General features: G+C 33.1%; 4 protein-coding genes and 1 pseudogene across 4 annotated transcripts; all 5 read right to left on the bottom strand.

The window, feature by feature from the left end:
• Positions 1-5,019: 5,019 nt before the first annotated feature.
• On the bottom strand, positions 5,020-5,949 carry LOC141547491 (ELL-associated factor 1 pseudogene; annotated as a pseudogene).
• Positions 5,950-13,880: 7,931 nt separating this feature from the next.
• Positions 13,881-14,810, bottom strand: LOC141547490 (olfactory receptor 10AG1-like). Its single transcript, XM_074275890.1, has one exon. The coding sequence runs from the start codon at positions 14,808-14,810 to the stop codon at positions 13,881-13,883; it is 930 nt and encodes a 309-aa protein (XP_074131991.1).
• Positions 14,811-36,463: 21,653 nt separating this feature from the next.
• On the bottom strand, positions 36,464-37,387 carry LOC141547489 (olfactory receptor 10AG1-like). Its single transcript, XM_074275889.1, has one exon. It carries the CDS (start codon positions 37,385-37,387, stop codon positions 36,464-36,466), a length of 924 nt encoding a protein of 307 aa, XP_074131990.1.
• Positions 37,388-54,156: 16,769 nt separating this feature from the next.
• Positions 54,157-55,128, bottom strand: LOC141545767 (olfactory receptor 10AG1-like). Its single transcript, XM_074273018.1, has one exon. The coding sequence runs from the start codon at positions 55,126-55,128 to the stop codon at positions 54,190-54,192; it is 939 nt and encodes a 312-aa protein (XP_074129119.1). The 3' UTR covers positions 54,157-54,189.
• A 9,564-nt stretch (positions 55,129-64,692) lies between these two features.
• Positions 64,693-65,631, bottom strand: LOC141547488 (olfactory receptor 10AG1-like). The gene has a single exon (XM_074275888.1). The coding sequence runs from the start codon at positions 65,629-65,631 to the stop codon at positions 64,693-64,695; it is 939 nt and encodes a 312-aa protein (XP_074131989.1).
• Between the last annotated feature and the right edge of the window lie 6,458 nt (positions 65,632-72,089).

The raw sequence follows: 72,089 nt of genomic DNA, 5'->3' as shown, positions 1-72,089 counted from the left end.
AGGCTAGAAAAACACCAAATTAACAACCCCCAACCAAAAATTAAATTTGAAATACAAAAATTAAAAGGAGAAATCAATAATATTGAAAGTAAAAAAACTATTGAATTAATAAATAAAACCAAGAGTTGGTTTTATGAAAAAGCTAATAAAATAGATAAAACTTTGGTAAATCTGATCAGAAAAAAGAAAGAGGAAAATCAAATTGTTAGTCTTATAAATGAAAAGGGGGATCTTTCCACCAATGAAGAGGAAATTAGAGAAATAATAAGAGTTACTTTGCCCAACTTTATGCCAATAAATTTGATAACATAAGTGAAATGGATGACTTCCTCCAAAAATATAGGCTTCCTAGATGAACAGAGGAGGAAATAAATTCCTTAAATAGTCCCAATTCAGAAAAAAAAAAAAAATAGAACCACCTATTAATCAACTTCCTAAGAAAAAGTCCCCAGGACCAGATGGATTTACATGTGAATTCTACCAAACATTTAAAGAACAAATAGCTCCAATGCTATATAAACTATTTGAAAAAAATAGGGGATGAAGGAGTCCTACCAAACTCCTTTTATGACACAGACATGGTACTGATACGTAAACCAGGTCGATCGAAAACTGAGAAAGAAAATTATAGACCAATTTCCTTAATGAATATTGATGCTAAAATTTTAATAAGATATTAGCAAAAAGACTTCAGAAAATCATCCCCAGGATAATACACTATGATCAAGTAGGATTCATACAAGGAATGCGGGGCTGGTTTAATATTAGGAAAACTATTAGTATAATTGACCATATTAATAATCAAATTAATAAAATCCATATGATCATCTCAATAGATGCAGAAAAAGCATTTGACAAAATCCAACATCCATTCCTACTAAAAACTCTTGAGAGTATAGGAATAAATGGATTATTCCTTAGAATAATCAGGAGCATATATTTAAGACTGTCAGTAAGCATAATATGCAATAGCAATAAACTGCAACCTTTCCCAGTAAGATCAGGAGTGAAACAAGGTTGCCCACTATCACCATTACTATTTAATATAGTACTAGAAATGCTAGCTTCCGCAATAAGAGCCGATAAAGGGATACAAGGAATTAGAGTAGGAAATGAGGAAATCAAACTATCACTTTTTGCAGATGACATGATGGTATACTTAGAGAACCCCAAAGACTCTGCTAAAAAGCTATTAGAAATAATTCAAAATTTCAGCAAAGTGGCAGGATACAAAATAAATCCACATAAATCCTCAGCATTTTTATATATCACCAACAAAATGCAACAGCAAGAGATACAAAGAGAAATTCCATTCCAAACAAATGTTGAGAGTATAAAGTATTTGGGTATCCATCTACCAAAGAATAGTCAGGAATTATATGAGAAAAATTACAAAACACTTGCCACAAAAATAAAGTCAGATTTAAATAATTGGAAAGACATTCAGTTCTCTTGGATAGGCCGAGCGGATATAATAAAGATGACAATACTCCCCAAACTAATCTATTTATTTAGTGCTATACCAATCAGACTCCCAAGAAACTATTTTAATGACCTAGAAAAAATAACAACAAAATTCATATGGAAGAATAAAAGGTCGAGAATTGCAAGGGAACTAATGAAAAAAAAGTCAGAGGAAGGTGGTCTAAGTGTATCTGATCTAAAGCTATATTATATAGCAGCAGTCACTAAAACCATTTGGTACTGGCTAAGAAATAGAATGGTAGATCAGTGGAATAGATTAGATACAAAGGTCAAAAAAGGGTACATCTATAGCAATCTAATCTTTGACAAACCCAAACATACCAACATTAGGGACAAAATTTCATTATTTGGAAAAAAAAAACTGTAGGGAAAACTGGAAATTAGTATGGCAGAAATCAGATATGGATCCACACTTACCACGATATACCAAGATAAGATCAAAATGGGTCCATGATTTAGGCATAAAGAATGAGATCATAAATAGATTAGAGAAACAGAAAATAGTCTACCTCTCAGACCTGTGGAGGAGGAAGGATTTTATGACCAGAGGAGAACTAGAGATCATTATTGATCACAAAATAGAAGATTTTGATTACATCAAACTAAAAAGTTTCTGTACAAACAATACCAATTCAAACAATATTAGAAGGGAAGTAACAAATTGGGAAAATATTTTTAAAAGTAAAGGTTCTGACAAAGGTCTCATTTCCAAAATATATAGAGAACTGACCCTAATTTATAAGAAACTGAACCATTCTCCAATTGATAAATGGTCAAAGGATATGAACAGACAATTCTCAGAGGAAGAAATTGAAACTATATCCACTCACATGAAAGAGTGTTCCAAATCACTATTGATCAGAGAAATGCAAATTAATACAACTCTGAGATACCACTACACACCTGTCAGATTGGCTAAGATGACAGGAACAAATAATGATGAATGTTGGAGGGGATGTGGGGAAACTGGGACACTAATACATTGCTGGTGGAGTTGTGAAAGAATCCAGCCATTCTGGAGAGCAATCTGGAATTATGCCCAGAAAGTTATCAAACTGTGCATACCCTTTGACCCAGCAGCGCTACTACTGGGCTTATATCCCAAAGAAATACTAAAGAGCAGAAAGAGACATGTATGTACCAAAATGTTTGTGGCAGCTCTTTTTGTAGTAGCTAGAAACTGGAAGATGAATGGATGTCCATCAGTTGTTGAATGGTTGGGTAAATTATGGTATATGAAGGTTATGGAATATTATTGCTCTGTAAGAAATGACCAGCAGGAGGAATACAGAGAGGCCTGGAGAGACTTAAATCAACTGATGCTGAGTGAAATGAGCAGAACCAGAAGATCACTGTACACTTCAACAACAATACTGTATGAGGATGTATTCTGATGGAAGTGGAAATCTTCAACATAAAGAAGATCCAACTCACTTCCAGTTGATCAATGATGGACAGAGATAGCTACACCCAGAGAAGGAACAATGGGAAGTGAATGTAAATTGTTAGCACTAATATCTGTCTGCCCAGGTTACATGTACCTTCAGAATCTAAAGTTTATTGTTCAACAAGAAAATGATATTCACACACATGTATTGTATCTAGACTATATTGTAACACATGTAAAATGTATGGGATTGCCTGTCATCGGGGGGAGGGAATAGAGGGAGGGAGGGATAATTTGGAAAAATGAATACAAGGGATAATATTATAAAATATATATATATATATATATAATAAAAATTATTAATTTAAAAAAATATATAAGCTTCCTAGATTAACAGAGGAGGCGATAAATTATTTCAATAGTCCCATTTCAGAAAAAGAAATAGAACAAGCTATTAATCAACTCCCCAGGAAATAATCCCCAGGACCAGATGGATTTACATGTGAATTCTACCAAACATTTAAAGAACAAGTAGCCCCAATGTTATATAAACTATTTGAAAAAATAGGGAGTGCAGGAGTCCTAGCAAACTCCTTTTAAAACACAGACATGATATTGATACCTAAACCAGGTAGATCAAAAACTGAGAAAGTAAACTATAGACCAATTTCTTAAATGAATATTGATGCTAAAATCTTAAATAAGATATTAGCAAAAAGAGTTCAGAAAATCATCTCCAGGATAATACAGAATGATCAAGTAGGATTTATAACAGGAATACAGGGCTGGTTTAACATTAGGAAAACTATTAGTATAATTACCATATTAATCATCAAATTAATAAAAACATATGATCAATAGATGCAGAAAAAGCATTTGGTAAAATCCAACACCCATTCCTACTAAAAACACTTGAGAGTATAGGAAAAAATGGACTAGTCCGTAGAATAATCAGGAGCATATATTTAAAACCGTCAGTAAGTATAATATGCAATGGAGATAAACTGGAACCTTTCCCAGTAAGATCAGGAGTGAAACAAGGTTGCCCACTATCACCATTACTATTCAATATAGTACTAGAAACGCTAGCCTCGGCAATAAGAGTCGAGAAAGAGTTTAAAGGAATAAGAGTAGGTAATGAGGAAATCAAACTGTCACTCTTTGCAGATGATATGATGCTATACTTAGAAAACCCCAGAGATTCTAATAAAAAGTTATTAGAAATAATTCACAAGTTTAGCAAAGTTGCTGGATACAAAATAAATCTGCATAAATCCTTAGCATTTTTATACATAACGAACAAAATGCAACAGCAAGAGATACAAAGAGAAATTCCATTCCAAACAAATGTTGAGAGTATAAAATATTTGGGAATTTATCAGGAATTATATGAGCAAAATTATTAAACACTTGCATCCCACAACCATCAGCAAACCTCCTACTGTTATCCCTTTGAGAAAGCAGGTCACTACTTTTTTTTTTTTTTTTTTTAGTAGCTTTTTATTTACAAGATGTATTTTTCAATATATTATCAAGGTAATTTTTCAGCAATTACCTTGAAAAACCTTTTCTTCCAACTCTTCCCCTCCCTTCCCTCTACCCCTCCCCTAGATGGAAGGTAGAACAATATATGTTAAATAAGTTAAAGTCAGTAGTTACAACAGTCCTCTGCAATCCTGACTGTGGTTCCTTGATCCTTGAACTGTTTTTGGCTGTTCACAACATTATTTTTTTTTTCTTTGATTTGAATACTCTGTATTTGAGTATTTCTGATTTGGGGTTTCTTTCAGAAGGTGAAAGTGATTGAGTATAAAATAAAAATTTAAAAAAAAATAAATTGCTCTTCTCGTTAAAAAAAAAAAAGTGATTGAGTGAGGGTTTCTCTTTTTACTTTGTCTTACAATTCTAATAGATCTGGGAAGTTGTTTTTATTTTATTATTTATTTATTTATTTTTTTATGCTACCCAGATTTTTAGGTAAAAATGTATTCCCATAATATATACAAGTGCACTTGTACTCTGCTCAGGTTCAGTGAGACTCAGGGCTCACTAAGGGCCAAATGCTTTCCTTGGGGGTGGGTTTCTCTTGTGTCCTCCATCATTCTGGATGTTCTTTCTACTAAAGACAGATGCAGGAAGTCTCAACTCTAGACATTGCTGTCACTGTCAGAGTCAGTGAGTTGTAAATCTTGTTGCAATATGCTCATCAGCTGGTGATTCCCAGGGAGCCGGCTGCTGCTGTTCTCCATAGGGCTTCTGTGAGGTAACTGCAGAGGAGGACGCTGGGAGGAGGAGGCTTTGGCTGTGACAGGCTCCTGGTCTTCAGTGCTGGAGCTCTCAGAGTCACTCAGTTGTAAATCTTCTTGCAGGATGCTCATCAGCCGGTTTTTCTCGGGGAGCTGGCTGCTTTGGTTTGCCACAGGGATTCTGTGAGGGAGAGGAGGATGCTGGGAGGCCGAGTTACTGGGGGCGGGCTCCTCATCTTCATTGTTGGAGCTCTCAGAGTCTGAGGAGCTGCTGTCTCTGAGGATCTCCATCTGCTCCAGCGCGGCTCTTAGCTCTCTCTTAATGTCCTCCAACTGGAGTTCCCCGGGAGGATCTTCTTTCACAGGACAAGGTTTTGGTCCAACAGGTGTCTTCCCTGAGTCTCGGAATGCTATGGGAGTAGGCAGTGCCCGTGCAGGGGGAGGTTCCACTCTTGCCTGGGTTTTGCTCCCTCCCTCAGTTCTCATCTTCTTGACCTGAACGCTGCTGCTAAGTTTTTCCAACACACATTCGCCGGTATCGTGATTAATGATGAGAATACAGTCTCTCTCATAGGGTCTTTTTTTTCCTTTGAAGTCAGTCTTTGGGGCTGCAGCGCCAGGGAAGTGAGGCAGCCAGACCCTGACCTCGTCTCCCTTGCCCACCTGGAGCTCGCCTTCCCCAGATGGGTCTACAGTGGCCGGCTTTAAATCATAGCGGATCGTGTGGAATGAGGACTTGGGCCTCTTCTTGAAGCTGTCCCCCAGCGTCAGGTAGTGCTCCTTGCCGTCCAACAGCGGGTTCTTGGTGCTCTTCATGGCTCTTTCCCTGTCCGGAATCTGGCTGTAGTCACTGCCTGGTGTGGCTCCTGGGGCGGCTTCCTCAGTGCCTCTCAGTATAGTCCTGCTTTGTCAAGTTCTGATAGTCTCTCAGTTCGAATCCTTCTCGGGGAACAGGTTTCTTTTCTATAGAATCTTTTCCTCTCTGAGCAGGTTTCCTGGTTTTCTTCTCCAGCCAGCCTCTCCTTCTTCTTCTTGAATGCTGGCTCTGAATCTCCTCCAGCTCTAGTCCTTCCCAAATCCAGACTGCTTACCAGGCTCCATGTTGTCTTCTTTTATCCTCCCAGAGAATGAGCATGTTATAACTCAGGGGCTTATGGGAAATACTTCAACCAATGAACTTGCTCCTTTTAAAGGTGTAAACTCCTTTAAATGTGTAAACTCCTTTTCAGAAGTCTAAAGGTGTAAACTCCTAAAGGTGGGAATTCTGGGCTAGAGAATTGTTTAGACAACTTGAGTTCTCACCTTGTAATCCTAACATCTCCCCCCTTTCTTTTGATTTAGAACATAGGATGGTCATGGGCTTGAAACATAATTTCATCAGTATGAGAGGTATTACACATATTTATATAAAAACATAGTAACATAGTAACATAATACATGCTAGAAGGATGTAACAAATAACATGATCAAATCACAAATTAAGAATTTATAAATGTTCATAAGCCCATTGTCCATTAGTCTCTTCTTGTGTTAGGAAATCCAATGATTGCTCCAGGTTTTAAAGTTCTTTAACAGTCTTATCTTGTGTTATCTTCTGATTTTACATAAGAAGGATCAGAATAGAAGTATGATTTGTCCAAGAACAGCCTACTAAGTTTGTAATTTCTACTTAACCCTGTTTGCACTCACACTCAAAGCTGATCTTTCTGCATCAAATTCTCTTTTTTAAGTATTAATAATTTTGAAACATCACAGATTATGTAACACAACAAACTTCTATCAAAATATTACAAAAATGATATTGAGTTGAATGCAGCCAGAGTTCTTAAATAGAAAGGATTCTTGACCTACTCTCCTCTCTGGAGACAATTTCTCTGCCTGGCAGAATTCCCTTTTTAATGAGTAGTGACATCATTAGGCTGTAAGTCCAGTGCTATAACCATCTATTAATAAGAAAACATGAACTAATGGAAAGATCGCTGGGCTTGGAGTCAAAGGACCCTTACAGTGTGTTTGGCTTTAATGATTTCTATCTGAGTTTCCAACACTTAAAAGTTTTATATAATTCACTTGACTTTAGCCTCACTTTTATTATCTCTAATTCAAAATTTGAGGATGATGAAACTAGCTGTCCTTACCTCACACATTTTTTCTTCTAGTAAGCAACAAATAGCATGGCTCATTCTGTATTCAAACAATATCAATTTTTTTTTTTTTTTTTTTTTTTTTTTTTAGAGATAGGTGGTATTCTACATCATTAGATTTTGGGGGGAATTTCTTGATTCATTGTACTGCTGAAAATAACTAATTCATTCACAATTCTTCATCAAAAAATATTGCTGTTACTATGAACAATGTTCTCCTGATTCTGTTCTCTTCATGATGTATTAGTTCATATTTGGTGAGTAAAAAGCACCAGAGGTAGAGCTAAGATGAGGGTATAAAGTCAGTAAATGCAATGAATAAAAATTAGAATTTGCCAAAGGAAGCTTATGACTTCATTAAAAATAAGGAAAAAATGAAACAAATGAATGAAAAAAATATAGGACAATGTGAAATATCTGATTGTTACACTTCCTAGCTTGTGACACTGAGCAATTCACTTAACCTCAAATGCCTTAGGAAAAAGAAAAAAAAAAAAAAAAGATTGGATCACCTGAAAGTCATGATCCAAAAAGAAAGATAGACAGAGACAGAGAAAGAGATAGAGAGACAGAGACATACAGAGAGACATACAGAGAAAGAGAAACAGAGAGACAGAGCGACACAGGGGCAAGACTAGACATCATCTTTCAAATACTTATCAAGAAAAATGGTCCCAATGTGGTAGAACAAGAGGATACAATAGCAGTTGAAAAAAATCAACGGATCAGTTCACAAAAGAGACTTGAGCTAGCTGTTCCTAGACTCTTTTAGGGAAGCCAACATCTGGTTTCTTCCAGAATCCCATGGAGTGAGCAGTTCCAGCTGCAGCAAGAACTCACCACAGACACCTTTATTTTGTGGTTTCTAATCTCAAATTTTACCAGCAGAGAATCTGGTTTGAAACCCCTACAGATAAGTTTCTGTCTGGTCTGATTGCTAGCAAATCTGGGTTCCCAGAAAAAGTTGGACTGAAGAGCCATACAATTCTGGGAAGTGCCAATGGGATGCCATATGGCACCAACAGATCTGGGCCTTCCAGCACAAATCTGGCTGTTTTTTTGTTTGTTTGTTTGTGTGTTTGTAGGTTTTCTTAATTACGAAGAATATATAATTTAGAAAGCAACATAGTATCTTAAATATATTTCTTCCACTTAGGAAATACAAACATGTGACTTCTTTAGGTAAGTTACCAAACCTGCTTTAACACCCTTTAAAATATTAAAAATCAAATACAGATTTTAATTTCTAGGAACAATACTTCAATATTAATGTATACATATTTCTAAAATCTCTTTCCCAAATGCATCAATTGAAAGTAATTCTATCATATACCATTTAAATTTAGACACAATAATTTAGGTCATATTTTTGGGAGAAAACTCATTTTACCCTTCAAAAACTCCACTCAATATTGGGGAATCTAAGACAGTTAAGATGGAGACACAAGTTCCTTTCAGAAAGAAAAATGGCAATGGTTATTATCTCTTCCCAAATTTTGTACTCTCCCCTAAATCCAAGTGAACTGTTCATATTGGGAAGGGGTAAATTTTTTAAATGCAAAGTGGATTTCCCAAGATTTCCCCAAGTCAAGCCATGTGGTGTTAGACCATCGTTTCAATGATTCCAGAACCCCTGAGAAGAAATCTGAAACTCTGGGAGTTTGGGAAACATAAGGACTCATGTAGAGAGAAATTTGAAAGTTTCTGAAAAATTCAGGTTAGTGTGAATCAAGATGCCTGAGAGGCAAACAAAGACTTAAAATAGGGTAACAAAGCATATGTTTTTGGATCTTAAAATGGCCATATTCATTTTTTTGTGATTCAGCTAAGAGAAACACAGAAATTCCTCCTCAAAGTTCTATTTTCGAGACTATGCAATCCTAATTTTAGAAATCCTTATTCCCACATGCATGCACTCCTTTAAAGTTCATCATGATCCTGTGGCAATTAACTTCCCTTTTTCCTTTCAATTTCCTTTTTGTATATTGTTTTCCCATAAATTTGCATGTAGAGTGTAGACACCTTTTTTTTTTTTCCTTTTCATATTTCTATCCTCAATGCTTGACAGTTCCAGATACACAGTAAATACTTAACAAATGTGCGTTGACTGTTTCTATAAAACTAAAACTGGTTTTAATATTGTTCCAAATAAATGACAATCTTCTTGGTGTTTACACTACTTCATGCCTATTTGTATATTGCCTTTCCTTTAAGTTCTACCTCTTAGAATTCAGTGTTCTTCAAAGCTTAATGCAAATACCACTTGCTACATGAAAACTTATCTGATCCTTTTAGATACATATATCTTCCTCATAAGACAATGTTTCACAGTGTTGTCTATAATATCTATATGTGTACATGCTATCTCACCTGGCTAGATTGTTACTTCCTTGAAAGAAAAGACTTTTTAGCTTTTGTTATTTTCTACACTGTATCTAAAACAATGTCATTGGGAAGTACTTAAGATTAAGGAAGATTAGGAAAGGCTTTCTGCAGAAAATGGAATTTCAGCCACATTCTGTTCACTGAGTGAGAAAAGAAAATGCAAAAATTAGTGATCAATCCTATCTTCTCCCTAAGTTTTATCTGTGGAAAAATCACTAAATAGGATTCTTCCCTCAGGCTTTGGGATAAACCACCAGAGGAATTTGAGCTGGGAAAAGGTCAAACAATAAAGTAACAAAAGAATCCAAAGGAAAATGGTTTTAAATCCCAGATCTCCTCATAAATATATACATGATCTTAGGGGAACTTATATCAATTCTCTAGTTGTTATTTTGTTTTCTAAAGCTAGAGTTTTGAGTTATATTGTCTCTGTCGTTATTTCTAGGTCTAAATATTAGTCAATTGATCACAGTAGTCTTGATATTCATTAAAATTTGGTGGTGGCTTAATGTAGGAACACATTGTAAATGTTTAACAATCAGCTCTAAAAAATGTAAATATGGTATACTTGTAAGTATAATTGGAAATGTTGATATTTTCTCTATCATGTTCATAAGTATAGAAGTAAACCAATCAGGTCTTACTATTTAGTATTTGCCATTTTCTAACATGTGAGGGATGAAACTGAATTTTTTTTTTTTTTAAATGACTCTTAAAAGTCTTTTCAAGTAGGCTTTAGGCTTTCCTGGTTAGACATATTTGTTATGAGGATCTGGCTCAATCAACCAACATTAATAAGTGCTTACTACTTGTCAGGCATAGTGTTAATGTATGTACATACAAAAAGAGGGAAATTATTACTCCTTCCCTCAAGAAGTTTTATCGTCTGTTGTTATTGGTCCTTCTAGCTCAGTCACAGGTGACCAAAATGGCATGATGTCAGGACCAATGTGCAGTGTGTGCGTCTATGGCTGATCATATCAATATGATCTCAAAAGGCAAAAATAGTCTGTAAAACCTTTTCAGACAGGGATATCTTAAAATTTGCACATTTCTTTTTCTTTTCTTTTCTTTTTTCTTTTTTTTTTTTTTTTTAACTACTGAAATTTTGTTTTGTTCATAGAGGCTAGCACCTTCTTTAATGCAGGAATAATATGCTGAAATATACTGTGCCAGTGAGTCTCATTTCTCACAAGCATTACCAAAGTTCTTTAGAAACACCTTGAGAGTGTACATGTATCACTTCTGATAATTGTAAGTGTAATATTCTCTCTAAAATGTCATGTTCTCTGTTTCTGTTTCTTTGGGGGTTTCTGGGAGAAGCCTTCCTTTCCGTTCAATAATTACCACAAGTGAAGCCAGGGATTAAGATCCAAATCCTTTATTTTCTCCTTCAAAGTCTTGTCTCCTTCACTTGGGGCTCAGTTAGTTTTTCTGGAGATCTTCTGGATCTTGGTTTCAGTGGAGAAGTGATGGAAGACAGCCTGCCACCACTTCTCTGATCTTCCCCTAGTTCTTATTCTGCTGTGTTTGTGTGAGTTTATATGCTCTCTTATTAAAGGTATGCATTTTGTAGAACTATAGTAAGTACTAAGTACTGAACTAGAGGACTGTTAAGCACCATGTGTCTATCAGTTCCAATGACTTATCACGTTGTTTTAAGTTCTGGCCCTATGTTCTTGCCTAGTGTGAATACTTCCTAAAATAATAGTTTAGGAAAATTTATATTGGCATTCAAACAACATGACTAGCCCATTGGAGTTGTGAACTTTACCAAAGGGTTTGAATTCTTGGCAGTTTAGTCTGATTAAGGATCACAGTGACTGTTCCTTTGTCTACTAGAAGATCTTGAGAATTTTCCCCATAATTCAAATGAATGTGGTTCAATTTCTGGCATAGTGCTGATTGACTGTCTAGGTTACCTAAATATCTAACAGTAAGGTCAGCACAGTGATTCTTTTGGTAAGAGTTGATTTTTTCAGAAATATTGTTTTTATAATATTATTATATTCTACTTTTTAATTTAAAAAATATTTTCTGCCATTTATTCTAGTTAATCTGTTTGAATTTGAGGCCAACATGTCTTTTTCTCTATTGAGGCTTTGCTTAAGATATTTTTATGTCATTTTCTTATTTTATTTTCCTTTGGAAGTCAGTGAAATAAATCCTAGCTCATAGAAGTTTTTTTTTTTTTTAATTATTATTGTTATTATTATTATTTTTTTTTTGTGGTTGTTGCTAAGTCATATTTTAGGAATGTCTTCCTGTATTTGGATTTTTTTACTTAATGGAGACTGCACAATTTTGGAAAGAATACTTTGTTGTATCTTATTTTATATTCTCTTAGATCTGGTTACTGCTTTATCTTTGTAATGAATGGCAGGTCTTCAAGATATTCTGGCTTGGTTTGAGCTTGGAATTTACAAACCTTCAGTGTATTCTAAATTCTAAATGCTATGATCTGAGACAAACTCTGGTTACTGCTCTTCTGGACTGATGTTTGCAAGCTATTGACCCACATTTAGATCATTATGTTTAAATAATATATCTAATTTAAAAAAATGATGAAAATCTGATAAAAAAGACTTCTCCAAAACCAATAGTTTAGAAAACCAGTATAATTTTATTCCTTCTCAGTGGTTTAGATCTTAAGTAAATAAACAAATTGCTGTGATTTCATTGAATAGCTTCAATTGACATAAAGTTTTATCTGCTAATCTCATAGAGACTGAAAACCAAAAGAGAAAGTTTTCGATCCCTAAATCCTGGCATATTTACAAAAACAAACAACAAAAGAAATCACATTAAGTAGTGTACAAGTATGCTTCCAATTTACAAGAAAGCTAATCCAATACACTTTGAAAAAAAAATCATTAATAATCTGATTTCAAGTTAGGAAAAAAAAAAAAAACAGAAAGAGAAATAACTCTCTCTCAAAATTAGGTAGAATCTCTCAATAATGTCATATTCTTCTTGTCATCATTATCCTTGCCAGTATTATGGCTCTCCTCATATGTGCCCATTATAAATACTGCATGATTTTGATCTAAATCCCAGCTTGTTATTTAAACTGGGTATTGTTGACTCCATATGGGGGTCTCAATTGAATGTGCATGTTGTGAAATTATTATTTACTTTCTGTAAATATTTAATTTGCATACTTATTACACACACACACACATATACATACCTAGAACCACATAAATATTTCTCAGGCAAAAATGCCTAATGAATGGGAAAAAGTTTAAGAAGCTCTAAACTAGATCATTAAAGTAATAATTATCTTTCATTTTTTTCAAAACAATCAGGGTTAAGTGATTTCAAGAGGATAACACAGTTATTGTCTGTAGGTATGTTCTAACATAGGACAGAGACCTCAGAGTCAAGAGAACCTATTTATTGTAACATCTCACTGGCCCAACCACACTTTTCGTAGAAAGATAGTTCTTTATCAATAGTGTTTGAAAAGAACAACAACTATAATGAGAGCAAAAAATAAGTTTTTTTCTTTGATCACATATAAAAGTTTTTATAATTTATTTTATGAAAACCTTCTGTTCCAAATTAACCCCTCATTTTCCCAACCCTCTCCCCTAGATGGCAGGTAATACAATACATATTAAATACGTTTAAATCCAATATATATGTATATTGTATATGTATCTAATATATGTGTATGTACACAGTTATCTTGTACAAGAAAAATTGGATCAAAAAGAAAAAAAAAAGGAGAAAAAAAATGCAAGCCAACAACAACAGAAAGAGTGAAAATGTTATGTTGTGATCCACACTCAGTTCCCACAGTCCTCTCTCTGGTTGTAGATGGCTCTCCTCATCGGTGAAAAATTGGAAGTGGTTTGAATGAATTCATTGTTGAATACAGCCACATCGATCAGAATTGATCATCATATACTCTTCTTGTTGCTGTTTTAAATGATCTTCTATTTTTACTCATTTCATTTAGCATCAGTTCATATAAGTTTCTCCAGGCTTCTCTAAAATCATCCTGCTGATCATTTCTTACAAAATAATAATATTCCATAACATTCATATACCATGATTTATTTATATCATGGAGGGATTGAGAGGAAAAATACCAAAAGATTTAAGATAACTTAAAGGTAATGATAATTAGAAAGTCAAACAGAAGAGAAAAAAGGTAAAAATTTGGAAAATGAATCAGGATACAGTGATGTGTAATTGAAATATTTTACTCTTTACTTAAGTACACATTCAAAAAAAAATCAAAACAAAATGTTTTTTCATTGCCTTAGTGAAGTCCTTGTTCCTCAGACTATATATCAAAGGATTAAACATTGGTGTCACTATAATGTATATTAGAGAGATCTTCTCCATTCGGTCTGAGTAACTGGACATAGATAGTAGATATGCAATGAAACCAGAACCATAAAATAAGCAAACAACAATAAGATGAGAAGAGCAAGTAGAGAATGCTTTGGATCTGCCAGTGGTAGAGGGGAGTTTCAGAATGGCATTAAGGATTCTGATGTAAGAGAAGAGTATCAAGATAAAGGGAATCAAACCAAATAGGAAACAATCAAAATAAATAAAGAACTTATCCCAAGATGTGTCTCCACATGTTAATTTCATTAATGGAGGCATGTCACAAAAAACATGATTGAGTTTGTTAGAACCACAGAAGGGCACAGAAAAGATTTGGTATGTCTGCCCTATTAAAACTGGAATTCCAGTGATCCAGGAACCAATTACCATTTGGACACACATTTTGTGGTTCATGATTAGAGGATAATAAAGGGGCCTACAGATTGCCATGTAACGATCATATGCCATCACTGCTAGGAGGAAACTTTCTACAGCAGCCAGAATAAGAAAGAAACACATTTGTACAGCACATGACACTAAAGAAATGTTTCTCTTTTGACTCCAAAGATTCATAAGCATTCTGGGTAGGGTGACTGATGTGTAACAAATTTCCAGAAAAGAGAAGTTTCCAAGGAAGTAATACATGGGTGTTTGAAGAGCTGGTTCCACATTGGTGATTACAATGATGAGGGAATTCCCTAGTAGGATACTTATATAGATGAATAAAAACAAAACAAAAAGAAATCCTTGGATATTGGGAAATTCAGAAAATCCCAAGAGAATAAATTCTTCCATGATAGTAAGATTTTGATCTGCCATTTTTCTGTATATTCATCTTAAAAATGAGTAATTCACAATAGGAAAGTCATTTTTCTCACTACCACTGGTTGATAACTCTGAAATAACAAGTATTTTGGAAGAGATAACAATTAAAATAGTCCTAAGATTATAAAATATATAAAATTATTTATAAAATTATATATAAATATATATATATATATATAATTATAAATTAAAATTATAAAAGTATATACAAATATTACATGTTTTGTTTTATTCTTTGCCCTAACCTCCCATCCATCTAAAGCATTTTATTTACATTCCACAATCTGTTATATATTTGAAAAAAATGTGACTTTTTTTCAGTCTATATTTTCGTTATTGATAATCTGCAATATATATTTAAAAATTCTTATCTTGAGCATGTTCAATATATAATAATTTTCTAAATGCTATTTGATCATGTTTTGAGTGGCAAGCTCATTTCTAGTTTCAAATTCTCTGACTATCATTGTAGAAATTGTTATTGAGGAAACAAAAACAATTCCATTTTGAAGCATATTTTTTTGGGGGGGATATTCTCTGTAAGGAATATTGGAAATTATAATTGATGTAGAAATATTTTCTTGATACTTAAAAATTTATTTGATTATCAAAGGTTTTAAAGTTTAAATATAATCAAAATTATTACATCAAAATGATATTTTTACATATGATTCATTCTGTACTTTATTCATTTGTATATTCTAATCTTATCAGCAGATACTTTTGGATCTGATCAGATACTCTATGTCTAATAGCATTAATATCCTATAGATTGAAATTCTTTGCAGCAGGTCTTGAATTTCTGTTAAGTTGGGAAGTCTTTGTCTTCCTATTTCTGGTCTTTTGAATAATTGGAAGGCAGAGTACATGGGAAAGCCTAGTTAATCACCAATACTTTGTAGAATTAGAAAGAGACAGTATAGGTTCAGATTTTGAGATTATATGAATGATCTGGAAATATGATTAGAGTACAAATGATATCTATACTAGAAATGACTGTATAATTAATATAGAGGTATAGCTAGAGAATATCAGTTCTTTTGGATTTATGTGTGAGTTAACTGGCAGCACCCTTTTTCACCCAAAGGAAAGTGGTGTTTCAATAATCTCTGTGGCTAAGTCTTGATTCTGAAAAGCTGGCAGTTTTTAACAATAAAATAGAAGTGGAAGTAGGAAATTTATTTGTAAAATACTTGCTACAAGGAAATTAAATTAAATATTTTTTTTCCTATACACAAAATACATTTGGGTTATAGAGACCTCCTCCCTTGATGTATATATCTAGGTGGTAAGTCATCTCCTAGGAGAAAAGTATTGGACAAAATAGGAAATATCAAAAGGGAAATATGGGACTGTGTAGGGAATCTACTTGGATATTCTCATACATGAAGTGTTCTTTTGAACTTTCTTTCACATTATAAAATAACATAATTTTAAATCTAAGCAAAGAATAGTTAACCAAAATAAATCTCCTCATTCATATTTCATATTCATTGTTCATATCTTATTTAATCATTTATGATAATTGAACACATCTTTGTTGCAAAGAGAATAATTATAGAGTAGTCTTTTATAGAGAATGAACTAAGAGAGAGAGAGGAAAAAAAAGGGAGAGAGACAGAAATGGAGACAGAGAAAAACAGAGAAAGAGAACATTTTATTCTTTTTTAAATACATTCCTGTCCATTGGTTTGTTTCAAATAATGTTTCACATTTTCATAATACAAATTTTACACAGAATAAAACTTCTCTGGACTAGGAGATTGTGGTTAGAATTTCACTTTATGTGTTCTTTTTCTTTTCTGAATCTTGTTTTCTGAATAAGATCTTTATATTTTCCTGAGTCAGGAAGTTTAAAAATAAATTAATCACAAAAGCTCTATGCAAAAATGAAAGATATTCAAGTCAGATTATAGAATATAGCTTACTTACCTTTTTGTATTAGAATAAAATTACATCCAGATTATTTCATTCTTTAATATAAAAATAATATGTACAGATAGCTGTCAATTATGTAGTGCTTAATGGTTTTTAAAAAAAATATTCCTTCTCCCATTCTATTCTATTTTCATAAGACTTTGTAAATATTACCTTTATAAGTATAACTATTCTAATTTTCCATAAGAAGGATCAGAATATAAGTATGATTTGTCCAAGATCAGCCTACTAAGTTTGTAATTTCTATTAACCCTGTTTGCACTTCACACTCAATGCTGATCCTCCTTCATAATGTACTCTCTCCTTTAAGTATTTATAATTTTCAAATATCACAGATGTCACAAAACAAACTTCTACCAAAATATTACAAAACTGATATTGAGTTGAATGCAGCCAGAGTTGTTAAATGGAAAGTATTCTTGACCTATTCTCCTCTCTGGAGACAATTTCTCTGCCTGGCCAGATTTCCCTTTTTAATGAGGAGTGAGAACTTTAGGCTGTTAAGTCCAGTGCTATAAGCATCTATTAATAAGAAAGCCTGAACTAATGGAAAGATTGCTGGGCTTGGAGTCAAGGGACCATTACAGTGTGTTTGGCTTTAATGATTTCTATCTGAGTTTCCAAAACTTAAAAGTTTTACATAAGGCATTTGACTTTATCCTCACTTTTGTTATCTCTAATTCAAATTTTGAGGATGATGAAACTAGCTGTTCTTGCCTCATAGAGTTTTTCTTCCAGTAAGAAACAAATAGCATGACTCATTCTGTATTCAAACAATATCAATTATTTATTTAGAGATAGAAATAGATAATCTTCATCATTACATTTTGGGGGAAATTTTTTGGCTCACTGTGCTGCTGAAAATAACTAATTCATTCACAATTCTTCATCAAACAATATTGCTATTACTATGAACAATGTTCTCCTTATTCTGTTCTCTTCCTGATACATTAGTTCATGTGTGTTGCATAAAAAATATTAGAGGTAGAGCTAAAATGGGATTATAAAGGCAGTAAATGCAATGAATAAAACTTAGAATTGGCCAAAGGAAGCTTATGGCTTCATTAATAACCAAGAAAAAAATAAAACAAAGGAATGAAAAAAATATAGGACAATGTGAAATATCTGTGACCCTAAGCAATTCACTTAACCCCAATTGCCTCAGAAAAAAAAAAAAAAAGAAAAAAAAAAAAAAACAAACATTGGATCACGTGAAAGTAATGATCGAAAAAGAAAGACAGACAGAGACAGAAAAAGGCAGAGACAGAGAGAGAGAGACAGAGACACACAGAGAAAGAGAAACAGAGAGACAGAGAACGAGAGACGAGATTAGACATCATCTTTCAAATACTTATCAAGAAAAATGGCCCCGATTTGCTAGAACAAGAGAATGCAATATCAGTTGAAAGAATCAATTGATCAATTCACAAAAGAGACTTGAGCTAGCTGGTCCTAGACTCTTTTAGGGAAGCCAACATCTGGTTTCTTCCAAAATCTCATGGAAAGAGCAGTTCTAGCTACAGCAAGAACTCACCATAGACACCTTTATTTTGTGGGGTCAAATCTCCCCTATTACCAGAAGAGAATCTGGTTTGAAACCCCTGCAGGGTAAGTTTTCTGTCTGTTCTGATTTCTAGCAAATCTGGGTTCCCAGAAAAAGTTAGACTGATGAGGCATACAATTTTGGGAAGTGCCAATGGAATGCCATATGGCACCAACAAGTCTGGGCCATCCAGCACAAATCTGGCTGTTTTTTTTTTTGTTGTTGTTGTTGTTTGTTTGTTTATAGCTTTTCTTAATTAACAGGAATATATAATTTAGAAAGCAACATAATACCTGAAATATAGCTCTTCCATTTAGGAAATACAAACATGTGACTTCTTTAGGGAAGTTACCAGACCTGCTTTAATACCCTTTAAAAAATTAAAAATCAAATACAGATTTTAATTTCTAAGAGCAATACTTCAATATTAATATGTATATATATTTCTAAAATCTCTTTCCACAATGCATCAATTGAAGTCTATTATATACCATTTAAATTTAGACAATAATTTAGGGCACATTTTTGGGAGAAAACTCATTTTACCCCTCAAAAACTCCACTCTTGATTTTGGGGAATCTAAGACAGGCTCCTTTGGAAAGCAAAATGGCAATGGTTTCTATCTCCTCCCCAAAATATGAACTGTTCACATTGGGAAGGGGGAATTTTTTTTTTTAAATGCAAAGTGGATTTCCCAAGATTTCCCCAAGTCAAGGCATGTGGTGATAGACCAAGATGTTACTGATTCCAGGGTCCCCTGAGAAGAATTCTGGAATTCTGGGAGTTTGGGAAATATAAGGACTCATCTAGAGAGAAATTTGAAAGTTTATGAAATATTCAGGTTAGTGTGAAACAAGATGCCTGAAAAGCAAACAAAGACTTAAAACAGGGTCACAAAGCATCTGTTTTTGGATTTTAAAATGGCCAGATTCATTCCTTTGTGATTTAGCTAATAAAAACACAGAAATTCCTCCTCAAAATTTATTTTTAGAGAACATGCAATCCAAACATCTCCTTATTCCTACATGGTTGCACTCCTTTAAAGTTCATCATGATCCTGTGGCAATTAACTTCCCTTTTTCCTTTCAATTTCCTTTTTGTATATTGTTTTCCCATAAATTTGCATGTAGAGTACAAACACCTTTTTTTTTTCTTTTCATATTTCTATCCTCAATGCTTCAAAGTTCCAGACACACAGTAGAAACTTAACAAATGTGTGCTGATTGTCATTATAAAACTGAAACTGGTTTTAATATTGTTCCAAACTAATGACAATCTTCTTGGTATTTTCACTACTTCATGTCTATTTGTATATTGCCTTTCCTTTAAGTTCTACCTCTTAGAATTCAGTGTTCTTCAAAGGTTAATGCAAATACCACTTGTTACATGAAACCTTATCTGATCCCTTTAGATACAAATGTCTTCCTCATAAGAAAATGTTTTATAGTGTTGTCTGTAATATCTATATGTGTACATGCTCTCTCACCTGGCTGGATTGTTACTTCCTTAAAAAAAAAGCCATTTAGCTTTTGTTATTGTCTACACAATATCTAAAGCAATGTCATTGGGAAGTACCTAAGATTAAGGAAGATTAGCAAAGGCTTTCTGCTGAAAATGGGATTTCAGGAACATTCTGTTAATTGACTGAGAAAAGAAAATGCAAAAAATATTTGATCAATACTATTTTCTCTATAAGTTTTATCTGTGGAATAAATCACTAAATAGGATTCTTCCCTCAAGCTTTGGGATAAACCACCAGAGGAATTTGAGCTGTGAAAAAGTCAAAAAATAAAATAACAAAATAATTCAAAGGAAAATGGTTTTAAATCCTAGATCTCCTCATAAATACATACATGTTCTTAGGGGAATTTATATTAATTCTATACTTGTTACTTTGCTTTCTAAAGCTGGGGTTTTGATTTATATTATATCTGTAGTTATTTCTAGGTCTAAATATCAATCACTTGATCACAGTAGTCTAGATATTCATTAAAATTTCGTGGTGGGATATACCAAGATAAGATCAAAATGGGTCCATGATTTAGGCATAAAAAATGAGGTCAAAAATAGCTTAGAGGAAGGGAGGATAGTCTACCTCTCAGACTTGTGGAGGAGGAAGGAATTTATGACTAGAGAAGAACTAGAGATCATTATTGATCACAAAATAGAAGATTTTGATTACATAAAACTAAAAAGTTTCTGTACAAACAATACTAATTCAAACAAGACTAGAAGGGAAGTAACAAATTGGGAAAATATTTTTGTAGTTTAAGGTTCTGATAAAGGTCTCATTTCCAAAATATATAGAGAATCGATCCTAATTTATAAGAAATCAAATCATTTTCCAATTGATAAATGGTCAAAGGATATGAACAGACAATTCTCAGATGATGAAAGTGAATCTATTTACACTCATATGAAAGAGTGTTGCAAATCACTACTGATCAGAGAAATGCAAATTAAGACAATTCTGAGATATCACTACACACCTGTCAGATTGGCTAAGATGACAAGAACAAATAATGATGAATGTTGGAGGGGATGTGGGAAAACTGGGACACTAATACATTGTTGGTGGAGTTGTGAAAGAATCCGGCCATTTTGGAGAGCAATCTGGAACTATGCCCAAAAAATTACCAAACTGTGCATACCCTTTGATCCAGCAGTGCTACTACTGGGCTTATATGCCAAAGAAATACTAAAGATGGGAAAGGGACCTGTGTGTGCCAAAATGTTTGTGGCAGCTCTTTTTGTAGTGGCTAGAAACTGGAAGATGAATGGATGCCCATCAATTGGGGAATGTTTGGGTAAATTATGGGATATGAAATCTATGTAATATTATTACTCGGTAAGAAATGACCAGCAGGAGGAATAGAGAGAGGCTTGGAGAGAGTAAAATCAACTGATGCTGAGTGAAATGAGCAGAATCAGAAGATCACTATACACTTCAACAACAATACTGTATGAAGATGTATTCTGATAGAAATGCATATCTTCAACATAAAGAAGATCCAACTCACTTCCAGCTAATCAATGATGGAAAGAATCAACTACATCCAGAGTAGGAACATTGGGAATTGAATGTAAAATATTAGCACTACTGTCTATCTACCCAGGTTACTTTTATCTTCAGAAACTAATACTTAACATGCAACAAGAAAATTGGATTTACGCACATACATTATATCTAGGTTATACTGTAACACATGTAAAATGTATGAGATTGCCTGTTATCTAGGGGAGGGAGTACAGGGAAGGAGGGGAAAATCTGGAAAAATGAATACAAGGAATAATGTTATAAAATAATTACTCATGCATATATACTGTCAAAAAAATGTATAATTATAAAATTAATAAAAAAATTTGATAGTGGGTTAATGTTGGTACACATGGTAAATGTTTACAATCAGCTCTCAAAAATGTAAATATGGTATACTTTTAAAGTATAATTAGAAATATTGGGGGCGGAGCCAAGATGGTGGAGAAGATACATGGGAATTTGTAAGCTCCCTTCTTCCCTTATACTAACTAGTTAAATCAGACTCAAAAATAGTGCTGAACTGATAAAAATCCAAAGGATTAGATGCACAACTTACCAGCTGAAGAGAATCTGGAATTTTGACAGAAAAGGTTGGTTCAGAAGGGAGGAAAGAAATATCATCACAGACAGAGTTGGACTAAGAGCTAGCACATTGAGCTAAATGGGCTAGGGAGAACTCTGGGATCAGAGAATCCACTGACATAGAGGAAACTGGCATAGGCTGATAGCTCTTCTCTGCTTATAAAACAGCATATCAGAAGAGAAATCAAGCCACTTTAAAATATAAAGACAGGTCCTACAACCACCACAATCTGGAAGTGACCGAACACCAATCTCAGCAAGGCTATGTAGCAGCCTTCTGCTGTCCTGGGCTTCTCCTTGGGGCAGTTAAGAACTTGAACAGCTGGGGACACAGCCTGGGGCAGCCTCTAATCCATATAGTGTAGGGCTCAGCCTGAGGCAGTGGAATTCTAACACTAGGGAAACTCCAACAACAGCAGAACTCCCAGAGCAGTGGAACCTCTGCAGCAGGGACATTGGTTTCTGGGCAGACACTTCCGGTTTGAGCACAGGAGTTTTTCATTTCAGCTGCTAATATCCATGGCCCCAAGGGAGACTTTGGCTGGGGTTTGTGACACTTACACTGTTCAGCCTTAAGCCTCAGGGCAGTTGCTAGGCCACACAGCAGGGTTCCTCACTGGGCACTCCTCACTGGGCAGCCATGCTAACCACCTCTGAGGCATTTCCGGGGAGGGGGGAGGAGAACTCTCTCCCACAGCTCTTTCTTAGCCAAGTCACAATTTTGCTGCATTCTATGTTGTCTGGGAGGAAATTGGTACATTTCCTTCCCAGGGGCAGACCCCCACAGTTTTAACAATGAGTAAGAAGCTGAAGAAAACAATTGACACCTTCTATACAGAGACAGAACAGGTATCCAACCTCAAGGAGGTTAATAGCAGAGAGTCTCCAGACAATACCCTAAAGGGGAATGATACCTGCCCCCCATCACATAACTCTCTCCTAGAAGAGATTATTAAAAAGTTAAGAGAGTTTGAAGAAAAATGAGGAAAGGAAAAAGAATCTATGATAGAGAATAAGAATGTCCTGAAATTTGAGTTGGAAAAAATAAAGAATTCACAGGAGGTACAGAGTAACAAAATCTATGAATTAGAAAAGGTTAAAAAAGCATATGAAAGTAGTATTTCTCTGGAAGTTGAATGGATGCCCATCAATTGGAGAATGGTTGGGTAAATTACAGTATATCAAGGTTATGGAATACTATTGTTCTGTAAGAAATGACCAGAAAGAGGAATACAGAGAGGCTTGGAGAGACTTACATCAACTGATGCTGAGTGAAATGAATAGAACCAGAAGATCGCTGTACATTTCAATGATGTATGAGGATGTATTCTGATGGAAGTGGATATCTTCAACATAAAGAAGATCCAACTCACTTCCAGTTCATCAATGATGGACAGAAATAACTACACCCAGAGATGTAACACTGGGAAGTGAATGTAAATTGTTAGCACTACTGTCTATCTACCCAGGTTACTTTTACCTTCGGAATCTAATGCTTAATGTGCAACAAGAAAGTGCTATTTACACACATATATTGTATCTAGGTTTTATTGTAACACATGTAAAATGTATGGGATTGTCTGTCATTGGGGGAAGGGAATGGAGGGAAGGGGGGGATAATTTGGAAAAATGAATACAAGGGATAATATTATTTAAAAAAATTACTCATGCATATATACTGTGAAAAAAATTCTAAATAAAATTTAAAAAATATTACAACAACAAAAAAAAAGAAAAGAAAGAGGAAGGGATGATGAATTTATTTTTTAACAAAACTGATGAATGCACTGAAAAAAAAGTGACATAACATGCAATCTTCCACACTTGAAAATCTTCATCTATGCAAAGGAGTTGGAAGAGGTGTCTTCTAGTATATCTTTATGGGGGGTGGGGGGAGGAGAGGAAGAAGGAGAAAAGAAAGCTTATTGTTTTTATTTTAACAACTTCCATTTTTAGTTGTTTTGCAATGATTGTTTTTTCCATTTACATTGTTGAAGTCATTTGTATGTGCTGTTTTCTTGACTATGCTTACTTCACTTTGCATCCATGCTTTTCTATATTCATCTTATTCATTATTTCTTTTTTAAAAGTGTTTTTATTGATGTCTTTTGTTTTTTGCATCAGCATAATTTCTTCCAATATTCCTTCATTTACCCCTCCCAGAGAGACATCCCATATGATAAATAGTATTTTTTTAAAAAAGAAAAAGGAAAAAACATGATTAATACATAGAAAAAGTCTGAAAATGTGTGCAATGTGCATTTCCTGTCTCTGCAAAGAGGTAGAGAATATCTTCTCATTTCTCTTCTTTTGAGCCATGCTTGTTCTTTATAGTTTTGCAACATTCACATTTGATTTTTGTGTATATATGTTGTTCTTTCAATTTAAAATGCTGTAGTCATTGTGTAAAAGATTTTCTTGGCTCTGCTTATTTCCCTCTGCATTATTCATGGATGTCTTTCTATTTTTTTCTTTTAGTCATCACATTCATCATTTCTTATAATTGTAATATTATAGTGCATTCATGTACTTGTTTTTTGTTACTTTGTTGTATTTTACATTTTGTAGATTGTATTTTGTTATTTATCAATTGATAGGCATTTATTTTGTTTCTGTTTCTTTACTTTCACAATGAGTGCTGCTATAAATAATTTAGTGTATATGAGGAAGTTTCTATCTTTTTAATTTTTTATTTAAAGTTTTGAATCCTTTCTTCTTCTCCCCCCAGATGGCAGGCAATCAGAAATATGTTGTACATATGCAATTATGTAAAACATTTCCGTGTTAGTCATTTTGTATAAGAAGACTTCAATAAAAGAGAAAAAAAGAAAGTGGAAAAAAAAAAAAAAGAAAGTAGTATTTCTGAATTGGAAAAGATAAAAAAAATTTCCAAGAAATTAGGATTTGTGAGTTGGAAAAAGAAAATAACTCACTAAAAAAAAAAAAAAAAAATTAGTGAATTAGGAAAAAATCTCAATGGGACATATAAAAAAATTACTAGAAAATGTGAATGAAGAAAATAACTCATTAAAAATCAGGACTGAACAAATAGAAACGAATGATTCATTAAGAAACCAAGAATCAGTCAAACACAACAAACAAACAAAGAAAAAAATGAAAAGCTGGAGAATAATTTCAAATATTTACTCGGAAAATCTATAGGACCTGGAAAATAAATCTAGGAGACATAATCTGAGGATCATTGGACTTCCCAAAAAATATGATGAAAAAAAGAGCCTAGATTTTATTTTAGGAGGGAAATCATCAAAGAGAACTGTCCAGAGATAATAAAAACAGAAGGGAAAATAGGTGTTGAAAGAATTCATCAAACACCTTCTGAAAAAGACCCTAATAAAAGAACTCCATGAACATAGTGGCTAAGCTGCAGAACTACCAAACTAAGGAAAAAGTATTGCAAGCAGCTAGGAAAAAAAAAATCAAATATCAAGATGACACAATCAGGGTAATGCAAGATCTGGCTGCCTCCACATTAAAGGATCAAAAGGCCTAGAACTTGATATTGCAAAAGGCAAAAGAACTAGGATTGCAATTAAGAATAAACTCCCCAGTTAAGTTTAGCATTTTCTTCCATGGAAGAAGATGGTCATTTAATGAAAACAGAGGAATTCCATTTGTTTCTTTTTTTTTCTTTTTTTTTTTTTTAACTTTATAATTTTAACATTTTTTGACATTACATATGCATAGATAATATTTTTTTAACAACATTATCCCTTGTACTCCGTTCTGTTCCAAATTTTTCCCCTCCTTCCCTTCACCCCCTCCCCTAGGCATTCCCATACATATTATATATGTTATAGTATATGCTTGGTATAATATATATGTGCAGAACTGAATTTTGTTGTTGTTAACAAAGGAAGAATTGTATTTGGAAGGTAAAAATAATCTGGGAAGAAAAACAAAACAAAATAAAAAATATGCTCACAGTTTACACTCATTTCCCAGTGTTCCTTTTCTGAGTAAAGCTGATTCTGTCCAATATTGATCAATTGGAATTGGATTAGCACTTCTCTATGTTGAAGATATCCACTTCCATCAGAATACATCCTCATACAGTATCATTGTTGAAGTGTATAATGATCTCCTAGTTCTGCTCGTTTCACTCAGCATCAGTTGATGTAAGTCTATCCAAACCTCTCTGTATTCCTCCTGTTGGTCATTTCTTACAGAACAATAATATTCCATAACAATCATATACCATAATTTACCCAACCATTCTCCAATTGATGGACACCCATTCATTTTCCAGTTTCTAGCCACTACAAAAAGGGCTGCCACAAACATTTTTTTTTTTTTTAATTTTTAAGGAATTTTTTTTTAAATTATATATATATATATATATATATTTTATAATATTATCCCTTGTATTCATTTTTCCAAATTACCCCCCCTCCCTTATTCCCTCCCCCCGACGACAGGCAATACCATACATTTTACTTGTGTTACAATATAGTCTAAGTACAATACATGTGTGTGAATATCATTTTCTTGTTGCCCAATAAACATTAGAATCCGAAGGTACATGCAACCTGGGCAGACAGATATTAGTGCTAACAATTTACATTCCCCTCCCAGTGTTTCTTCTCTGGGTGTATCTACCTCTGTCCATCATTGATCAACTGGAAGTGAGTTGGATCTTCTTTATGTTGAAGATTTCCACTTCCATCAGAATACATCCTCATACAGTATCGTTGTTGAAGTATACAGTGATCTTCTGGTTCTGCTCATTTCACTCAGCATCAGTTGATTTAAGTCTCTCCAACCCTCTCTGTATTCCTCCTGCTGGTCATTTCTTACTGAGCAATAATATTCCATAACTTTCATATACCACAATTTACCCAACCATTCTCCAACTGATGGACATCCATTCATCCTCCAGTTTCCAGCTACAACAAAAAGAGCTGCCACAAACATTTTGGCACATATATGTCTCTTTCCGCTCTTTAGTATTTCTTTGGGATATAATCCCAGTAGTAGCGCTGCTGGGTCAAAGGGTATGCACAGTTTGATAACTTTTTGGGCATAATTCCAGATTGCTCTCCAGAATGGCTGGATTCTTTCACAACTCCACCAGCAATGTATTAGTGTCCCAATTTCCCCACATCCCCTCCAACATTTGTCATTATTTGTTCCTGTCATCTTAGCCAATCTGACAGGTGTTTAGTGGTATCTCAGAGTGGTCTTAATTTGCATTTCTCTGATCAGTAGTGATTTGGAACACTCTTTCATGTGAGTGGATATAGTTTCAATTTCTTCCTCTGAGAATTGTCTGTTCATATCCTTTGACCATTTATCAATTGGAGAATGGTTTGGTTTCTTATAAATTATGGTCAGTTCTCTATATATTTTGGAAATGAGACCTTTGTCAGAACCTTTGTTTTTAAAAATATTTTCCCAATTTGTTACTTCCCTTCTAATCTTGTTTGCATTAGTATTATTTGTACAGAAACTTTTTAGTTTGATGTAATCAAAATCTTCTATTTTGTGATCAATAATGATCTCTAGTTCTCCTCTGGTCATAAATTCCTTCCTCCTCCACAAGTCTGAGAGGTAGATTATCCTCTGTTCCTCTAATCTATTTATTATCTCCCTCTTTATGCCTAAATCATGGACCCATTTTGATCTTATCTTGGTATATGGTGTTAAGTGTGGATCCATATCTAATTTCTGCCATACTAATTTCCAGTTTTCCCAACAGTTTTTTCCGAATAATGAATTTTTATCCCTAATGTTGGAATCTTTGGGTTTGTCAAAGATTAGATTGCTATAGATGTACCCTTTTTTGTCCTTTGTATCTAATCTGTTCCACTGATCTACCGGTCTATTTCTTAGCCAATACCAAATGGTTTTGGTGACTGCTGCTATATAATATAGCTTTAGATCAGGTACACTTAGACCACCTTCCTCTGAGTTTTTTTTCATTAGTTCCCTTGCAATTCTTGACCTTTTATTCTTCCATATGAATTTTGTTGTTATTTTTTCTAGGTCATTAAAATAGTTTCTTGGGAGTCTGATTGGTATAGCACTAAATAAATAGATTAGTTTGGGGAGTATTGTCATCTTTATTATATTCGCTCGGCCTATCCAAGAGCACTGAATGTCTTTCCAATTATTTAAATCTGATTTTATTTTTGTGGCAAGTGTTTTGTAATTTTTCTCATATAATTCCTGACTTTTCTTTGGTAGATGGATTCCCAAATATTTTATACTATCAACATTTGTTTGGAATGGAATTTCTCTTTGTATCTCTTGCTGTTGCATTTTGTTAGTGATATATAAAAATGCCGAGGATTTATGTGGATTTATTTTGTATCCTGCCACTTTGCTGAAATTTTGAATTATTTCTAGTAGCTTTTTAGCAGAGTCTTTGGGGTTCTCTAAGTATACCATCATGTCATCTGCAAAAAGTGATAGTTTAATTTCCTCATTTCCTACTCTAATTCCTTGAATCTCTTTCTCGGCTCTTATTGCCGAGGCTAGCGTTTCTAGTACTATATTGAATAGTAATGGTGATAGTGGGCAACCTTGTTTCACTCCTGATCTTACTGGGAAAGGTTGCAGTTTATTTCTATTGCATATTATGCTTACTGACGGTCTTAAATATATACTCCTGATTATTCTAAGGAATAATCCATTTATTCCTATACTCTCAAGAGTTTTTAGTAGGAATGGATGTTGGATTTTGTCAAATGCTTTTTCTGCATCTATTGAGATGATCATATGGTTCTTATTAATTTGATTATTAATATGGTCAATTATATTAATAGTTTTCCTAATATTAAACCAGCCCTGCATTCCTGGAATAAATCCTACTTGATCATAGTGTATTATCTTAGAGATGATTTTCTGAAGTCTTTTTGCTAATATCTTATTTAAGATTTTAGCATCAATATTCATTAAGGAGATTGGTCTATAATTTTCTTTCTCAGTTTTCGATCTACCAGGTTTAGGTATCAGTACCATGTCTGTGTCATAAAAGGAATTTGGTAGGACTCCTTCATCCCCTATTTTTTCAAATAATTTATATAACATTGGGGCTAATTGTTCTTTAAATGTTTGGTAGAATTCACATGTGAATCCATCTGGCCCTGGGGATTTTTTCCTGGGGAGTTGATTAATAGCTTGTTCTATTTCTTTTTCTGAAATGGGACTATTTAAGCAATTTATCTCCTCCTCTGTTAATCTAGGGAGCCTATATTTTTGGAGGAAGTCATCCATTTCACTTAAGTTATCAAATTTATTGGCATAAAGTTGGGCAAAGTAACTCCTTATTATTTCTCTAATTTCCTCTTCATTGGTGGAAAGATCCCCCTTTTCATTTGTAAGACTATCAATTTGATTTTCCTCTTTCTTTTTTTTTGATCAAATTTACCAAAGGTTTATCTATTTTATTGGCTTTTTCATAAAACCAACTCTTGGTTTTATTTATTAATTCAATAGTTTTTTTACTTTCAATTTTATTGATTTCTCCTTTTAATTTTTGTATTTCGAGTTTAATTTTTGGTTGGGGGTTTATAATTTGGTCTTTTTCTAGCCTTTTAAGTTGTAAGCCCAATTCGTTAATCTTCTCTTTCTCAATTTTCTTCAAATAAGCCTCTAAAGATATAAAATTTCCCCTTATTACCACTTTAGCTGCATCCCAAAGATTTTGATATGATGTCTCATCATTATCATTATCTTGGGTGAAATTGTTAATTGTTTCTATAATTTGCTCTTTCACCCAGTCATTCTTTAAGATGAGATTATTCAGTTTCCAATTACTTTTTGGTCTATTTACCCCTAACTTTTTACTGAATGTAGCTTTTATTGCATTGTGATCTGAGAAGAAGGCATTTATTATTTCTGCCTTCCTACATTTAATTTTGAGATCTTTATGTCCTAGTATATGGTCAATTTTTGTATAGGATCCATGAACTGCTGAGAAGAAAGTATATTCCTTCCTATTGCCATTCAGTTTTCTCCAAAGGTCTATCATACCTAGTTTTTCTAATGTTCTATTTACTTTTTTAATTTCTTTCTTGTTTGTTTTGTGGTTTGATTTGTCTAAATCTGAGAGTGCAAGGTTGAGATCTCCCACTATTATAGTTTTACTGTCTATTTCTTCTTGCAGTTCTCTTAACTTTTCCTTTAGAAAGTTAGATGCTATACCACTTGGTGCATATATGTTTAGTATTGATATGCCACAAACATTTTGACACATACTGATCCCTTTCCCTTCTTTAGTATTTCCTTGGGATATAAGCCCAGTAGTAGCACTACTGGGTCAAAGGGTATGCACAGTTTGATGCCTTTTTGGGCATCATTCCAGATTGCTTTCCAGAATGGTTGGATTCTTTCACAACTCCACCAACAATGAATCAGTGTCCCAGTTTTCCCACAGCCCCTCCAACATTCATTGTTATTTGTTACTGTCATCTTAGCCAATCTGACAGGTGTGTAGTGATATCTCAAAATTGTCTTAATTTGCATTTCTCTGATCAATAGTGATTTGGAATACTCTTTCATATGAGTGGAAATAATTTTAATTTCATCATATGAAAATTTTCTGTTCATATCCGTTGACCATTTATCAACTGGAGAATGGTTTGATTTCTTATAGATTAAGGTCAATTCTCTGTATATTTTGGAGATGAGGCCTTTATCACAACCTTTAACTGTCAAAATGTTTTCCCAATTTGGTACTTCCCTTCTAATCTTGTTTGCATTAGTTTTGTTGGTGCAAAAAAATTTTAATTTGGTGTAATCAAAATTTTCTATTTTGTGATCAATAATGATCTCTAGTTCTCTTTTGGACACAAATTCCTTCCTCCTCCAAAAGTCTGAGAGGTAAACTATCCTATGTTACTCTAATTTATTTATGAGCTTGTTCTTTTTGCCTAAATCTTGGACCCATTTTGATCGTATCTTAGTATGTGGTGTTAAATGTGAGTCCATGCCTAGTTTCTGCCATATTTATTTCCAGAAATTTCCAGTTTTCCCAGCAGTTTTTGTCAAATAATGAATTCTTATCCCAAAAGTTGGGATCTTTGGGTCTGTCAAAAACTAGATATCTATTTTTATTCACTATCTTGCTCTGTAAACCTAACATATTCCACTGATCAACTAGTCTATTTCTTAGCCAATGCCAAATGATTTTGGTGACTGTTGCTTTATAATATAGTTTTAGATCAGGTACAGCTAGACCACCTTCATTTAATTTTTTTTTCATTACTTCTCTTGAAATTTTCGACCTTTTGTTGCTCCATATGAATTCTGTTGTTATGTTTTCTAGGTCATTAAAATAGTTTCTTGGGAGTCTGATTGGTATAGCACTAAATAAATAGATTAATTTAGGGAGTATTGTCATCTTAATTATATTAGCTCAGCCTATCCAAGAGCACTGAATGTCTTTCCAATTATTTAAATCTGACTTTATTTTTGTGGCAAGTGTTTCATAATTTTGCTCATATAATTCCTGACTTTCCTTTGGTAGATATATTCCCAATATTTTATGCTAACGACAGTTATTTTGAATGGAATTTCTCTTTGTATCTCTTGCTCTTGGATTGTGTTGGTAATGTGTAAAAATGCTGAGAATTTAAGTGGATTTATTTTGTATCCTGCAACTTTGCTAAAATTCTGAATTATTTCTAATAGCTTTTTAGCAGTCTTTGGGATTCTCTAAGTATACCATCATGTCATTTGCAAAGAGTGATAATTTGATTTCCTCATTTCCTACTCTAATTCCTTGAATCTCTTTCTTGGCTCTTATTGCCGAGTTAGCATTTCTAGTACTATGCTGAATAGTAATGGTGATAGTGGCAACCTTGTTTCACTCCTAATCTTACAGGGAAAGTTTCCCGTTTATTGCCATTACATAAGATATTTACTGACGGTTGCAAATATATGCACCTTATTATTTTAACATTTACTCCTATACTCTCAAGCATTTTTAGTAGGAATGGTTGTTGGATTTTATCAAATGCTTTTTCTGCATCTATTGAGATGATCATATGTTTTTTTATTAATTTGATTATTAATATAGTCAATTATGCTAATAGTTTTCTTAATATTAAACCAGCCCTGCATTCCTGGTATAAATCTTCCTTGGCCATAATTTATTATCCTGGGGATGATTTTCTGAAATCTTTTTGCTGATATCTTATTTAAGATTTTAGCATCAATATTCATTAAGGAGATTGGTCTATAGATTTCTTTCTCAGTTTTCAGTCTACCTGGTTTAGGTATCAGTACCATGTCTATGTCATAAAAGGACTTTGGTAGGACTCCTAAAATCTCTATTTTTTCAAATAGTTTATAAAGCATTGGAGTTAGTTGTTCTTTAAATGTTTGGTAGAATTCACATGTAAATCCATCTGGTCCTGGGGACTTTTTCTTAGGAAGTTGATTAATAGCTTGTTCTATTTCTTTTTCTGAAATGGGACTATTAGACTACTTATTTCTTCCTCCGTTAATCTGGGCAAGTTATATTTTTGAAAGTATTCTTCCATTTCATTTAAGTTATCAAATTTATTGGCATAAAGTTGAGCAAAGTAGCTTCTAACTATTGTTCTAATTTCCTCTTCATTAGTGGTGAGTTCTCCCTTTTCATTTTCAAGAATAACAATTTGCTTTTTCTCTTTCCTTTTTTTAATCAGGTTTCCTAAGGGTTTGTCTATTTTGTTGTTTTTTTCATAAAACTAACTCTTAGTTTTATTAATTAATTCAATAGTTTTTTTTTTTTTCTTTCAATTTTATTAATCTCACCTTTTATTTTTAGAATTTCAAGTTTCATGTTTGTCTGGGGGTGTTTAATTTGTTCCTTTTCTAGCCTTTTTAGTTGTAAGCCCAATTTGTTGACCTTCTCTTTCTCTATTTTATGCAAGTAGGCCTGTAGAGTTAAAAAAAAAAAAAAAAAACTTCCCCTTATTACTGCTTTGGCTGTATCCTACACAATTTGGTATGATGTCTCATTACTGTCATTTTCTTGGGTAAAGTTATTAATTATGTCTATGATTTGCTGTTTTACCCAATCATTCTTTAGTATAATATTATTAAGTTTCCAATTATTTTTTGGTCTATTTTCCCCTGGCTTTTTATTAAATGTAATTTTCATTGCATTGTGGTCTGAAAAGGATGCATTTACTATTTCTGCCTAACTGCATTTGATTTTTAGGTTTTTATGTCTTAGTATATGATCAATTTTTCATGAACTGCTGAGAAGAAAGTATACTCCTTTGTGTTTCCATTTAGCTTTTGCCAAAGATCTGTCATATCAAACTTTTCTAGTATTACTATTTACCTCATTGACTTCTTTGTTATTTATTTTGTGGTTTGATTTATCTAATTCTGAGATTGCAAGGTTGAGATCTCCCACTATTATAGTTTTGCTGTCTATTTCTTCTTGTAGCTCTCTTAATTTATCTTTTAAGAATTTAGATGCTGTACCACTGCTGAGAAGAAAGTATATGCCTTTCTATCACTATTCTGTTTTCTTCAAAGATCTATCATGCCTAGTTTTTCTAATATTCTATTTACTTCTTTAATTTCTTTCTTATTTGATTTGTGGTTTAATTTATCTAATTCTGAGAGTGCAAGGTTGAGATTTCTCACTATTATAGTTTTGCTGTCTATTTCTTCTTGCAACTCTCTTAACTTCTCCTTTAGGAAGTTAGATGCTGTATCACTTGGTGTGTATGTCTAATATTGATACTGCTTCATTATCTATGCTACCCTTTAGCGGAATATAATGCCCTTCCTTATCTCTTTTAATAAGATAAATTTTTGTTTTTGCTTGATCTGAGATGAGGATGGCTACCCCAGCTTTTTTGGCTTCACCTGAAGTATAGTAGATTGTGCTCCATGCTTTTACTTTTTTTTTTTTTTTTTTTTTTTTTTAATGCATAATCCTGTTTCAGGTGTGTTTCCTGTAAACAACATATAGTAGGATTCTGGCTTTTAATCCAGTCTGCTAACAGTTTCCTTTTTATGAAGGAGTTTACCCCATTCACACTTATGGTTAGAATGCCTAATTCTATATTGCTTAACATCTTGTTAACCTCTGCTTATGCTTTTCTCCTTTCCTTCCCTCTTGCCACTCTACCCAGTTTTAAATTTGTGAACACCACTTGCTTTTCACAGCCCTCCATTTTTAGTATCCCTCCCCCACCTTAAAGTTCCTCCCTTTATTTTATCCCCTTTTCCTCACAATTTCTATATTCCCTTCCCTTTAGCTTACTCCTTCTCTCTCACTTTTCAATGAAGTGGAAAGAGTTTCACCATAAATCGAATATGTCTATTGATACACACTTTGTTCATCTCCCTCCTTTCTTTCTCTCAGATATAATAGGTTACTTTTGCCTCTTCATGAGATGTAGGAATATCTTCCTGAATTTGATTTTTTCACTTAATGGAGACTGCACTATTTTGGAAAGAATAGTGTGTTGTACCTTATTTTATATTCTCTTGGATTTTTCTACTGATTTATCTTTGTAGTAAGTGGTAGTTTTTCAAGATATACTGACTTAGTTTGAGCTTGGAATTTACAAACTTTCAGTGTATTCTAAATTCTAAGTGCTATGATCTGAGACAAACTCTGGTAATGGCCTTTCTGGACTAACATTTGCAAACTATTGACCCACATTTAGATCACTGTGTTAAAATAATATATCTATTAAAAAAAAAAAAAAGTTAACCAAAATCTATATAGAAATGACTTCTCCAAAGCATATGGTTTAGAAAACCAGTATAATTTTATTCCTTCTCAGAGGTTTAGAGCTTAAGTAAATAAACATATTGCTGTGATTTCATTGAATAACTTCAATTGATACAAAGTTTTATCTGCTACTCTCATAGAGACTGAAAACCAAATGAGAAAGTTTTCAATCCCTAAATCCAGGCATGTTTATAAAAACAAACAAGAAATCACATTCAGTAGTGAATGAGTATGTTTCCAATTTACATGAAAGCTAATCCAATATAGGTTGAAAAAATTCACTAATATTCTGATTTCAAGTTAAAAAAAAAAAAAGAAAGAAAACAGAAAGAGAAATAACTCTCACAGTTAAGTAGAATCTCTCAATAATATCACATTCTACTTGTAATCATTGTCCTTGATAGTATTATCACTGTCCTCATATGTGCCCATTGTAGATACTGGATGATTTTGATCTAAATCCTAGCTTGTTATTTAAACTGGGCTTTGCTGACTCCATATGGGGTCTCAATTGAATGTGCATGTTGTGAAATTATTATTTACTTTCTGTAAATATTTAATTTACATACTTATTATATATATATATATATATATACATATATATATATATATATATATATGTATATATATATATATATATATATATATATATATATATATATATATATATATATATATATATATATATATATATATATATATATATATATATATATATATATATATATATATGCACACACATTTACATACCTAGAGCCACATAAAAACTTCTCAGGCAAAAATGCCTAATGAGTGGGGAAAGTTTAAGAAGCTCTAAACTAGATTATTAAAGTAATAATTATCTTTCACTTTTTTGGAAGCAATCACAGTTAAGTTATTTCACCAGGATAACATAGTTATTGTCTGTAAGTATGTTTTAACACAGGACAAAGACCTCAGAGAAAAGAGAACCTATTTAATGTAACATCTAACTGGCCCAACCTCACACTTTATGTAGAAAGTTAGTTCTTTATTAAAAGAGCTTGAAAACAACAACTACAATGACAGCAAAAATATGTTTTTCCTTTGATCACATATAAAACTTTTTATAATTATTTTTATTAAAGCTTTTTATTTACAAAACATATGCATGGGTGATTTTCCAATAATGGCCCTTGCAAATCTGTCTATTCCAAATTAACTCCTCCTTTTCCCCACCCTCTGGCAAGTAGTAGAATACATAGTAAATACGTAAAAATACATGTTAAATCCAACATAAATGTATATTGTATATGATTCCAATATGTGTGTTTATACAGTTATCTTGTACAAGAAAAATTGGATCAGGAAGGAAAAAAACTGAAAAAAAAATGCAAGCAAACAACAACAAAAAGAGTGAAAATATTATGTAGCAAGGTCTTCTCTCTGGTTGTAGATAGCTGTCCTCATCAGTGAAAAATTGGAACTGGTTTGCATCAATTCATTGTTGAAGACAGCCACATGCATCAGAACTGATCTTTGTATAGTCTTATTGTTACTGTTTGATGATCTCCTATTTCAGCTCATTTTAGATAGCATCAGTTCATATAAGTCGCTCTAGGCTTCTCTAAAATCATCCTGCTGGTCATTTCTTACTGAATAATAATATTTTATAACATTCATATATCATAATGTGTTGATATCATGGAGAGATTGAGAGGAAAAATGCTAAAAGATTTAAAATAACTTAAAGGTAATGATAATTAGAAAGACATAAAGAAGAGAAAATAAGGCAAAAATTTGGAAAATGAATCAGGATACAGTGATGGGTAATTGATTTTTTTTTTTTTTTTACTCTTTACTTCACTACACATTCAAAAAAAAAAAAGTTTTTTCACTGCCTTAGTGAAGTCCTTGTTTCTCAGACAATATATCAAAGGATTAAACATTGGTGTCACTACAGCGTATATTAGAGAGAAGATCTTCTCCATTCTGTTTGAGTAATTGGACAAAGATTGTAGATATGCAATGAGACCAGAACCATAGAATAAGCAAACAACAATAAGATGAGAAGAGCAAGTAGAGAATGCTTTGGATCTGCCAGTGGCGGAGGGGAGTTTCAGAATGGAACTAAGGATTCTGATATAAGAGAAAAGAATCAAGATAAAGGGAATCAAAGCAAATAGGAAACAATCAATATAAATAAAGAACTTATTCCAAGATGTATCTCCACATGCTAATTTCATTAATGGAGGCATATCACAAAAAACATGATTGAGTTTGTTAGAACCACAGAAGGGCACAGAGAAGACCTGGTATGTCTGTCCTATTAAAACTGGAATTCCAGTGATCCAGGAACCAATCACCATTTGGACACACATTTTGTAGTTCATGATTAGAGGATAATAAAGGGGCTTACAGATTGCTATATAACGATCATAAGCCATCACTGCCAGGAGGAAACATTCTACAGCACCCAGAATAAGAAAGAAACACAGTTGTACAGCACATGACACTAAAGAAATATTTCTCTTTTGACTCCAAAGATTCATAAGAATTCTGGGTAGGGTGACAGATGTGTAACAAATTTCCAGAAAAGAGAAGTTTCCAAGGAAGTAATACATGGGTGTTTGAAGAGCTGGTTCCACATTGGTGATTACAATGATGAGACAATTCCCTAGTAGGATACTTATATAAATGAATAAAAACAAAACAAAAAGAAATCTTTGGAAATTAGGAAATTCAGAAAATCCCAAGAGAATAAATTCTTCCACGATAGTAAGGTTTTGGTCTGCCATTTTTCTGTATATTCATCTTCAAAATGAATAATTCACAATAGGAAAGTCATTTTTGTCACTACCACTGGTTGATACCTCTGAAATAACAAGTAGTTTAGTATGGATAATAATTAAAATAGCCATAATATTATAAAATATATAAAATTATTCATAAAACTATATATATATAATTATAAATTAAAATTATGAAATTACATATAAATATTACATGCTTTGCTTTATTCTTTGCTCTAACATCCCATCCATCTGAAGCAGTCAATTTTTTTACATTCCACAATCTGTTGCATATTTGAAAAAATATGACTTTTTTCAGTCTATATTTTCATTAATGATAATCTACAATATATAGTTAAAAATTCTTCTTATCTTGAGCATGTTCAATATATAATACTTCTTCTAAATGCTACTTGTTCATGTTTTAAGTGGCAAGCTTATTTCTAACTTCAAATTCTCTATCATTGTAGAAATTGTTATTTAGAAAACAAAAACAATCCCATATTGAAGCATTTTGGGGGGGGGGACTGTTCTCTGTAAGGAAATTATAATTGATGTAGAAATAATTTCTTGATACTATAAAAATTATTTGATTATCAAACATTTTAAAGTTTAAACATAGTCATCAAAATGATATCAAAATGATATCATTTTTACACTTGATTCATTCTGTACTTTATTCATTTATATACCCAAATCTTATCAGAAGATACTTTTGGATCTGATCCAATACCCTATGTCCAATGGCATTAATTTCCTACAGATTGAAATTCTTTGCAGCAGGTCTTGAATTTCAGGTAAGTTAGGAAATCTTTGTCTTCCTATTTCTAGGTCTTTTGAATAATTGGAAGGCAGAGTACATGGGAAAGCCTAGTTAATCATCAATTCTTTGTAGAATTAGAAAGAGACAGTATAGGTTCAGAGTCTGAAATTATATTAACGATAAAAATGATTAGAGTAGAAATGAAATCTATACCAGAAATGACTGTGGAATAAAACACAACAGTCATTAATAAAAAAGAATAACTGGAGAATATCAGCTCTGTTGGATCTACATATGAGTTAGCTGGCAGTATCCTCTTTCACCCAAATGAAAGTAGTGTTTCAATAGTCTCTCTTCCTAAGTATTACCTCTAAAAAGTTGGCAGTTTTCAATAATAAAATGCAAATGGAAATAGGGAATTTATTTGTAAAATCCTTTACTACAAGGAAATTAATTTTTCTATAGACAAAATACATTTGGGTTATAGAGACCTCCTCCTCGCTTGGTGTATATATCTAAATGGTTAGTCATCTCTTAGGAAAAATGTGTTGGTCAACATAGGTAATATTAAAAGAGAAGTATGGGACTGATTAGGAGATATAATTGGATATTCTCATATGTGAAGAGTTCTTTTGAATTATTTCTTTCATATTATAAAATAACAATTGTAAAGCTAAGCAAAGAATAATTACCCAAAATGAATCTCCTCCTTCACATTTCATACTGGTTGTTTATATCTTATTTAATCATTTATGATAATTAAATACATGATAATTGCAATTAGAATAACCATAGAGTAGTCTTTTATAGAGAATGAACTAAGAGAGAGAAGGAGAAATAGAGAGACACAGGGGGATGGAAACAGAGAAAAACAGAGAAAGAGAAAGTTTTATTTTTTTTCAAATACATTCCTGTCCATTGTTTTGTTTCAAATAATAATGCTTCACATTTGCATAATACAAATGTTTACACAGGATAAAACTTCTCTGGACTAGGAGATTGTGGTTAGAATTTCACTTAAATGTGTTCTTCTTCTTTTCTGAATCTTGTTCTCTGAATAAGATCTTTATATTTTCCTGAGTCAGGAAGTTTAGAAATCAATTAATCACAAAAGCTCTATGCGAAAATGAAAGATACTGAAGAAAGATTATAGAATATAGGTTACTTACCTTTTTGTATTAGGATAAAATTATATTCAGATGGTTTCATTCTTTAATATAAAAATAAGTACATAGAGCTGCCATTTAGATAGTCTTTATGGTTTTTAAAAGATTTTCCTTCCCCCATTCCATTCTATTTTCATAAGACTTTGTAAATATTACCTTTTTAAATATAACTATTCTGATTTTCCATAAGAGGGATCAGAATAGAAGTATGATTTGTCCAAGATCAGCCTACTAAGCTTGTAATTTCTACTGAACCCTGTTTGCACTTCACAGAATACTGATCCTACTGCATCATGCACTCTCTCCTTTAAGTATTAATAATTATGAAACATCACAAAATAAACTTCTATCAAAATATTACAAAAATGATATTGAGTTGAATGCAGCCAGAGTTCTTAAATAGAAAGGATTCTTGACCTACTCTCCTCTCTGCAGACAATTTCTCTGCCTGGCCAGATTTCCCTTTTAATGAGGAGTGAGAACTTTAGGCTTTAAGTCCAGTGATAGAAGCATCTATTTGTAAGAAAGCATGAACTAATGGAAAGATCCCTGGGCTTGGAGTCAGGGGACCATTACAATGTGTTTGGCTTTAATGATTTCTATCTGAGTTTCCAACACTTAAAAGTTTTATATAAGTCACTTGACTTTAGGCTCACTTTTATTATCTCTAATTCAAAATTTGAGGATGATGAAACTAGGTGTCCTTACTTCACACATTTTTTCTTCCAGTAAGCAACAAATAGCATGGCTCATTCTGTATTCAAACAATATCAATTATTTATTTAGAGATACAGATAGATAATCTTCATCATTAGATTTTTGGGGGGAATTTCTTGATTCATTGTATTTCTGAAAATAACTCATTCATTCACAATTCTTCATCAAACAATATTGCTGTTACTATGAACAATGTTCTCCTGATTCTGTTCTCATCCTGATGCATTAGTTCATGTTTGTTGAGTAAAAAATATTAGAGGTAGAGCTAAAATGGTATTATAAATGCAGTAAATGCAATGAATTAAAATTAGAATTGGCAAAAGGAAGCTTATGACTTTACTAAAAAGCAAGAAAAAATTAAACAAAAAATGAAAAAAATAGGACAATGTGAAATATCTGATTGTAGCACTTCCTTGACCCTGAGTAATTCACTTAACCCCAATTGCTTCAGGAAAAAAAAATATATTGGATCACCTGAAAGTCATTATCCAAAAAGAAAGAGACAGAGACAGAGAGAGACACACAGAGAAAGAGAAACAGAGAGACAGAGAGACAGAGAGATGAGAATAGACATCATCTTTCAAATATTTATCAAGAAAAATGGCCCCAATGTGCTAGAACAAGAGGATACAATAACAGTTGAAAAAAATCAACGGATCAGTTCACAAAAGAGACTTGAGCTAGCTGGTCCTAGACTCTTTTAGGGAAGCCAACATCTGGTTTCTTACAGAATCCCATGGAGAGAGCAGTTCCAGGTACAGCAAGAACTCACCACAGACACCTTTATTTTGTGGTTTCAAATCTCACTTATTGCCAGCAGAGAATCTGGTTTCAAACCCCTGCAGGGTAATTTTTCTGTCTCTTCTAATTTCCAGCAAATCTGGGTTTCCAGAAAAAATTGGACTGATGAGCCATACAATTATTGGAAGTGCCAATGGGATGCCATATGACACCAACAAGTCTGGGACTTCCAGCACTAATCTGGCTGTTTTTGTTTGTTTGTTTGTTTATAACTTTTCTTAATTACCAAGAATATATAATTTAGAAAGCATCATAGTATCTTAAATATCTTTCTTCCACTTAGGAAATACAAACATGTGACTTCTTTAGGTAAGTTACCAGACTTGCTTTAACACCCTTTAAAAAATTAAAAATCAAATACAGATTTTAACTTCTAGGAACAATACTTCAATATTAATGTATACATATTTCTAAAATTTCTTTCCCCAATGCATCATTTGAAAGTAATTCTATCATATACCATTTAAATTTAGACACAAAAATTTAGGTCACATTTTTGGGAGAAAACTCATTTTACCTCTCAAAAACTCCACTCGATTTTGGGGAATCTAAGACAATTAAGATGGAGAAACAAGCTCCTTTCAGAAAGAAAAATGGGATTGGTTCCTATCTCTTCCCAATTTTGTAGTCTCCCCTAAACCCATGTGAACTGTTCACATTGGGAAGGGGAAAAAAAATTTAAATACAAAGTGGATTTCCCAAGATTTCCCCAAGTCAAGCAATATGATGATAGACCACTGTGTCACTGATTCCAGAGTCCCCTGAGAAGAATTCTGTAATTCTGGGAGTTTGGGAAATATAAGGACTCATCTAGAGAGAAATTTGAAAGTTTATGAAATATTCAGGTTAGTGTGAATCAAGATGTCTGAAAGGCAAAGACTTAAAACAGGGTCACAAATCATGTGTTTTTGGATTTTAAAATGTCCAGATTCATTCCTTTGCAATTCAGCTGAATAAGAGAAACACATAAATTCCTCCTAAAAGTTCCATTTTCAGAGAATATACAATCCAAACATCTCCTTATTCCCACATGGATGCACTCCTTTAAAGTTCACCATGATCCTGTGGCAATTAACTTCCCTTTTTCCCTTTTTGTATATTGTTTTCCCATAAATTTGCATGTAGAGTGTAGACACCTCTTTTTTCTTTTTATATTCTATCCTCAATGTTTAACAGTTCTAGATACTTAACAAATGTGTGTTGACTGTCACTATAAAACTAAAACTGGTTTTAATATTATTCCAAACAAATGACAGTCTCCTTGGTGTTTTCACTACCTCATGCCTATTTGTGATCAGGGAAAGGAAAGGGGGAACCCCGTTTGTCGGTGCAAAGATCCCATGAAGTGTAGTGTCCCATGTACATGAATTTACAAGCCTCAAAACCTAGATATATAAAAAGAGGTTTATTGTAGAAATAAAGTTCAGTTAGAAAGATGCCAGGGCCGAAGGTGGCCGCTGGGCAGGCAGGAACCCTTACATGACCAGAAGGATACTAAGTGTTGGGGGGAAGGGCTCCTGCAAAGAGAGAGTTCCAGCTTGACTCTTTTATACCTATAAGGGGATGATGGGCAGTATCCCAAGTTCTTGGCGGGCTTTTCAGGAAGCTCAGATACAGTAGGGACCTGGGGGAAGCTGAGCTGATGGTGGGGGCTGGGCCCGGATATTCAAAAAGTGCTTTTGACCAGGATTTGTGAATCAAGGTCAGTCATGGGGATTGGGCAATCAGAAAGGAATAGTAAAGGGACCTCAACCCCCATCATTTGTATATTGCCTTTCCTCTTAGAATTCAGTGTTCATCAAAGCTTAACACAAATACCACTTTCTATGTGAAACCTTATCCAATCCCTTTAGATACAAATATTTTCCTCATAAGACAATGTTTCACAGTGTTTTCTGTAATATCTATAGGTGTACATGCTATCTCATCTGGCTGTATTGTTATTTCCTTAAAAGAAAAGATCTTTACCTTTTGTTATTGTCTACACAGTATCTAAAACAATGTCAATGTGAGTCCCTAAGATTAAGGAAGATTAGGAAAGGCTTTCTGCAGAAAATGGGATTTCAGCAACATTCTGATCATTGACTAACAAAAGAAAATGAAAAAAAAAATATTTGATCAATCCTACTTTCTCCATAAGTTTCATCTGTGAAATAAATCAATAAATAGGATTCTTCGCTCAGGCTTTCGGATAAACAACCAGAGGAATTTGAGCTGGGAAACATGCAAACATTAGAGTAAAAAAAGCATCCAAAGGAAAAGTGTTGTAAATGCCAGATCTCCTATTAAATATATACATGATTTTAGGGGAACTTATATCAATTCTCTAGTTGTTATTTTGTTTTTTAAAGCTGGAGTTTTGAGTTATATAATCTCTGTCATTATTTCTAGGTCTAAGTATCAGGCAAGTGATCACAGTGGTATAGATATTTATTAAAATTTGGTGGCGGGAGATGGCAGAGAAGAAACACACGACTCTGTGAACGTCCTCACTCCCTCAAAATCAATTAGATAAATTAAGCCTCAAAATAAGCCCAGTACTGATAGATACCACAAGGACTGGAAGCACGACTTACCAGCTGAAGAGAATCAGGAGTTTCAACAGAAAAGGTCAGTCCCAAGCGGAAAGGGGAGAGGCCAGCACAGACAGCTGGGTGCTAGCATACTGCGCCGATTGCACTGGGAAGGGCTCTGGGATCAGAGAAGCCACTGAGATAAAGGAATCTGGCACAGGCTATTAGCTCTTCTCTGCTAATTATTTAGCAGTTCAGAAGAGAAAGCTAAAATACTTTAAAAACTCAGATTAGATTTTCCCCGGACCCTGGAGGTGACTCAGCAGATCTCGGCACCAGGGGGTGTGGCCTCAGCTACCTCCTGAGAATAGTTAAGAGAGTGACAAGTGGGTGGATATGGCCCAAGGCAACACACACTGCCTAGTTTAGCTGGAGGGAGTGGAACTTAGCTCCAGGAAGTCCCAGAGAAGCAGAACCTTTGAACTAGGGACCGCGGTATCTGGCAGACACTTCCAGTTTGAGCACAGGGGCTTTTCATGTCACCTGCTGCAGACATCCACGCCCCACCGGGACCCATAGGCTGGGCTTTGTGCTGCCTTTACTGGTCAGCGCCCTCAGGGCACAGCAGCGCTAATCACCTCTGAGGCACTTCCAGGGAGGGGGTGGTGAACTCTCTCCCAGATCTATCTTAGCTCAGGCACAGGAGCCGTTGCATCCATCCAGTCTGGGAGGAAGCTGGTAAAGAAGTAAATAAATAATTTCCTACCCCAGGGACAGACCCCAAAAGATTTTTTAAATATGAGCAAAAAAGCCAAAAAAACCATAGATTCCTACTACACAGAGAAAGAGCGGGTATACAACCCCGAGGAAGTTAACAGCAGAGAGACAGCAGATAACAACCTAAAGGGGAACGATTCCTGCCCCCCATCACATAACTCTCTCCTCAAAGAGACTATTAAAAAGTTAAGGGAGTTTGAAGAAAAATGGGGAAAGGAAAGGGAAGCTATGATAGAGAATAACAATGTCCTGAAATTGGAGTTGGAAAAAATAAAGAATTCACAGCAGATGCAGGGAAACAAAATTTATGAATTAGAAAAGGTTAAAAAAACACAGGAAAGTAGGATTTCTGAATTGGAAAAGATAAAAAAGTCTCAAGAAAATAGAATTTCTGAATTGGAAAAAGAAAATAATTCTCAAAAAAAAAAATTAGGGAAATGGAAAAAAATTCAATAGAGCAAAATAATTCATTTAAAAACGAAATTGGGAATTTACAAAAAGAACTAAAAACTGTGAAAGAAGAAAATAACTCCTTAAAAGTCAGGATGGAACAAAGAGAAATGAATGATTCACAGAGAACCCAAGAATCAGTCAAACAAAACAAAACAAAAAATGAGAAGCTGGAGAACAATGTCAAATAATTACTGGGAAAATCTATATACCTGGAAAATAGATCTAGGAGAGATAATCTGCGGATCATTGGACTTCCAGAAAACTATGACCAAAAAAAGAGACTAGATTCTATTTTACAGGAAATTATCAAAGAGAACTGTCCAGAGATAATAGAAACAGAAGGGAAAGTAGATGTGGAAAGAATTCATCGAACTCCTTCTGAAATAGACCCTAAAAAAAGAACACCACGGAATATAGTGGCTAAGCTGCAGAATTACCACACAAAGGAGAAAATCCTGCAGGCAGCTAGAAAAAAACAATGTAAATACCAAGGTGCCACAATAAGGGTCACCCAAGATCTGGCTGCCTCCACATTAAAAGATAGAAGGGCCTGGAACCTGATATTCCGTAAGGCAAAAGATCAAGGACTGCAACCAAGAATGAACTACCCAGCTAAGTTTAGCATCTTTTTCCATGGAAGAAGATGGTCATTCAATGAAACAGAGGAATTCTATATGTTTCTAAGAAAAAAACCAGACTTAAACAAAAAATTTGATCTACATCCACAAGACTGAAGAGAAACAGAAAAAGGTACACAGAACCCTTGAGAACTATAACTCTGTTGTGGGTATATAAAAAGTACTCAAGGATAATTTGATTTTACTGATATAAAAGAAAAAAAGAGGGGTGTAGTAAAGGGAAGAGGGTAATATCAGAAAAAGGGGAGGGAGTGATAAAAAGAGGGAAAGTACATCCCAGGAAGAGGCATAGAAAATACACCATATCTGAGGGAACTTAGTGAGGGGGAGAATCATTGTGTGAATCTTACTCTCATCAGGAGAGGCTCAAAGAATAAATAATTAACATATTTGTTTTTCAGAGAATTTTCTCTCACCTCATTAAAAGGGGGGGAGAGGAAAAGGGAAAAGGAAAAGGAGAATAAGTGAAGGGACTTGGAGGGAGAGGGGAGGGATACTAAAAAAAAAAAGAGGGAGGGTTGCGCTTCACAAGGGGGGTCTGTAAATTAAATATCGGGGAGGGGGAACAGGGGGGTCAAGGGAAAAAAGCATAATCTGGGGATAATACGATGACAGGAAATACAGAATTAGTAATTTTAACTGTAAATATAAATGGGATGAACGATCCCATCAAACGGAGATGGATAGCAGATTGGATCAAAAAGCAGAACCCTACAATATGTTGTCTACAGGAAACACACTTAAAGCAGGGAGATACACACAGAGTAAAGGTAAAAGGTTGGAACAGAGCCTATTATGTTTCAGGTAAATCCAAATAAGCAGGGGTAGCTATCCTTATCTCAGATCAAGATAAAGAAGAAGTAGATCTCTTTAAAAAAGATAAGGAAGGAAACTATATCCTGCTGAAAGGTAGCATAAATAATGAAGCCATACCAATACTAAACATATATGCACCAAGTGGTATAGCATCTAACTTTCTAAAGGAAAAGTTAAGAGAATTGCAAGAAGAAATAGACAGTAAAACTGTAATAGTGGGAGATCTCAACCTTGCACTCTCAGATTTAGACAAATCAAACCACAAAACAAACAAAAAAAAATTAAAAAAGTAAATAGAACATTAGAAAAACTAGGTATGATAGACCATTGGAGAAAACTGAATGGCAATGGAAAGGAATATACTTTCTTCTCAGCAGTTCATGGATCCTATACAAAAATTGACCATATATTAGGACATAAAGATCTCAAAATTAAATGTAGGAAGGCAGAAATAATAAATGCCTTCTTCTCAGATCACAATGCAATAAAAGCTACATTCAGTAAAAGTTAGGGGTAAATAGACCAAAAAGTAATTGGAAACTGAATAATCTCATCTTAAAGAATGACTGGGTGAAAGAGTAAAATATAGAAACAATTAACAATTTCACCCAAGATAATGACAATAATGAGACATCATACCAAAATCTTTGGGATGCAGCTAATGCAGTAATAAGGGGGAATTTTATATCTTTAGAGGCTTATTTGAAGAAAATTGAGAAAGAGAAGATTAACGAATTGTGCTTACAACTTAAAAGGCTAGAAAAAGACCAAATTATAAACCCCCAACCAAAAATTAAACTCGAAATACAAAAATTAAAAGGAGAAATCAATAATATTGAAAGTAAAAAAACTATTGAATTAATAAATAAAACCAAGAGTTGGTTTTATGAAAAAGCCAATAAAATAGATAAACCTTCGGTAAATTTGATCAAAAAATAAGAAAGAGGAAAATCAAATTGATAGTCTTACAAATGAAAAGGGGGATCTTTCTACCAATGAAGAGGAAATTAGAGAAATAATAAGGAGTTACTTTGCCCAACTTTATGCCAATAAATTTGAAAACTTAAGTGAAATGGATGACTTCCTCCAAAAATATAGTCTCCCTAGATTAACAGAGGAGGAGATAAATTGCTTAAATAATCCCATTTCAGAAAAAGAAATAGAACAAGCTATGAATCAACTCCCCAGGAAAAAATCCCCAGGGCCAGATGGATTCACATGTGAATTCTACCAAACATTTAAAGAACAATTAGCCCCAATGTTATATAAATTATTTGAAAAAATAGGGGATGAATGAGTCCTACCAAACTCCTTTTATGACACAGATATGGTACTGATACCTAAACCAGGTAGTTCGAAAACTGAGAAAGAAAATTATACACCAATCTCCTTAATGAATATTGATGCTAAAATCTTAAATAAGATATTAGCAAAAAGACTTCAGAAAATCATCTCCAGGATAATACACTATGATCAAGTAGGATTTATTCCAGGAATGCAGGGCTGGTTTAATATTAGGAAAACTATTAATATAATTGACCATATTAATAATCAAATTAATAAGAACCATATGATCATCTCAATAAATGCAGAAAAAGCATTTGACAAAATCCAACATCCATTCCTACTAAAAACTCTTGAGAGTATAGGAATAAATGGACTATTCCTTGAATAATCAGGAGCATATATTTAAGACCGTCAGTAAGCATAATATGCAATAGAAATAAACTGCAACCTTTCCCAGTAAGATCAGGAGTGAAACAAGGTTGCCCACTATCACCATTACTATTCAATATAGTACTAGAAACGCTAGCCTCGGCAATAAGAGCCGAGAAAGAGATTCAAGGAATTAGAGTAGGAAATGAGGAAATTAAACTATCACTTTTTGCAGATGACATGATGGTATACTTAGAGAACCCCAAAGACTCTGCTAAAAAGCTACTAGAAATAATTCAAAATTTCAGCAAAGTGGCAGGATACAAAATAAATACACATAAATCCTCGGCATTTTTATATATCACTAACAAAATGCAACAGCAAGAGATACAAAGAGAAATTCCATTCCAAACAAATGTTGAGAGTATAAAGTATTTGGGAATCCATCTACCAAAGAAAAGTCAGGAATTATATGAGAAAAATTACAAAACACTTGCCACAAAAATAAAATCAGATTTAAATAATTAGAAAGACATTCAGTGCTCTTGGATAGGCCGAGCGGATATAATAAAGATGACAATACTCCCCAAACTAATCTATTTATTTAGTGCTATACCAATCAGACTCCCAAGAAACTATTTCAATGACCTAGAAAAAATAACAACAAAATTCATATGGAAGAATAAAAGGTCGAGAATTGCAAGGGAACTAATGAAAAAAAACTTAGAGGAAGGTGGTCTAAGTGTACCTGATCTAAAGCTATATTATATAGCAGCAGTCACCAAAACCATTTGGTATTGGCTAAGAAATAGACCGGTAGATCAGTGGAACAGATTAGATACAAAGGACAAAAAAGGGTACATCTATAGCAATCTAATCTTTGACAAACCCAAAGATTCCAACATTAGGGATAAAAATTCATTATTCGGAAAAAACTTTTGGGAAAACTGGAAATTAGTATGGCAGAAATTAGATATGGATCCACACTTAACACCATATACCAAGATAAGATCAAAATGGGTCCATGATTTAGGCATAAAGAGGGAGATAATAAATAGATTAGAGGAACAGAGGATAATCTACCTCTCAGACTTGTGGAGGAGGAAGGAATTTATGACCAGAGGAGAACTAGAGATCATTATTGATCACAAAATAGAAGATTTTGATTACATCAAACTAAAAAGTTTCTGTACAAATAATACTAATGCAAACAAGATTAGAAGGGAAGTAACAAATTGGGAAAATATTTTTAAAAACAAAGGTTCTGACAAAGGTCTCATTTCCAAAATATATAGAGAACTGACCATAATTTATAAGAAACCGAACCATTCTCCAATTGATAAATGGTCAAAGGATATGAACAGACAATTCTCAGAGGGAGAAATTGAAACTATATCCACTCACATGAAAGAGTGTTCCAAATCACTACTGATCAGAGAAATGCAAATTAAGACCACTCTGAGATACCACTACACACCTGTCAGATTGGCTAAGATGACAGGAACAAATAATGACAAATGTTGGAGGGGATGTGGGGAAATTGGGACACTAATACATTGCTGGTGGAGTTGTGAAAGAATCCAGCCATTCTGGAGAGCAATGTGGAATTATGCCCAAAAAGTTATCAAACTGTGCATACCCTTTGACCCAGCAGCGCTACTACTGGGATTATATCCCAAAGAAATACTAAAGAGCAGAAAGAGACCTGTATGTGCCAAAATGTTTGTGGCAGCTCTTTTTGTTGTAGCTAGAAACTGGAAGATGAATGGATGTCCATCAGTTGGAGAATGGTTGGGTAAATTGTGGTATATGAAGGTTATGGAATATTATTGCTCGGTAAGAAATGACCAGCAGGAGGAATATAGAGAGGCCTGGAGAGACTTAAATCAACTGATGCTGAGTGAAATGAGCAGAAACAGAAGATCACTGTACACTTCAACAACAATACTGTATGAGGATGTATTCTGATGGAAGTGGAAATCTTCAACATAAAGAAGATCCAACTCACTTCCAGGTGATCAATGATGGACAGAGGTAGCTACACCCAGAGAAGAAACACTGGGAGGGGAATGAAAATTGTTAGCACTAATATCTGTCTGCCCAGGTTGCATGTACCTTCGGATTCTAATGTTTATTGTGCAACAAGAAAATGATATTCGCACACATGTATTGTACCTAGACTATATTGTAACACATGTAAAATGTATGGTATTGCCTGTCGTCGGGGGGAGGGAATAGAGGGAGGGGGGGTAATTTGGAAAAATGAATACAAGGGATAATATTATAAAATATATATATATATATATATATATATATATATATATATATATATATATATATAAAGAAAGAATCCAGCCATTCTGGAGAGCAATCTGGAATTATGCCCAAAAAGTTATCAAACTGTGCATACCCTTTGACCCAGCAGCGCTACTACTGGGCTTATATCCCAAAGAAATACTAAAGAGCGGAAAGAGACATATATGTGCCAAAATGTTTGTGGCAGCTCTTTTTGTTGTAGCTAGAAATTGGAAGATGAGTGGATGTCCATCAGTTGGAGAATGGTTGGGTAAATTTTGGTATATGAAGGTTATGGAATATTATTGCTCTGTAAGAAATGACCAGCAGGAGGAATACAGAGAGGCTTGGAGAGACTTAAATCAACTGATGCTGAGTGAAATGAGCAGAACCAGAAGATCACTGTACACTTCAACAACAATACTGTATGAGGATGTATTCTGATGGAAGTGGAAATCTTCAACATAAAGAAAAACCAACTCACTTCCAGTTGATCAATGATGGACAGAGGTAGCTACACCCAGAGAAGAAACACTGGGAAGTGAATGTAAATTGTTAGCACTAATATCTGTCTGCCCAGGTTGCTTATACCTTCGGATTCTAATGTTTATTGTGCAACAAGAAAATGATATTCACACACATGTATTGTATCTAGACAATATTGTAACACATGTAAAATGTATGGGATTGCCTGTCATCAGGGGGAGGGAATAGAGGGAGGGGGGGATAATTTGGAAAAATGAATACAAGGGATAATATTATAAAAATATATATATAATAAAAAATTATTAAGTAAAAAAAATTTGGTGGCGGGTTAATGTAGGAACACATTGTTAATGTTTAATAATCAGCTCTCAAAATGTAAATAAGTTATATTTTTAAAATATAATTTGAAATGTTGATATTCTCTATATCATGTTCATAAGTACAGAAGTCAACAAATCAGGCCTTAATATTTCGTATTTGCCATTTTCTAACAGGAGAGTGGTGACACTGAAAATTAAAAAAAAAAAAAAAATTGACTCTTAAAAGTCTTTTCAAGTAGGCTTTAGAATATTCCTGCTTAGACATGTTCTTCTTATGAGGATCCAGCTCAATCAACCAACATTAATAAGTGCCTACTACTTGTCAGGCATAGTGCTAATGTATGTATATACAAAAAGAAGGAAATTATTGCTCCTTCCAACAAAAAGCTTACAGTCTGTTGTTATTGGTCCTTCTTGCTCAATCACAGGTGACCAAAATAGCATCATGATCTCAGGACCAATGTGCAGTGTGTCCATCTATGGCTGATCATATCAATATGATCTCAAAAGGCTCTACTACAGGAATGGCAAAAATAGTCTGAAAGACCTTTTCAAAGAGGGATATATTAAAATTTGAACATTTTATTTTTTTTAAGGTACTGAAACTTGGTTTTGCTCATAGAAACTACTAGCACCTTCTTTAATGTGGGAATAATATGCCAAACAATACTTTGCTAATGTCTCCCATTTCTCACAAGCATTTCCAAAGTTCTTTAGAGACACCTTGAGAGTGTACATGTATCACTTCTTCTGATAATTGTAAGTGTAATATTCTCTCTAAAAGGTGATGTCCTCTGTTTCTGTTTCTTTGGGGGTCTCTGGGAGCAGCCTTCCTTTCAGTTCAGTAATCACCACAAGTGAAGCCAGGGATTAAGGTCCAAATCCTTTATTGTTGCCTTCAAAATCTTCTCTCCTTCACTTGGGGCTCAACTAGTTTTACTGGAGGCCTTCTGGATCTTGATTTCAGTGAAGAAGTGATGGAGGAGAGCCTGCCACCACTTCAGTTTCTGGCATAGTGCTGATAGACTGTCTAGGTTACATAAGCATCCAACAGTAGGGTCAGCACAATGGTTCTTTTGGTAAGAGTTGATTTTTTCAGAAATATTGTTTTTATAATATTAGTATATTCTACTTTTTAATTTAAAAAAATCTCTCCTATATTTTACTCTGGTTAATCTGTTTCACTTTGAGGCCAACATGTCTTTTTCTCTATTGAGGCTTTACTTAAGATAATTTTATGTAATTGTTTTATTTTCTTTTCCTTTGGAAGTCAGTGAGATATATCCTAGCTCATAGACATTTTTTTATTATATTTTTTGTAGTTGTTGTTAATTCATATTTTAGGAATATCTTCCTTTATTTGGATTTTTTACTTAACGGAGACTGAACAATTTTGGAAAGAATAATTTGTTGTATCTTATTTTATATTCTCTTGGATCTGGTTCCTGCTTTATCTTTGTAGTGAGTGGCAGTTCTTCAAGATAGTCCAGCTTGGTTTGAGCTTGGAATTTACAAACTTTCAGTGTATTCTAAATTCAAAGTGCTATGATCTGAGACAAACTCTGGTAACTGCCTTTCTGGTCTGACATTTGAAAACTATTGACCAACATTTAGATCACTGTGTTCAAATACTATATCTATTAAAAAAAAAAAAAAAAAAAAAAGTTAACCAAAATCTATATAGAAACGACTTCTACAAAACCTATGGTTTAGAAAACCAGTATAATTTTATTCCTTCTCAGTGGTTTAGATCTTAAGTAAATAAACAAATGGCTGTGATTTCATTAAATAGCTTCAATTGACAAAAAGTTTAACTGCTAATCTCACAGAGACAGAAAACCAAATGAGAAAGTTTTCAATCCCTAAATCCAGGCTTGTTTACAAAAACAAACAACAAAAGAAATCACATTCAGTATGTTTCCAATTTATAAGAAAGCTAATCCAATACAGGTTCAAAAAAATCATGAATATTCTGATTTCAAGTTAGGGGAAAAAAAAAGAAAAAAAGAAAAAAAAAACAGAAAGAGAAATAAATTTCTCTCAAAATTAAGTAGAATCTCTCAATAATGTCACATTTTACTTGTAATCATTATCCTTGACAGTACTATTGCTGTCACCATTGTAGATACTACATGATTTTGATCTAAATCCCAGCTTGTTATTTAAACTGGGCTTTGTTGACTCCATATAGGGTCTCATTTGAATATGCATGTTGTGAAATTACTATTTACTTTCTGTAAATATTTATGTTGCATACTTATCATATATATATATATATATGTATGTATGTATGTATGTATGTATGTATACACACACATACATATACATACCTGGAGGGACATAAATAAATTCTCAAGCAAAAATTCCTAATGAGTGGGGAAAGTTTAAGAAGCTCTGGACTAGATTATTAAAGTAAAAATGATCTTTCACTTTTTTGGAAGCAATCAGGGTTAAGTGATTTCACCAGGATAACACAGTTATTGTCCGTAGGCATGTTCTAACATAGGACAAAGACCTCAGAGTCAAAAAAAAACTATTTAATGTAACATATAGCTAGCCCAACCTCACACTTTTGGTAGAAAGATAGTTCTATATTAATAGTGCTTGAAAACTACAACAACCACAATGACAGCAAAAAAAAAAAAAAATAGTTTTTCCTTAGATCACATATAAAACTTTTTATAATTTATTTTTTATTAAAGCTTTTTATTTACAAAACATATGCATGGGTAATTTTCCAACACTAACCCTTGCAAAGCTTTCTGTTCCAAATTATATCCTTCATTCCCCCACCTTCTCCCCTACATTGAAGGTAGTACAATATTTATTAAATATGTTAAAATACATGTTAAATTCAATATATGTATATATACACGTTATCTTGTACAAGAAAAATTGGATCAAGAAAGAAAAATATGAGAAAGAAAACAAAATGCATGCAAACAACAACAGAAAGACTGAAAATGTTATGTTGTGATCCACACTCAATTCCCAAGGTCCTCTCTCTGGTTGTGGATGGCTCTCTTCATCAGTGAAAAATTGGAACTTGTTTGAATCATCTCATTTTTGAAAACAGCCACATCCATCAGAATTGATCATTGTACAGTCTTGTTGTTTCTGTGTTTAATGATCTATTTCTGCTCATTTCATTTAGCATCAGTTCATATCAGTTTCTCCAGGCTTCTCTAAAATCATCATGCTTTTCATTCCTTACAGAATAATATTACATAACATTCATATACCATAATTTATTGATATCATGGAGGGATTGAGAGGAAAAATGCCAAAAGATTTATGATAACTTGAAGGTAATGATAATTAGAAAGACATAATCAGATCAAAAAAGGTTACAAAAATTTGGAAATTGAATCAGGATACAGTGATGTGTAATTGAAATTGTTTACTTTTTACTTAACTACACATTCAATAAAAAAAAGTTTTTTCATTGCCTTAGTGAAGTCCTTGTTCCTTAGACTATATATCAAAGGATTAAACATTGGTGTCACTACAGTGTATATTAGAGAGAAGATCTTCTCCATTCTGTCTGAGTAACTGGACATAGATTGTAGATATGCAATGAGACCAGAACCATAGAATAAGCAAACAACAATAAGATGAGAAGAGCAAGTAGAGAATGCTTTGGATCTGCCTGTGGTGGAGGGGAGTTTCAGAATGGCACTAAGGATTCTTATATAAGAGAAGAGTATCAAGATAAAGGGAATCAAACCAAATAGGAAACAATCAAAATAAATAAAGAACTTATCCCATGATGTGTCTCCACATGCTAATTTCATTAATGGAGGCATGTCACAAAAAACATGATTGAGTTTGTTAGAACCACAGAAGGGCACAGAGAAGACCTGGTATGTCTGTCCTATTATAACTGGAATTCCAGTCATCCAGGAAACAATCACCATTTGGACACACATTTTTTGGTTCATGATTAGAGGATAATAAAGGGGCCTACAGATTGCCATGTAACGATCATAAGCCATCACTGCCAGGAGGAAACTCTCTACGGCACCCAGAATAAGAAAGAAACACAGTTGTACAGCACATGACACTAAAGAAATGTTTCTCTTTTGGCTCCAAAGATTCATAAGCATTCTGGGTAGGATGTCAGATGTGTAACAGATTTCCAGAAAAGAGAAGTTTCCAAGGAAGTAATACATGGGTGTTTGAAGAGCTGGTTCCACATTAGTGATTACAATGATGAGACAATTCCCTAGTAGGATACTTATATAGATGAATAAAAACAAAACAAAAAGAAATCCTTGGAAATTGGGAAATTCAGAAAATCCCAAGAGAATAAAATCTTCCACGATAGTAAGATTTTGGTCTGCCATTTTTCTGTATATTCATCTTTAAATTAATAATTCACAATAGGAAAGTCATTTTTGTCACTACCACTGGTTGATAACTCTGAAATAACAAATAGATCAAAATAGATAATAATTACAATAGCTCTAACATTATAAAGTATTATAAAATTATTTATAAATATTATATGCTTTGTTTTATTCTTTGCCCTAACCTTCCATACATCTGAAGCAGTCAGTTTTTTTTTACATTCCAAAATCATTCTGTATTTGAAAAAAATGTGATTTTTTTTCAGTCTATATTTACATTATTGATAATCTACAACATATATTTTTAAATTCTTGTTATCTTTAGCATGTTCAACATATAATATTTCTTCTAAATGCTATTTGTTCATGTTTTGAATGGCATGCTCTCATTTCTAGCTTCAAATTCTCTATCATTGTAGAAATTATTATTGAGGAACCAAAAACAATTCCCTATTGAAGCATCTTTTTGTTGGGGGGGATATTCTCTATAAGGAATACTGGAAATTATAATTCATGTAGAAATAATTTCCTGATACTATAAAAAAGTATTTTATTATCAAAGGTTTTAAAGTTTAAACATAGTCAATATTATTATATCAAATTGATATCATTTTTATACTTGATTCATTCTGTACTTTATTCATTTGTATACCCAAATCTTATCAGCAGATACTTTTGGATCTCATCTGATACTCTATATCCAATATCATTAATTTCCTATAGATTGAAATTCTTTGCAGCAGATCTTGAATTTCAAGTAAATTAAGGAAGTCTTTGTCTTCCTATTTCTAGGTCTTTTGAATAATTGGAAGGCAGAATATATGAGAAAGCCTAGTTAATCACCAATTCATTGTAGAATTAGAAAGAGACAGAATAGGTCCAGATTCAGAGATTAGATGAATGATGTTCTATAAAAATCATTAGATTAGAAATGAAATATATAACAGAAATGACTGTAGAATAAAACACAACAGTCATTAATAAAGAGGAATAGCTAGAGAATATCAGCTCTGTTGGATCAACATATGAGTTAACTGGCAATGTCTTTTTTCACCCAAAGGAAAGTGGTGTTTCGATAGTCTCTCTTCCTAAGTCTTAGCTCTGAAAAGTTGGCAGTTTTTAATACTAAAATGCAAGTGGAAGTAGGGAATTTATTTGTAAAATCCTTACTACAAGGAAATTAAATTATTTTTTAATAGACACAATACATTTGGGTTATAGACACCTCCTCCTCCCTTGGTGTGTATATCTAGATGGTTAGTCATCTCTCAGGAAAAATGTGTTGATCAACATAGGTAATATCAAAAGAGAAGTATGTGACTGAGTAGGAAATATACTTGGATATTCTCATGCATGAAGCGTTCTTTTGAACTATTTCTTTCATAGTATAAAATAACATAATTCTAAATGTAAGAATAAATCTCCTATTTCATATTTCCTACTCATTGTTCATATCTTACTTAATCATTTATGATAATTAAACACATCTTAACTGGAATGAGAATAATCATAGAGTAGTCTTTTATAGACAATGAACTATGAGAGAGAGAGAAGGAGAAAGAGAGAGACAGAGGAATGGAAAAAGAGAAAAACAGAGTAAGAGAAAGTTTTATTCTTTTTCAAATCCATTCCTGTCCATTGTTTTGTTTCAAATAATAATGTTTCACATTTGCATAATACAAATGTTTACACAGAATAAAACTTCTCTGTACTAGGAGACTGTGGTTAGAATTTCGCTTGAATGTGTTCTTTTTCTTTTCTGAATCTTGTTCTCTGAATAAGATCTTTATATTTTCCTGAGTCAGGAAGTTTAGAAATCAATTAATACAAAAGCTCTAAGCAAAAATGAAAGATACTGAAGTAAGATTGTAGAATATAGCTTACTTACCTTTTTGTATTATGATAAAATTATATTCAGATGGTTTCATTCTTTAATATAAAAATAATAAGTACATCAAGCTGCCATTTATATAGTGCTTTGTGGTTTGTAAAAGATTTTCCCTCCCCCATTCTATTCTATTTTCATAAGACTTTGTAAATATTACCTTTTTAAATATAAATATTCTAATTTTCCATAAGAGGGATCAGAATAGAAGCATGATTTGTCCAAGATCAGCCTACTAAGTTTGTAATTTCTACTGAACCCTGTTTGCATTTCACACTCAAAGCAGATCCTACTGCATCACACTCTATCTTTTAAATATTAATAATTTTGAAATACCACAGATTATGTCACAAAACAAACTTCTATTAAAATATTACAGAAATTATATTGAGTTGAATGCAGCCAGTGTTCTTAAATAGAAAAGATTCTTGACCTATTCTCCTCTCTGGAGACAATTTCTCTGCCTGGACAGATTTCCCTTTTTAATGAGGAGTGAGAACTTTAGGCTGTAAGTCCAGTGCTATAACCATCTATTAATAAGAAAGCATGAACTAATGGAAAGGTCCCTGGGCTTGGAGTCAGGGGACCATTACTGTGTGTTTGGCTTTAATGATTTCTATCTGAGTTTCAAAAACTTAAAAGTTTTACATAAGTCACTTGACTTTAGGCTCACTTTTATCATCTCTAATTCAAAATTTGAGGATGATGAAACTAGCTGTCCTTACCTCACACATTTGTTCTTGGAGTAAGCAATAAATAGCATGGCTCATTCAGTATTCAAACAATATCAATTATTTATTTAGAGATACAGATAGATACTGTTTATCATTAGATTTTTGGGGGAATTTCTTGATTCATTGTACTGCTGAAAATAACTAATTCATTCACAATTCTTCATCAAACAATATTGCTGTTACTATGAACAATGTTCTCCTGATTCTGTTCTCTTCCTGATACATTAGTTCATGTTTGTTGAGTAAAAAATATTAGAGGTAGAGCTAAAATGGGATTATAAAGGCAGTAAATGCAATGAATAAAAATTAGAATTGGCAAAAGGAAGCTTATGACTTTACAAAAAACCAAGGAAAAAATAAAAAAAAAATGAAAAAAATAGGACAATGTGAAATATCTGATTGTAGCACTTCCTAGCTCTTGACCCTGAGTAATTCACTTAACCCCAATTGCTTCAGGGGAAAAAAAAAATTGGATCACCTGAAAGTCATGATCCAAAAAGAAAGAGATAGAGACAGAGAGAGAGGCACAGAGAAAGAGAAACAGAGAGACAGAGAGACAGAGAGATGAGACTAGACATCATCTTTCAAATACTTATCAAGAAAAATGGCCCCAATGTGCTAGAAGAAGAGGATACAATAGCAGTTGAAAAAAATCAACGGATCAGTTCACAAAAGAGACTTGAGCTAGCTGGTCCTAGACTCTTTTAGGGAAGCCAACATCTGGTTTCTTACAGAATCCCATGGAGAGAGCAGTTCCAGCTACAGAAAAACTCACCACAGACACCTTTATTTTGTGGTTTCAAATCTCACTTATTGCCAGCAGAGAATCTGGTTTCAAACCCCTTTCAGGGTAAGTTTTCTGTCTCTCTGATTTCCAGCAAATCTGGGTTTCCAGAAAAAACTGGACTGATGAGCCATACAATTCTGGGATGTGCCAATGGGATGCCATATGGCACCAACAGGTCGGGGACTTCCAGCACTAATCTGGCTGTTTTTGTTTGTATGTTTATAACTTTTCTTAATTGCCAAGAATATATAATTTAGAAAGCAACATAGTATCTTAAATATCTTTCTTCCACTTAGGAAATACAAACATGTGACTTCTTTAGGCAAGTTACCAGACCTGCTTTAACACCCTTTAAAAAAATAAAAATCAAATATAGATTTTAATTTCTAGGAACAATACTTCAATATTAATATATATATATATATATATATATATATATATATATATATATATATATTTCTAAAATCTCTTTCCCCAATGCATCATTTGAAATTAATTCTATCATATACCTTTTAAATTTAGACACAAAAATTTAGGTCACATTTTTGGGAGAAAACTCATTTTACCTCTCAAAAACTCCACTCGATTTTGGGGAATCTAAGACAGTTAAGATGGAGACACAGGCTCCTTTCAGAAATGGCAATGGTTCCTATCTCCTCCCCAATTTTGTACTCTCCCCTAAACCCATGTGAACTGCTTACATTGGGAAGGGGAAAATTTTTTTAAGTGCAAAGTGGATTTCCCAAGATTTCCCCAAGTCAAGCCATGTGATTATAGATCACCATGTCACTGATTCCAAAGTCCCCTGAGAAGAATTCTGGAACTCTGGGAGTTTGGGAAATATAAGGACTCATCTAGAGAGAAATTTGAAAGTTTATGAAATATTCAGGTTAGTGTGAATCAAGATGTCTGAAAGCAAAGACTTAAAACAGGGTCACGAATCATGTGTTTTTGGATTTTAAAATGTCCAGATTCATTCCTTTGCAATTCAGCTGAATAAGAGAAACACATGAATTCCTCCTAAAAGTTCCATTTTCAGAGAGTATACAATCCAAACATCTCCTTATTCCCACATGCATGCACTCCTTTAAAGTTCACCATGATCCTGTGGCAATTAACTTCCCTTTTTCCCTTTTTGTATATTGTTTTCCCATAAATTTGCATGTAGAGTGTAGACACCTCTTTTTTCTTTTTATATTCTATCCTCAATGTTTAACAGTTCTAGATACTTAACAAATGTGTGTTGACTGTCACTATAAAACTAAAACTGGTTTTAATATTATTCCAAACAAATGACAGTCTCCTTGGTGTTTTCACTACCTCATGCCTATTTGTGATCAGGGAAAGGAAAGGGGGAACCCCGTTTGTCGGTGCAAAGATCCCATGAAGTGTAGTGTCCCATGTAAATGAATTTACAGGCCCGAAAACCTAGATATGTAAAAAGAGGTTTATTGTAGAAATTTGGAAGTAAAGTTTAGTTAGAAAGATGCCAGGGCCGAAGGTGGCTGCTGGGTGGACAGAAACCCTTACATAGCCAGAAGGATACTATGTGTTGTGGGGAAGGGCTCCTGCAAAGAGAGACTTCGAGCTTGACTCTTTTATACCTATAAGGGGATGATGGGCAGTATCCCAAGTTCTTGGCAGGCTTTTCAGGAAGCTCAGATCTGGTGGGGGGCTGGGGGAAGCTGAGCAGATAGTGGGGGCTGGGCCTGAATATTCAAAAGAGTGCTTTTGACCAGGATTTGTGAATCAAGGTCAGTCATGGGGATTGGGCAATCAGAAAGGAATAGTAAAGGGACCTCAACCCCCATCATTTGTATATTGCCTTTCCTTTGAGTATTACCCCTTAGAATTCAGTGTTCTTCAAAGCTTAACACAAATACGACTTTCTATGTGAAACCTTATCTAATACCTTTAGATACAAATATTTTCCTCATAAGACAATGTTTCACAGTGTTTTCTGTAATATCTATAGGTGTACATGCTATCTCATCTGGATGGATTGTTATTTCCTTAAAAGAAAGATCTTTACCTTTTGTTATTGTCTACACAGTATCTAAAACAATGTCAATGGGAGTACCTAAGATTAAGGAAGATTAGGAAAGGCTTTCTGCAGAAAATGGGATTTCAGCAACATTCTGATCATGGACTAACAAAAGAAAATGCAAAAAAATATATATATTTGATCAATCCTACTTTCTCCATAAGTTTTATCTGTGAAATAAATCAATAAATAGGGTTCTTCCCTCAGGCTTTGGGATAAACAACCAGAGGAATTTGAGCTGGGGAAACATCCAAACATTAAAGTAACAAAAGCATCCAAAGGAAAAGTGTTGTAAATGCCAGATATTAAAAATAATAATAATAATAATAATAATATAATTAATAATATAAAATAATAATAATATATAATATATTATAATATAATATATATTATATTATATATAATATAATATATAATATAATATATATATTTTATATTATATATATAATATAATATATAATATAATAAAATAATAATGATATAAAATAATATAAGATAATAATATAATAATATAATAATAATAAATATAATACAGATATTAAATATATACATGATCTTAGGGGAACTTATATCAATTCTCTAGTTGTTATTTTGTTTTTTAAAGCTGGAGTTTTGAGTTATATAATCTCTGTCATTATTTCTAGGTCTAAGTATCAGGCAAGTGATCACAGTAGTATAGATATTCATTAAAATTTGGTGGAGGGTTAATGTAGGAACACATTGTAAATGTTTAACAATCAGGTCTCAAAAATGTAAATAAGTTATATTTTTAAAATATAATTTGAAATGTTGATATTCTCTATATCATGTTCATAAGTACAGAAGTCAACAAATCAGGCCTTAATATTTAGTATTTGCCATTTTCTAACAGGAGAGTGGTGACACTGAAAATTAAAAATAATAATAATAATAATTGACTCTTAAAAGTCTTTTCAAGTAGGCTTTAGAATATTCCTGGTTAGACATGTTCTTGTTATGAGGATCTGGCTCAATCAACCAACATTAATAAGTGCCTACTACTTATCAGGCATAGTGCTAATGTATGTACATACAAAAAGAGGGAAATTTATTGCTCCTTCCAACAAAAAGCTTACAGTCTGTTGTTATTGGTCCTTCTTGCTCAATCAGAGGTGACCAAATAGCATCATGATCTCAGGACCAATGTGCAGTGTGTCCATCTATGGCTGATCATATCAATATGATCTCAAAAGGCTCTACTACAGGAATGGCAAAAATAGTCTGAAAGACCTTTTCAAAGAGGGATATATTAAATTTTGAACATTTTATTTATTTTTTTTAAGATACTGAAACTTGGTTTTACTCATAGAGACTACTAGCACCCTCTTTAATGTGGGAATAATATGCTGAACAATACTTTGCCAATGTCTCCCATTTCTCACAAGCATTACCAAAGTTCTTTAGAGACACCTTGAGAGTGTACATGTATCACTTCTTCTGATAATTGTAAGTGTAATATTCTCTCTAAAATGTAATGTCCTCTGTTTCTGTTTCTTTGGGGGTCTCTGGGAGATGCCTTCCTTTCAGTTCAGTAATCACCACAAGTGAAGCCAGGGATTAAGGTCCAAATCCTTTATTGTCTCCTTCAAAGTCTTCTCTTCTTCACTTGGGGGTCAACTAGTTTTACTGGAGGCCTTCTGGATTTTGATTTCAGTGAAGAAGTGATGGAGGACAGCCTGCCACCACTTCAGTTTCTGGCATAGTGCTGATAAACTGTTTAGGTTACATAAGTATCCAACAGTAAGGTCAGCACAATGGTTCTTTTGGTAAGAGTTGATATTTTCAGAAATATTGGTTTTATAATATTAGTATATTATACTTTTTAATTAAAAAAAAAAACACAACTCTTCTATCATTTACTCTAGTTAGTCAGTTTGAATTTGAGGCCAACATGTTTTTTTTCCTCTATTGAGGCTTTACTTAAGATAATTTTATGTAATTGTTTTATTTTCTTTTCCTTTGGAAGTCAGTGAGATATATCCTAGCTCATAGACATTTTTATTATTATATTTTTTTTGTAGTTGTTGTTAATTCATATTTTAGGAATCTCTTCCTCTATTTGGATTTTTTACTTAACGGAGACTGCACAGTTTTGGAAAGAATAATTTGTTGTATCTTATTTTATATTCTCTTGGATCTGGTTCCTGCTTTATCTTTGTAGTGAGTGGCAGTTCTTCAAGATAATCCAGCTTGGTTTGAGCTTGGAATTTACAAACTTTCAGTGTATTCTAAATTCTAAGTGCTATGATCTGAGTCAAACTCTGGTAACTGCTCTTCTGGACTTACATTTGAAAACTATTGACCAACATTTAGATCACTGTGTTCAAATACTATATCTATAAAAAAAAAAAAAAAAAAGTTAACCAAAATCTATATAGAAATTACTTCTCCAAAACTTATGATTTAGAAAACCAATATAATTTTATTCCTTCTCAGTGGTTTAGATCTTTAGTAAATAAACAAATTGCTGTGATTTCATTATATAGCTTCAATTGACAAAAAGTTTAACTGCTAATCTCACAGAGACTGAAAACCAAATGAGAAAGTTTTCAATCCCTAAATCCAGGCTTGTTTACAAAAAACAAACAACAAAAGAAATCACATTCAGTGTGTTTCCAATTTACAAGAAAGCTAATCCCATACAGGTTGAAAAAAATCATGAATATTCTGATTTCAAGTTAGGGGGAAAAAAAAAAAACAGAAAGAAAAATAACTTTTTCTCAAAGATAAGTAGAATCTCTCAATAATATCACATTTTACTTGTAATCATTATCCTTGACAGTACTATTGCTGTCACCATTGTAGATACTGCATAATCTAATCTACTGATCTACTGATCTAAATCCCAGCTTGTTATTTAAACTGGGCTTTGTTGACTCCATATAGGGTCTCATTTGAATATGCATGTTGTGAAATTATTATTTATTTTCTGTAAATATTTAAGTTGCATACTTATTTTATAAATATTTATATGTATATATATATATGTATATAAACACACACACACACATATATACATATACATACCTAGAGCTAAATAAAAACTTTCTGAAGCAAAAATTCCTAATTAGTGGGGAAAGTTTAAGAAGCTCTTGACTAGATTATTAAAGTAAAAAAGATCTTTCACGTTTTTGGAAGCAATCAGGGTTAAGTGATTTCATCAGGATGACACAGTTATTGTCTGTAGGCATGTTGTAACTTAGGACAAAGACCTCAGAGTCAAAAAAACCTATTTAATGTAACATCTAGCTGGCCCAACCTCACACTTTTGGTAGATAGTTCTTTATTAATAGTGCTTGAAAACTACAACAACCACAATGACAGCAAAATAAATGAATAGTTTCTCCTTAGATCACATATAAAACTTTTTATAATTTATTTTTTATTAAACTTTTTATTTACAAAACATATGCATGGGTAATTTTCCAGCACTGACCCTTGGAAAGCCTTCTGTTCCAAGTTATCTCCTTCATTCCCCCACCTTCTCCCCTACATGGCAGATAGTACAATACATATTAAATATATTGAAATACATATTAAATTCAATATATGTGTATATACATGTCACCTTGTACAAGAAAAATTAGATCAAGAAGGAAAAAAAAATTAGAAAGAAAAAATGCAAGCAAACAACAACAGAAAGAGTGAAAATGTTATGTTGTGATCCACACTCAGTCCCCAAGGTCCTCTCTCTGGTTGTGGATGGCTCTCTTCATCAGTGAAAAATTGAAACTAGTTTGAATCATCTCATTGTTGAAGAAAGCCACATCCATCAGAATTGATCATTGTATAGTCTTGCTGTTGCTGTGTTTAATGATCTATTTCTGCTCATTTCATTTAGCATCAGTTCATTTAAGTTTCTCCAGGCTTCTCTAAAATCATCATGCTTTTCATTTCTTACAGAATAAAATACCATTACATTCATATACCATAATTTATTTATATCATGGAGGGATTGAGAGGAAAAATGCCAAAAGTTTTATGATAACTTAAAGGTAATGAAAATTAGAAAGACATAAGAAGAGAAAAAAGGTTATAAAAATTTGGAAAATGAATCAGGATACAGTGATGTGTAATTGAAATTGTTTATTTTTTACTTAACTACACATTCAAAAACAAAAAGTTTTTTCATTGCCTTAGTGAAGTCCTTGTTCCTTAGACTATATATCAAAGGATTAAACATTGGTGTCACTACAGTGTATATTAGAGAAAAGATCTTCTCCATTCTGTCTGAGTAACTGGACATAGATTGTAGATATGCAATGAGACCAGAACCATAGAATAAGCAAACAACAATAAGATGAGAAGAGCAAGTAGAGAATGCTTTGGATCTGCCTGTGGTGGAGGGGAGTTTCAGAATGGCACTAAGGATTCTGATATAAGAGAAGAGTATCAAGATAAAGGGAATCAAACCAAATAGGAAACAATCAAAATAAATAAAGAACTTATTCCAAGATGTGTTTCCACATGCTAATTTCATTAATGGAGGCATGTCACAAAAAACATGATTGAGCTTGTTAGAACCACAGAAGGGCACAGAGAAGACCTGGTATGTCTGTCCTATTATAACTGGAATTCCAGTGATCCAGGAACCAATCACCATTTGGACACACATTTTGTGGTTCATGATTAGAGGATAATAAAGGGGCTTACAGATTGCCATGTAACGATCATAAGCCATCACTGCTAGGAGGAAACTTTCTACAGCAGCCAGAATAAGAAGGGAACACATTTGTACAGCACAGGACAGTAAAGAAATGTTTCTCTTTTGGCTCCAAAGATTCATAAGCATTCTGGGTAGAGTGACTGATGTGTAACAAATTTCCACAAAAGAGAAGTTTCCAAGGAAGTAATACATGGGTGTTTGAAGAGCTGGTTCCACATTGGTGATTACAATGATGAGACAATTCCCTAGTAGGATACTTATATAGATGAATAAAAACAAAACAAAAAGAAATCCTTGGAAATTGGGAAATTCAGAAAATCCCAAGAGAATAAAATCTTCCACGATAGTAAGATTTTGGTCTGCCATTTTTCTGTATATTCATCTTAAAAATGAATAATTCACAATAGGAAAGTCATTTTTGTCACTACCACTGGTTGATAATGCTGAAATAACAAGTAGATTAAGATAGATAATAATTACAATAGCTCTAAGATTATAAAGTATTATAAAATTATTTATAAATATTATATGCTTTGTTTTATTCTTTGCCCTAACCTCCCATCCATCTGAAGCAGTCAGTTGTTTTTTTTACATTCCAAAATCATTCTATATTTGAAAAAAATGTAATTTTTTTCAGTCTATATTTTCATTATTGATAATCTACAACATATATTTTAAAATTCTTCTTATCTTGAGCATGTTCAATATATAATATTTCTTCTAAATGCTATTTGTTCATGTTTTGAGTGGCAAGCTCATTTCTAGCTTCAAATTCTCTGACTATCATTGTAGAAATTATTATTGAGGAAACAAAAACAATTCTATATTGAGGCATCTTTTTGTTGGGGGAGGGGAATATTCTCTATAAGGAAAACTGGAAATTATAATTGATGTAGAAATAATTTCCTGATACTATAAAATATATATTTGACTATCAAACATTTTAAAGTTTAAACATAATCATCAAAATTATATCAAAATGATATAATTTTTACACTTGATTCATTCTGTACTTAATTAATTTGTATACCCAAATCTTATCAGCAGATACTTTTGGATCTGATCCGATACTCTATGTCCAATGGCATTAATTTCCTACAGATTGAAATTCTTTGCAGCAGGTCTTGAATTTCAAGTAAATTAAGGAAGTCTTTGTCTACATATTTTTAGGTCTTTTGAATAATTGGAAGGCAGAATACATGAGAAAGCCTAGTTAATCACCAATTCATTGTAGAATTAGAAAGAGATATTATAGGTCCAGATTCAGACATTATATGAATGATATTCTATAAAAGTCATTAGATTAGAAATGAAATCTATAACGGAAATGACTGTAGAATAAAACACAACAGTCATTAATAAAGAGGAATAGCTAGAGAATATCAGCTCTGTTAGATCTACATATGAGTTAACTGGCAATGTTTTTCACCCAAAGGAAAGTGGTGTTTCAATAGTCTCTCTTCCTAAGTATTAGCTCTGAAAAGTTGGCAGTTTTTAATACTAAAATGCAAGAGGAAGTAGGGAATTTATTTGTAAAATTCTTACTACAAGGAAATTAAATTATTTTTTAATAGACACAATACATTTGGGTTATAGAGACCTCCATCTCCCTTGGTGTGTATATCTAGATGGTTAGTCATCTCTCAGGAAAAATGTGTTCATCAACAAAGGTAGTATCAAAAGGGAAGTATGCGACTGAGTAGGAAATATATTTGGATATTCTCATGCATGAAGCGTTCTTTTGAACTATTTCTTTCATAGTATAAAATAACATAATTCTAAATCTAAGCAAAGAATAATTAACCAAAAATAAATCTCCTACTTCATATTTCCTACTCATTGTTCATATCTTCTTTAATCATGTATGATAATTAAACACATATTAACTGGAATGAGAATAATCATAGAGTATTCTTTTATAGAAAATGAACTAAGAGAGAGAGAGAAGGAGAAAGAGAGAGACACAGGGGGATGGAAACAGAGAAAAACAGAGAAAGAAAAAGTTTTATTCTTTTTCAAATACATTCCTGTCCATTGTTTTGTTTCAAATAATAATGTTTCACATTTGCATAATACAAATGTTTACACATAATAAAACTTCTCTGGACTAGGAGATTGTGGTTAGAATCTCACTTAAATGTGTTCTTTTTCTTTTCTGAATCTTGTTCTCTGAATAAGATTTTTATTTTCCTGATTTTCCTGAGTAAGGAAGTTTTGAAATCAATTAATCAAAAAAGCTCTATGTGAAAATGAAAGATACTGAAGTAAGATTATAGAATATAGCTTACTTACCTTTTTGTATTAGGATAAAATTATATTCAGATGGTTTCATTCTTTAATATAAAAATAATATGTACATAGAGCTGTCATTTAGATAGTCTTTATGGTTTTTAAAAGATTTTCCTTCCCCCATTCTATTCTATTTTCATAAGACTTTGTAAATATTACTTTTTTAAATATAAATATTCTGATTTTTCCATAAAAGGGATCAGAATAGAAGTATGATTTGTCCAAGATCAGCCTACTAAGTTGGTAATTTCTATTTAACCCTGTTTGCATTTCACACTCAAAGCTGATCCTACTGCATCACAGTCTATCTTTTAAATATTAATAATTTTGAAACACCACAGATTATGTCACAAAACAAACTTCTATTACAAAAATGATATTGAGTTGAATGCAGCCAGAGTTCTTAAATAGAAAGGATTCTTGACCTATTCTCCTCTCTGGAGACAATTTCTCTGCCTGGCCAGATTTTCCTTTTTAATGAGGAGTGAGAACTTTAGGCTGTAAGTCCAGTGCTATAAGCATCTATTAATAAGAACGCATGAACTAATTGAAAGATCCCTGGGCTTGGAGTCAGGGGACCATTACATTGTGTTTGGCTTTAATGATTTCTATCTGAGTTTCAAAAACATAAAAGTTTTATATAAGTCACTTGACTTTAGCCTCACTTTTATCATCTCTAATGCAAAATTGGAGGATGATGAAACTAGGTGTCCTTACCTCACACATTTTTTCTTCCAGTAAGCAACAAATAGCATGGCTCATTCTGTATTCAAGCAATATCAACTATTTATTTAGAGATACAGATAGATAATCTTCATCATTAGATTTTTAGGGGAATTTCTTGATTCATTGTACTGCTGAAAATAACTAATTCATTCGCAATTCTTCATCAAACAATATTGCTCTTACTATGAACAATGTTCTCCTGATTCTGTTCTCTTCATGATGTATTAGTTCATATTTGGTGAGTAAAAAATAACAGAGGCAAAGCTAAAATGGGATTATAAAGGCAGTAAATGCAATGAATAAAAATTAGAATTGGCCAAAGGAAGCTTATGACTTCATTAAAACCAAGAAAAAAATGAAATAAAAAATGAATAGGACAATGTAAAATATCTGATTGTAACACTTCCTAGCTCTTGACCCTGAGTAATTCACTTAACTCCAATTGCTTCAGGGAAAAAAAAAATTGGATCACCTGAAAGTCATGATCTAAAAAGAAAGAGACAGAGAGGGACACACAGAGAAAGAGAAACAGAGAGACAGAGAGAGAGAGACACAGACACACAGAGTGACAGAGAGATAGAGAGAGAGACACAGAGACAAAGAGTGACAGAGAGACAGAGGACAGAGATAAGAGATTAGACATCATCTTTCAAATACTTATCAAGAAAAATGGCCCCAATGTGCTAGAACAAGAGGACACAATAGCAGTTGAAAAAAATAAATGGATCAGTTCACAAAAGAGACTTGAGCTAGCTGGTCCTAGACGCTTTTAGGGAAGCCAACATCTGGTTTCTTCCAGAATCCCATGAAGAGAGCAGTTCCAGCTACAGCAAGAACTCACCACAGACACCTTTATTTTGTGGTTTCAAATCTCACCTATTGCCAGCAGAGAATCTGGTTTGAAACCTTTGTCTGGTCTGATTGCTAGCAAATATGGGTTCCCAGAAAAAATTGGACTGATGAGCCATACAATTCTGGGAAGTGCCAATGGGATGCCATATGGCACCAACAGGTCTGGGCCTTCCAGCAAAAATCTGGCTGTTTTTGTTTGTTTGTTTCTTTGTTTGTTTATAACTTTTCTTAATTACCAAGAATATATAATTTAGAAAGCAACATAGTATCTTAAATATCTTTCTTCCACTTAGGAAATACAAACATGTGACTTCTTTAAGTAAGTAACCAGACCTGCTTTAATACTCTTTAAAAAAATCAAATACAGATTTTAATTTCTAGGAACAATACTTCAATATTAATGTATATATATATATGTATATATATATATATATATATTTCTAAAATCTCTTTCTCCAATGCATCATTTGAAATAATTGTACCATATACCTTTTAAATTTAGACACAAAAATTTAGGTCACATTTTTGGGAGAAAACTCATTTTACCTCTCAAAAACTCCACTCGATTTTGGGGAATCTAAGACAGTTAAGATGGAGACACAGGCTCCTTTCAGAAAGAAAAATGGCAATGGTTCCTATCTCCTCCCCAATTTTGTACTCTCCCCTAAACCCATGTGAACTGTTCACATTGGGAAGGGGAAAAAAATTTTAAGTTCAAAGTGGATTTCCCAAGATTTCCCCAAGTCAATCCATATGATGATAGACCACTGTGTCACTGATTCCAGAGTCCCCTGAGAAGAATTCTGTAATTCTGGGAATTTGGAAAATAAAAGTACTCATCTAGAGAGAAATTTGAAAGTTTATGAAATATTCAGGTTAGTGTGAATCAAGATGCCTGAAAGGCAAAGACTTTAAACAGGGTCACAAATCATGTGTTTTTGGATTTTAAAATGTCCAGATTCATTCCTTTGTAATTCAGCTAAGAGAAACACAGAAATTCCTCCTCAAAATTTATTTTTAGAGAACATGCAATCCAAACATCTCCTTATTCCCACATGGATGCACTCCTTTAAAGTTCATCATGATCCTGTGGCAATTAACTTCCCTTTTTCCTTTGAATTTCCTTTTTGTATATTGTTTTTTAATAAATTTGCATGTAGAGTGCAAAAACCTTTTTTCTTTTCATATTTCTATCCTCAATGTTTAACAGTTCCTGATGCATAGTAAATACTTAACAAATGTGTGTTAACTGTCACTATAAAACTAAAACTGGTTTTAATATTATTCCAAACAAATGACAATCTTCTTGGTGTTTTCACTACTTCATGCCTATTTGTATATTGCCTTTCCTTTAAGTCCTACCTCTTAGAATCCCATGTTCTTCAAAGCTTAAGGCAAATACCACTTGTTACATGAAACCTTCTCTGATCCCTTTAGATACAAATATCTTCCTCATAAAACAATATTTCACAATGTTGTATGTAATATCTATATGTGTACATGCTATCTCACATGGCTGGATTGTTACTTCATTAAAAGACCTTTTAGCTTTTATTATTGTCTACACATTATCTAAAACAAAACTGTTTGTCAAATAATAAGACTTTTACCAAATATGTTCTAGATGTCTAATAGATTTAAGGAGGAAGTTCTGGCTCTCTGTGGTTCAAAAAGCATAGTTTGACTAATTAGAAGATCTCATATCTAATACTTAGTGTTCCCAAACTGTTTTTGTGTTTAATTTGCCAACTTAGTTCACATTTTTAAAAAATGTCAATGAGTCAAAAATCATTTATTAAGCTACATTTTTGGGGGGTGTACTAGCACTTCTGAAAGTGTGGGGAAACAAACATTATTTTTAAATTCTACATTCAAGGAGCTGATGATTTAATAGGACAGATGTATAAATAGCTACTTACATAAAACATAGAGAATAAATTAAAAACAATGTCATTGAGAAGTACCTAAGATTAAGGAAGATTAGGAAAGGCTTTATGCAGAAAATGGGATTTCAGCAACATTCTCTTCACTGACTGAGAAAAGAAAATACAAAAAATATTTGATCAATCCTACTTTCTCCATAAGTTTTATCTGTGGAATAAATCACTAAATAGGATTCTTCCCTCAGACTTTGGGATAAACCACCAGAGGAATTTGGGCTGGGAAAAGGTCAAACAATAAAGTAACAAAAGAATCCAAAGGAAAATGGTTTTAAATCCAAGATTTCCTCATAAATATATACATTATCTTAGAGGAACTTATATCAATTTTCTAGTTGTTATTTTGTTTTCTAAAGCTGGAGTTTTGAGTTATATTATCTCTGTCATTATTTCTAGGTCTAAATAGCAGTCAATTGATCACAGTAGTCTAGAATTCATTAAAATTTGGTGGTGGGTTAATGTAGGAACACATTGTAAATGTTTAACAATCAGGTCTCAAAAATGTAAATATAGCATACTTTTAAAATATATTTGAAATGTTGATATTCTCTATATCATGTTCATAAATGCAGAAGTCAACAAATCAGATCTTAATATTTAGTATTTGCCATTTTCTAACATGTGAGTGGTGACACTGATTTTTTTTTTTTTTAATTAACTCTTAAGAGTCTTTTCAAGTAGACTTTAGAATATTACTGGCTAAAATCACTACTGATCAGAGAAATGCAAATTAAGACAACTCTGAGATATCACTACACACCTGTCAGATTGGCTAAGATGACAGGAACAAATAATGATGAATGTTGGAGGGAATGTGGGAAAACTGGGACACTAATACATTGTTGGTGGAGTTGTGAAAGAATCCGGCCATTTTGGAGAACAATCTGGAACTATGCCCAAAAAGTTATCAAACTATGCATACCCTTTGATCCAGCAGTGCTACTACGGGGCTTATATCCCAAAGAAATACTAAAGAGGGGAAAGGGACCAGTGTGTGCCAAAATATTTGTAGCAGCT

The sequence above is a fragment of the Sminthopsis crassicaudata genome, chromosome 6, assembly GCF_048593235.1.
Source record: "Sminthopsis crassicaudata isolate SCR6 chromosome 6, ASM4859323v1, whole genome shotgun sequence".
Lineage (NCBI taxonomy): Eukaryota > Metazoa > Chordata > Mammalia > Dasyuromorphia > Dasyuridae > Sminthopsis > Sminthopsis crassicaudata.
Note: the sequence above shows the minus strand (reverse complement) of the source record. Positions and strands in the feature narration are given on the sequence as shown.

Coding starts and splice junctions, on each gene's coding strand:
- LOC141547490 (XM_074275890.1), bottom strand. CDS start 14,810: ATGGCAGATCAAAATCTTACTATCATGGAAGAATTTATTCTCTTGGGA.
- LOC141547488 (XM_074275888.1), bottom strand. CDS start 65,631: ATGGCAGACCAAAATCTTACTATCGTGGAAGATTTTATTCTCTTGGGA.
- LOC141545767 (XM_074273018.1), bottom strand. CDS start 55,128: ATGGCAGACCAAAATCTTACTATCGTGGAAGATTTTATTCTCTTGGGA.
- LOC141547489 (XM_074275889.1), bottom strand. CDS start 37,387: ATGGCAGACCAAAACCTTACTATCGTGGAAGAATTTATTCTCTTGGGA.